This window comes from Danio rerio, chromosome 3 (assembly GCF_049306965.1).
Source record: "Danio rerio strain Tuebingen ecotype United States chromosome 3, GRCz12tu, whole genome shotgun sequence".
Classification (NCBI taxonomy): domain Eukaryota; kingdom Metazoa; phylum Chordata; class Actinopteri; order Cypriniformes; family Danionidae; genus Danio; species Danio rerio.
Genome location: NC_133178.1, coordinates 28,302,343 through 28,374,431, shown reverse-complemented (window position 1 = coordinate 28,374,431; position 72,089 = coordinate 28,302,343). Strand labels below are relative to the sequence as shown.

The following is a 72,089-nucleotide window of genomic DNA, read 5'->3' as shown; positions in this document are numbered from 1 at the left end:
GCCAACAATTATTTCAATGTCAGGGTAAATGTCTGCTTTAGACGGTTTCATGAGTATTGGGCACCTGTCATCGCCTGGAGGTCACTAATCTCAGAATTAAATATATATATAAATTATTATTATTTTTTATCTATATAAATAAACCACAGATTAGAGTTTTAAACAACTACATTCTAGCATGAAAAACAGTTAAAACTTCATTTTCGGACGCATATAGAGCCATCGAAGACGGGGCAATTGTCCCAATGTCTAGCCTGAAGACAGGCGCCTCTCGGCGGATACATGAGTAATGAGCGCCGTTACCGCCTGGAGGTCATAGATCTCCGCTACCGGCAAAACACACTTAAAATTACACACAATCTTTACTAACAATCCACAGATTTGAGTTTTGAAGAACTACATTCTCGCATGAAAAAGTGTTAAAACTTTATTTCATTACATATTACAAGCAATATTTATAATATTATGTGCCTTCTCATCCACCATTACAGCTTGATGCAGCTTGGTGCGAAATGAATCCTGGGAGGAAAAAATAATAATTCTCAATACACTCAAAACGAACTTTATTCTTATTGTTGAAGTCAGAGATATGTAATATTTTGAATGGCGAAGAAAATAATTAACTTTATATTTCAATCAATATATTACTTTTGCACTGCTTCGGTTCAGGACTTGTGTGACATTGAATCAGATTCAGATATTTTATCAGACGTGTTCATGAGCTCATAGTCATCAACAAGCAATTCGTGTACAAGCAGTACACGAACCAAGCAATATGATGAAATATTAATGAATTATGTGTTTGCGTCTTACAATATTATACAAAACGGAATCGTTTTCAGGCGAATTCGACTCTTTACTGTTCACTTAAAGAAGCCAAATTCGACTCTTTACTGTTCACTTAAAAGAGCCGATTCATTGAACAGAACTGACTCGACTCGAACGCAAACAAGCGCCATCACGACAACGCCTGCGTCGTCTCTTCACCCAACGGATTCATCCTCGGTAAGTGTTAAAATATGACTTTTGTCCGTTAAATGATTGTTGTATGTGTATTTCTGTATAGGGCATTTCATTTAACAGGAATTTACCGAGTACTTTAGTTGTACTCGCACGTACAGGGTTTAAGCGCGCCTTTTTTTAAAACAAGAAATTAACGACGCCAGATGGTGATTGTAGTGTTTTCTGAGGTAACTTGTTATTAGCATAACGTTAACGTTAGTTCCTGAAAAAAAAGGAAATTTTCTTTAATTAACTTCTTGTTAACTGCATTTTCTGTTTCAGTACAAGACTGAAGTAAAGGTGAAATGACTAAGGTAAGCTCTGACCTTCACTTAAGTTCACGTTACGGTTACGTTAGTCACCATCATGTACGTTAATTTTGTTCACTGTAACGTTAACGTTAAGTTAGTCAAATAAACTAAACTCATTATGAAACAAGTCTTAACTGTTTTATTAAATGAGGCTTATAATACAATTCAGTTGTATTCTTTTAAACTAACACTAACACAGTACATATTGTATATTTCTCACTGGTGTTAATGCAGTGCTAACATTTACTAATGAGAACTAATTGTTTATGTCACTAACTGTAGATTTTATTTTTTGGTGTTCAGGTGTACCTGATAATAGCTGAAGTGTGAGGTGAGTAAATTCTGAGCACACAAATATAACCTAAATTCATTAACACAATCTAAACCTATATATATATATATATATATATATATGGGTATGTGTGTGTGTGTGTTAGGTTGAGTCTTATTCTACTCTTATTATATTCATATTTTTTTGCAGCCACAGCCATTGATGTTGAAACACTGATGCTACCAATCACCCCTCGCTTGATTATTAAAGGTAATGTTGATGCCTTCCTCATTTTTATTAGATTTTTAAATGTCAAGTTTTTCACAGATTTGTTGTGAGCAGTTTCTTGTACACACTCTTTTTCTTCCAGAAGTTCCACCAGTACCTCCAGTAGTAGTAAATATTAGACAAAGATTTTTTTTAACTATAGTTTTTATTTTTATTAGCAATTTTACTGGGCATGTGTGTTTGTTTGCTTGGTTTTTAATAGGCAGAGCATGGAATGTCAACTTTGTTTCTACAAACAAATTTAATTATTCACAAACACCTCTAATTTAGTCCTTCTTTCCCCCTTTTAGTCTTATTCCTTGGAGGGTCGAGTGGTCATGGGACCTCACCTGGGTTTCACAACTGACTTTGGATCTGGTCTGAAACTGAAGTATGCTGAAGATGCCTTTTGCACTCTGGAATTTAAGGTAATGTCAACAATAAATATTGTAACTGAGGGCTTGTTTTGGGGGGTTAAACAAGGAATGTATAGGAACACAAGTCATGACTCCCCTTGTCCCCTTGTTATAAAGGGCCGTGTTGCAGACACAATTTGTTTGTCTGTGCTGGAGACCAGAGGGGAAGCTGTCTTTAAAAGGATGGGGCTCTTATGCCATATGTGAAGTTACCTATTCAGGTGAGTGGATTACATGCAAGTCATTGCAAATGCATAAATAGTGGGAAATTTTTACTGGGCAGCACAAATTAAGTGAAACTCAAAAACGTTTAAAAATATTTGGAATATTTGCAAAAAACTTGATTGAAATGAATACAACACAAGTGCTGTATCACTTCAATCAAGTTTTTTTTGCAAAATTTTCCTAATATTTTAATCATGAAAAATTAGCTTGATGCAAGAAAAATCCTGCTAGTATTCAAGAGCAAGTACTGTGATGCATGTGTTAACTTTGCAATAAGTGTGAACTCAGCATTAGATTATAGTCTGTAAACAGAAGGTGTAAATCAAATCAACTGTTTTAAAATGCTCTGCCTAGGTCATTAAAACCACTATTTGTTGTTGGACTGTTCTTGATTGTGTGTTTGTGATGGAAATGTTTTTCAGATGTTTTGTTTAAATGATTGCAGTTTGACTGAGCTACAGTATTGTCAGCATGTTTAAACTGAGCAAACAGTAATTTTGCTCTGTAGTGCAGCAGTAGTGTCCCAGTAGTGTTGTATGAAGCTAACTGTTTGTCTGCCCTTTTGCTTATAGGTGCTTTTTGGGCACCAGTTTGGAGATGGAAGACAGACGAAGTCAAAGAAGCAGAGAAGACACATCAACCAGCAAGTGTGTAAAATTATCAGGAAAATAATTGACCTTGAATAGACGACTGCCTAATTTAGCAAGAAGTTTTTTCTCTCTCTCTCATGTGTGTATATATATATATATATATATATATATATATATATATATATATATATATATATATATATATATATATAATGAGAGAGAGAGAGAGCGCACTCTGAAGCACTGCTTTTTATATGTATGCTAAATATGATGTCAGATTTTTTTGTTAATATGTTCTTATAGTATTTTTTGAGGCTTCACCTTCACCTTTTGAAAGTTTTCTAAAATGTTTACACAGATGTCATAAAGCTGTAAAATAAATCTGTAAAATGTATGTGTGTTTGTTTTTATTTTGATTTTAGAGTCTTCTCAGATCACCCAAAAATGAAGATTCTGTCGTCATTTACGCATCCTCAGGTTGTTTGGACACAAAGAGGAATATTTGATATTTTTATTTCTGTGTTTAACAAAAAAAAATCCTTTTTAACAGAGCTGGAATAACCTGAGGGTGAGTAAATTAAGACAGAATTTAAATATGCTTTGAAATTTTACAGCACCAAACTGTTAAATTACAGTAATCCAGGATATAACTGTAACTTTACAGTTAAATCAGGTATTTAAACTGCAACCTACTGCTAAATCACAGTAATCGTTTTGCAAATTCACAGTAAAATATAGTTAATTCCACAAGATAATACTGTGAAATCACAGTAAAGGACTTTATTATCTACTGTAAAGTTACAATATATGGTTGTAATTTCACAATAATTTAATGTGACAAAACCACAGTAAATTACTGTGAACTACCTCACAATAATTTACTGTGAATTTACATACAGTAATTTACTGTGAAAGTAATGCAATTATTAGCCAGTAATTTACTGTGAATTTAAGGTCAAATTTTTTACAGTGTAACGTTACTGCTCACCAGTGCAGCCTGTCTCTCTCCTGCTCTCAGTAATGCAAACGAGTGAATAAATGTGTTAAAATACATGCATGTTAACTGTCATTTTAACGTGATAAAGTGATTTTTCGTCAGTTTTTTACCCATCTGAAGACATTTAATGCCATCATAACTGCAATATTTACACTTCATAAAATGTAAAGCAGATGTGACTGTATGGGCTGCTTTTTGCTGTACTTCGTGGCAAAAAAAAGGAAAATTAAATGTTGTTCTGTGTCCATAATGGAACTTGCAGGCATTTAAGAGGTCTATTCCTCACCCCTCATTTTTGTCGTTTGTTAAGGTAAGCAGGCTGTGTGCACGCGAGCGATACACTTATTTAAATATGTCTAATGTTAATACTATGTAGGCACATTTATACGTACAGTTTTAAAACTTTTAGAACAACCTTAAAGCAAAACAGATGTTTTTTCCACATAAAAACGATCCAAAATGCTTGTACTGTAGGTGCATTTGCGTATTTATTTGATTATAACATATAGCGTGGATTATGATATAATAAACAGAGAGAATAATACTTTTTTTTGGACATTATTTCTAAAAATAAGCGTGAAAAGTTATCTGTAGCAGGGTGGTGCTGATGTCACAGACGAGAGCCCCAGGAGCATTGTAGTCTGTTTATAGCCTAATGTTAGCTTTTTAGTTCTTGCGTTTGCATTTAAGATCCAAAAGTGCTCAAAATTGTATTTTCATGTGAGGATTATCCGGCTGGACAAAACGTGTAAGTGTAATGAACAATGTTTGAACACAGAGCTTATTATTTGCAATCTTCAAAAAGCCTATGGGAAAATCCTATAGGGATTTTATCGAAGGAACCAGTTTTATGCTAGCAGCCGATTCGCCTACAAGGTGACGTCATAGTTCTTCCATTCTATAGAACAACAGCATATTATAAGTCTGTAAAATAAACTGTTAAAAGTGCTGCTGATTGTGATAGTAAGTGCTGTTGTCGTCTTTCAGGTTGGACCTCAGGTTTAAGGCGCTTTTTAAATAAATAAATAAAAAACAAAGCAGCTGCTTCCCATCGCAACAGCAATAAGATCCAATGGACAGCCGATTGCTTTCACTCCAAAATGACGAAATTCGAGGCTGTTGCTGGGCGCTTCTGTTGCAATGGAACATTCTATTAAGTGTTGCGTCTCGGTCATTTTAAGCTCTTTGGTTGAACTCTAGAAAATCAACTGTCAAAATCAATGACAGTTACAGATTCGAAAACCAAAAAGGCGGGAAATAAAGAACCTACTTATACAAAGATTTATGTCAGGATTCTTCTGGATAATATTGTTCTAAATAGAGCTGTTACCAAGTGTAAAGAACCATTTTTAGTTTAGAGCCCTCTGAGAATCAGAAACGGCTTTAAAGACCCTCAGTCCTCTACCTCTCAGGCTCTGTGATACAATAGCAGTCTCTGCACTAGTAAAGGAGGACGAATCAATCAATAATGCGCTCAAAGGTTGCTGTGCTCTGCAGATACTCAAACTGCTGGAAGACAAGCATACCTCAAGTGTTCTCTCCTTATGTATACCGAGAGGCAGCAAATTAGGGGTGGTGACATTTAATTTGGCTCTTTTGGAGAAGTGTCTTGCAGCACTCATGAAGGATTGCAATTAGGGCAGATGAGCTGTTTTACATCTTAGCCTGTCATTCATTTCCAGATCGTCCACAGGTCACACAGCGGTGTGCTGTATACCTCGCTAAAAGCCAAGACAGCTGCAGAACCTGTTATTACCATCCGTGACAAGGTGAGGATTAAAAAAAATCTAATTTAAACCTAGCTATGTAATGAATATGTTATTTATAGTCGGAGGTAAACATTTCAGCATTTAAATGCATGTCTGCTTTAGCACCTGTTTCAAACAAAGTGATTCCCTTTAACAAAACAAAAATATGTTGTGCAGAAAGGCAACATAATGGCATAATTGGTATAATTTGGCATACAAAGAAAGCTATCTAGTCTACACCTGCAAAGGTAGATGATAAATGAATATTAATGCAGCCTCAATTTTCAAAATGTTTCCGAGGAGCTGCCTCAGAGCAAAAAATCTAAATAACCTTTGAGATAATTGTGAAGCAAAAAAATAGGAGAGCCAAGATTGACACGTGGAGGTAATATCCTCTGAGGTCTAAGCAAGCATATTGCGAGGATTACATCTGCTTCAGCGTGGATGTAAGAATCTACATTCCATTTGAGAAGAGTAATTGAATTGTTGGCGGCTTTCCAGCATTCAAGGATTGAAATGATCACCAGCTGCTGTGTATTAAAGGTCTCCATCAAGATGTTCTACCTGTGGCGCAGCTGCTATACGTCCTTTATTAAGAGTTTTGCTTTAGCGGCACACCTATCTGGAAAAGGCCTGTCTGTGATCATAGAATGCAATTTATTGTATTTAGCATTAGTTTTGAAAAAGGTGAGAAGGAGTGATGATCTTGGACATACAGACCATTGAATGATGCACTGTTCAGATATGCAGCATTTTTTTTTTCTAAATTTTTAAAGATAAAGGTTATTCATTGGCTTCAGGGGTGGATTTTGTGATTTTGGAGCCCTAAGCAATTCCTGCCCTAATATTACCCAATCATCTTTTCTACATTTTTTTAAATTTATGCAATCTCTACATTTTAAATGATTATTATTATTGTAGCTATTTTTATTGTAAAATGAATTTACAAATTAAAATAATACAAATATTATTTTTATAAATTTGACTGAAATTTAAAATTATTAAATTATTATTATTATTATTATACAATTACATTATATAATATAATAATAATAATATATTTCATTGTATACTAAATAATATTTAATTATATTAAAATTGTATTTGAATAACTCTCACCATACGAAATATGATAGAAAACAATGGTATATATAGTTTATGAGTATAATTTATACTTCTAGATATTTATTGGGTGCCCTCAGATTTCCTGGGGCCCTAAGTAGCCGCTTCCCTCGCTTTACAACCACCCCTGGTTGGCTTTGGTGATTCCATGAGAAACTTTTAAAATCTCTAAAATTATGGTTTTCTTGGTGTTAAATCGATTTTTATTATTTAAAAAACACTAAGAAAATCTTATAGGTTCTTTTGTGAACTGAAAATTTGCTGTGTATTTTTAGGATTGTATCTCACTCAAGGTCCAGTATTGGGAAACACCCATATTCTCTTACATTTACACCCATACATACACTATAGCCAATTTAGTTTATTCAATTCACCTATACCACATGTCTTTGGACTGTGGGGAAAACTGGAGCACCTGGAGGAAACCCATGTGAACATGGTGAGAACTTGCAAACTCCACACAGAAATGCCAGGTGACCCAGCTGGGACTCTAACCAGCGACCTGAGAAGCCACATTACTAAGCCACTGTGCAGCTCCCAACGTTCTTACACAACATCTAAAATCTGTCATGACTTTAAAGCTCCTTTACAACCTGAGATCCATCATTCCTTCAACCAGCTTGAACCTGTTGTTTCATCTGCTTGGGGAAATGTAAATATTACCTATGGCATAGATTCCTATAAAATTAGTGAAAATGAATAACAATGGTAAATATGAGAGCAGTTTTGCTACTGACTTTGTTGTATTTTCATTTGCAGCTCACTAAAGTGCCACCAAACACTATAACAGTGAGGGTCAGTGGTGTTGGGATAAAGAGTGCATATTGATAGAATCAAGGTCAACCAGTCAAGATCAAATCAAGAGTAACCACAATAGCGGTGGAAGGGCAAAGTCATGGTCAAAACAGGCAGATAGTCTGAAAGGCAGCTTATAATCAGAAAGTAGACCAAAAAAGGAAGTCAAAAGGCAGGCAGCAAAGATTTAAGAAAGGGCAGAATATTCCAAGAGTCAACGCAAACTGGCCAATAGAAAGGAATACCGTTATATTCGTAATCAGTAACTCAAAAAGGCTTCACACTGGGTGATTGTTTTGAAAACAGTTAATAGTCCAGTGTATTCTAATTCAACTAAACTACACCCCAAATGCAGAAAGTCTTTTTGTGAAGAAAAAGCAGGCTACATAGCGATAGTTAGGAAAAATTAAGACTTCACATTAAATCATACATGATTGATTGTAATATATCAGTTAATACATATTCCACAACCTTCCCTGCCCCCTTAAAATGACATTTCAAATTAGCATTTCGGGAGGGGCTGTCAGGCCATAACTCATTTTTGCCCTGCTTCCATTTATTTGTCAACCTCCATTCATTTAGTTAGAAACACCAACGCCAATCTACCAACAATACGATCAATTCACAATGGATGAAATCATGCACTGGCCTCCATTTCTTTTTTCAAATTTCAGAACCGTTTTAATCGCATGTACGTTACATTATGGAAAAATCTTTTAATTTTTTTATTTATAATTTTTTTAAAATAAAAGCCATTTGAATCTTTTTGGCTCGAGACTTCCGGTCTCATTCACTTCCATTCATTCTTAGGTTAAAACCAGCCCGTTTTGCTGCTTGATGTTGCAAACTGATTTTTTTCTTATTATATTATTATACTGGGTCTGTATTGTCATGTAAACACTTGTTTGTAGAGTGAGTAGTGTAGTGGTTTTCTTGGTTTTTCTCTTACTAAATCAAACTCAATCTGGAGGTTATGAATATCAGAAGAATATACTTTATTTTCCACAACAAAGGAGAACTTTCAGGAGACCCCCAGTAGCGTCTCTGTCTGAAAAATTCTGTCTCACTGATGTTCTGGCCTGCTTATATACTTCTTTTGCAACTATTTTTCCCTTTGGTCTACATATGTCACACAAATTCCACCTAGGTTAACCCCTGACCCCAAATTCCACCTACTTTAACCCCTGACCCCAATTTCCCCCAAGGTTAACCCCTGACCCAAACCTGGTAACTATATAACTTATCCATTTCTTGTGATATGGTAATTATTCTAATGGTATGCAAGTCTACAAGCAGATTATACACATACAATTTGAATATATAGATTAACTTCACACTTTAAAGAGTATAAAATCCACTTCAGTAGTTTGATCATTTTCTGCCGTTTATCATTCCTAGTCATTTCTCCCATAGGCAACTGAATTGGAAGTTGTAAAACAATCCCAAAAACGAGTGCACTTCCACATTGTAGAATAAGGTCAGTGAGTAGAATTAACAATCCCTGCTATTTTTTTATTTTAATTTATTAAAACAAGCTATAACAACATTTTGTGCGACAAAAGTGACTTGAACACACACAATGACGTAAATATGGACGCATACACACAAATGCAGCAAAAACTTCATTGCACCCCTCTCCACATCTGTCTCTTGTGTTCATCATGTTTGCAGATTTTCAACACCTTTTACCCATGTCTGTGGTTCTAAAGAAATCACATTCAACACTCAGTGTGCTTTAGGCAATAGCTGTTAGAAAGCATGGATCAAATTTCTGCAATACAATAGCAAATAATTCTGACAATAATTAGTCTTGTGTTGTCAGACCTCAGACTGACAGCTAAACTGAGGGAACTTTGGCCACTTTGGATGGTTAAGGACCAGGTAAACCAACCTTGGAAATAGTAAACAGCAGGCAACTTTAAAATACTTCTTTAAACACCATGGTATACACACATTTTTTTCTTAAATACTATTTAAGCAAATAGTGTGTGAACTGAGATGTTGGCAGCAGCAGGTAATACTGAAAATATAGTTCTGCGTATGCCAAGCGAATATTTTATGAGGTAAGTCAAAAAATGAACATACTGTTTTAAGGCTATTTTAAATGTAAGTCATTTTGATGGCATTTCTAAACCGTGGTTGTATCTAAACCCATTCAACTCCACTCAAAAAACCTTCAGCATTTACAGTACTAGTGCATGACCTCCAGCTCTGCTGTTTTCAGTTTCTTCACTCCTCCGCTTTCTTTTTTCCTTCTTTGCTATTCTTTTTCTGCTATGATACAGCTTCAAACAAGGCGTATAAACTTGGTTTCCAGGAAATCCAGACTGTTAAGTGTTTTTTCACCTATGATGGCTGCATCCCAAACACAAGCGTAATGAACACTGTTGCGCGGAAGTGAAAATTAAAGACAAGGGATCCAGAGAGTTTGTGAACATTTAATTGAAAGAGAAAGTACTAGACGTTTCCTGCAGCCCACATTCTCCATTTCAACCATCTCCTCATTATAATTGGCCAATGAGTCACTACTCTGAAAAAAAAAAAGCCAGGATAAATTAATTAGGAATTGTGACATCCAGAACAATGTCATCAGAATGTCCGATATAAATAAGTACTGACAACAGAAATGAGTTCAAATGTCACACCTGCTTTAAAGTGCTAATGTCTTTAAATATCTGTATTGGATGAGAAATGTGTGTAAAATGTGTTGGAATATTGCTAATATAATACAGATCATCCATAAAGTATTCATAGCGCTTTGCTTTTACTACATTTTTTTTGTTACACTTAATTTCTTCAAAATTCTACACACAATGCCCCATAATGACAATGTGAAAGAAATTTTGAAATTGTTGCAAATTTATATATATATAAAAAAAAGCCTTTGCTCAATACTTTGTTGATGCACCTTTGCTAGAAATTACAGCCTCAATTCTTTTTAAATATGGTGCCACAAGCAAGTCACACCTGTCTTTGGGAATTTTTGCCCATTCCTCTTTGCAGTACCTCTCAAGCTCTGTCAGGTTGGATAGGAAGCAACAATGTGCAGCCATTTTCAGATCTCTCCAGAGATGTTCAATAGGATTTAGGTCTGGGCTCTGACTGGGCCACTCAAGGACATTCACCAAGTTGCAGCCACCACATTGATATTTTGTTCAATTTTAGTCTCATCAGAATTTAGTTTTTTATAGTCTGAGAGTCCTTCAAATGCCTTTTGTCAAATTCCAGGCAGGGAGTCGCTTCCCTCTGGCCACTCTACCATACAGGCCTGATTGGTGGATCTGCTTCACAGATGGTTGTCCTTCTGTAAGTTTCACCTCTCTCCACAGAAGAATGCACAGACAGAGTGACCATCAGGTTATTGATCATCTCCCTGACTAAGGCCACTCTCCCTCCATCACTCAACTTAGATGGCCGGCCAGCTCTAGGAAGAGTTCTGGTGGTTCCAAACATCTTCAACTTACGGATGATGGAGGCCACTGTGCTCATTGAAACTTTCAGAGCAGCAGAAATTTTTCTGTAATCTTCCCCAGCCTTGTGCCTCGAGACAATCCTGTCTCGGAGGTCTACAGACAATTCCTTTGTCTTCATTCTTGGTTTGTGGGACCTTATATAGACAGGTGTATACCTTTTCAAATCATGTCCAATCAACTGAATTTACCACAGGTGAACTCCAATTAAGCTGCTGAAACATTTCAAGAGTGATCAGTGGAAACAGAATGTACCTGAGTTTAATTTAGAGCTTCACGGCAAAGGCTGTCAATACTTATGTACATGTGATGTTTTCAGGTTTTTGATTTTTAGTTAATGCAGTGTGAGTTAATTTGTACTAACAACGAATGGCATTATTTTGATTAACTTACATTAATACAGGTGAGGCGAGGCAGTGGTGCAGTAGGTAGTGCTGTCGCCTCATAGCAAGAAGGTTGCTGGGTCGCTGGTTCGAACCTCCGCTCAGTTGGCGTTTCTGTGTGGAGTTTGCATGTTCTCCCTGCCTTCGCGTGGGTTTCCTCCGGGTGCTCCGGTTTCCCCCACAGTCCAAAGACATGCGGTACAGATGAATTGGGTAGGCTAAAATGACCATAGTTTATGAGTGTGTGTGTGAATGTGTGTGTGGATGTTTCTCCGAGATGGGTTGCGGCTGGAAGGGCATCCGCTGCGTAAAAACTTGCTGGATAAGTTGGCGGTTCATTCCGCTGTGGTGACCACGGATTAATAAAGGGATTAAGCCGACAAGAAAATGAATGAATGAATAATACAGGTGAATAAATACTATGATAAAATGTATTGTTCATACATTACCTAACAATACCAACAATTACCAACAATACCAACAATTACCAACACACTCATACAAAAAAAAAAAAAAAAAAAACGCTTGTCAAAATGTTTGTTTTGTTTGACAGTTCTGCAGTCAGCTTCGTTTGCGGAACTGCAACATTTATAATATATATTTATTATTGAGTTTTCTAAAAACAGCAAGACATTTACATTGATTGACTGCTTTTGAAGTCTTAAGTCTGGTAGGACTGGTATTGATTTTCCTCCTCACATCATCTCTTCAGTTCTAAAGGACTGAATTTCCTTCAAAACAATTCTTGGTTTAATGTGCAATCATGGTGCGCTCATGCTCAGACATCACAAGCAAGGCAACAGCAAAGGCGTATTTCTCTTACCGATTCAAATACATTTGTTCTTTATTGTCAAGCTAATTGTAGCATCAGGTTTTTCAATAATAGACAAGTTCCATGTATATGTGGCTATTTCTCAAACCTACATTTTTAGTTTTTTTGTTAAGCAGTAAGAGTTGAGAGTAAGCAATGACATACATTTATACTCTTTTCTAATTACAATTATGATTTATTTGAACAACAATCTTGATTTTAAAACATTAAAAATAACATGAACATACTATTTCTTTATATTTAAATAAATATAGACAAAAGATTTACTTATATAATTCTAGTATTTGGCCGATCTCAGACTGAACAGACAGTGGTTACAGAGAAATGAAAATACTAGTTTATTTTAACACAAAGCACAACCTTCAAGACTAGAGGACATTTTGAATGTATGTGAACAAAACAAGGCACTTTGCCACAAATGCTTCTCCACTGCTTGGACAGACAAGAAAGTACAATAACCTTGTGTATTTGTCAATGAAATACAATCATTTTATTATACATGAAAACTTAAGATTTTTTGTAAATGTAAAAAATAATGGATTACTTTTAGTTGCTTTAAAAAGTAATCTGATTACACAGCTCCTTTTACTTGTAACGTATCACGTGACATGTCAGTTATTAAGCCTACTAAACTACTTCATTTTAGTCCAAGTAAAATGTTCAGTCTTTATATAAAGTGCCCCTATTATTGCCCCTATATGCCCCTCATTAAGAGTCTAAAATGATTTCCTTGATCCATTTGTAGATTTGAGCAGAATGTTTCCTCCACTGGTAAGTTTTTACATAGCTTTGTGATACATTCTGAAATCTTATAGCTGTGCAATAAGTGTATGTAGCCTATACAGAATGTATTTTTTATGCTCATACAGGTTATAGACGTAAGGGAAGAGTTTGTATTCTTTAAATGTGTGTAATCTTTCATAGATGTGCGATTATTTCACAGAATTGATTCTTTTTAAAAGACAATCTCCTAGCATTACAGACAAGGCTTAAGGCTACTCCTAGACTACATTGCATGTTTGAGCTGTCTAAACTGAAAATAATTGTCAGTTAGATAGCTTAATACATCATTGACATAGATTAGTCTCAAGATGCACACTTGTAGTGTTTTTTTTAATAAATAATTTATATAAAAGTCCTGTTCGTGCTGAAAAAAAAAACTGCTTAAAGCTGGTTTTAGCTGGTCAACCAGCTTGGTTTCAGAAGGGTTTTGGCCTTTCCATGCTAGTTTCAGCCATTTCCAGCCTGGTCTTAGCTGGTCAGCAGCTTGACCAGCTTAAAGAGACATTTCACCCCCAAAAATATAAATTTACTCACAGTTTACTCAGAGTTATGCTCAAACCTTTGTGTGCTTCTTTTTTTCTTCTGTTGAACACAAAAAAAAAATATTTTGAAGAATGTTAGAAACTAGTGACTATTGACTTTTACTATTCAAACTATCAGAAAAAATTCAAATCAGAAAAAAAGTCGTCATCTTGCAGTTATTAGGTTTTATCTGCGTTCTGAATGATTTTGAGATATTGAGCTTCAAAGTTTTTGCATTCCATAGCAAACAGTGTGTGTGTAACATTTTTTTTTTAAAAAGTCTTAAAATATAAACAACTTTACATAATGTAAATAAGTTGTCATTAAATAAGAATATGTCAATGACTCAATTTTGACAAAAATGTCTGATAGAACACTATTTTAGGGCGATGAAGTAACTCAAACATGTTGTGACAAGTGAAAGTTAATGATGAAAGAATTTAAAGTTTTAGGTGAACCATCCCTTTAAGCTTACCAATGTTTAAGAAACAGGGACAGGAAAACTTAATTTGAGATGCCCTTTGATATTTAAATCTTCATATTTACAAACAGCTACATTAGCTACACAGTGCATGAAAAGGTCATAATAAGGGCACTTTAAAAGTACTGAATTGGTCTAGTTTGCAAGCCTTGAATATAAACACAACAAAGGTGTAAAGCAGACTTGTAGGTAAGTTACCTGTTCAAAATCATTTTTGATGTCCACAAACTAACATTTTATGTCCTATATGATCCCATTTAGCCATTTGTAAGCAAGTCAAAGCTTATAAAACACAAAAGTGTATTACTGATCTGTTGTTAATTTAAATACAATAAACATGTACAATATGTACATATAACACCTGACGTTTCATATCTGAGTTTGTTAATTTCAACCTTTTCAGGCATAAAAAACAGCTGATATTAGAATGCCGCAACCAGATATGCTAATACGCTAACGCGCTATACCCTGCCAGTAGAGCTCTATAGCACCTCAGGTGGCAGTGCTGAGAATGCAACTTTCCATAGATAAACTAAAACTGCTTTTACAGTACTTAAAGGTGCTGTGTGTAAGTTTTTGTCCACTAAAGCATAAAATACAATAATATATTTGCAGATATTTAAGAAACATGCAAAGTGAACGTTCTTGTTTATCAGAAAAACAATGCTGAAGTCAGATATTTTGCTTTGAAAATGTGAGTTATGTGCCAGAACATCTGTCTTTGTTTAGGTTCTTTTAACCTGCACAATGCCAGTTTAGCAAATTCTATTTCAGCACCCCGGGTTACCTTGGTGGAAAATCACATATTTTATTCATTCAGTCAGAAAGACTCTCAACGCATGCGTCCTTGACTGAAATGCGACCTCCAGTGGACAGTAGCGGACTCCGAAATGAGATGCAGATTCAGAGTTCCACATGAGGTTATTAATTAGCAAATAATATAAATATTATGAATGTAAACATTACATGAGCAAGTTACATTGTAACCGCATGTCATAACAACACGCTACATGATGAGATTTGCAGTGATACGCAATTTGGCTGCTTACACCAGACAGACAGAAATTTAAACACAGCCATTCTGAAATAGAATATGCACTTATTCACGAAATGGTAAGGCTTATAATCTATTTCATACGGTGGCTGGGAAGTGCAAAACAACATTACAAAGTGTGAAAAATTTTGGATTTTTTTTTTTTTACATATCATAAGACAATTACATCTATTCATTCATTTTCTTTTCGGTTTAGTGCCTTTATTAATCTGGGGATGCCACAGCGGAATAAACTGCCAAGTTATCCAGCACATGTTTTACGCAGCGGATGCACTTCCAGCTGCAACCCATCTCTGGGAAACATCCATACACACTCATACTCTACGGACAATTTAGCCTACCCATTTCAGCTGTACCATGTTTTTGGACTGTGGGGAAAACCGAAGCACCCGGAGGAAACCCACGCCAACACGGGGAGAACATGCAAACTCCACACAGGAATGCAAACTGACCCAGCCGAGGCTCGAACCAGCGACTTTTTTGGTCTACTGCGCCACCGCATCGCTCCACACAATTACTTACGATAAACAATTTTAACAAGGACGAAACAAATCTACAATGACAGATTCTTTACGGAAATGGAATGTACCATACACTGGAAAATATCAGCTCGGGCGTGACTTTGACAGGTTAACACGAGTCCTAAGGCACAGGTTAACATGAGTCTGCAACTAAAAAAATCATGGTTTGACCAACTGTAATAAAACAATGTTTTGCCATTTAGAGCTATTCTGAGAAAATATCAGCGTGAGAGTATGACACATAAGGTGTACCTGAGGTGATCATTGTCAGTTTTCTTTTGTGCAGCTGCAAGAAATAGCACTTTCATACCAATTTGAGGTGTTGGTTAAGACAAAAACTCCTTTTAATATAGAAAATATTCCTTCTATTGCGTGCTCTTGCTTTTAGATAGAACACGATTTTAATCAGCCTTTAGGCTCTATAGTCAGGCTCGCTCCTGTACGACCTCAATCTGGTAACCTGCGCTTGCGTTTGTTTTCATGCAGGAATGCAATGCCTAGTTCAACCACAGGGTGTCAAACTTACATAATGCACCTTTAAATGGTTCAAATATTTTATAATATCTGATCATGCACAGAACGATTCATAATGTTTTGCACACTGTGAAACTTGCTGAAGATTTTACATTTAATGTGACATGAAAAAAAAAACTTGTTCACGCCAAAATACTGACTAAGGACATATGAGCTGCTATGTATTTTTATCCTTGAGCAAATGGCTTTGTTTGCACAAGAGGCCTATTTAAGTCTGTGCCAAGGAATGAATAATATCACAGCGTTCACAAGCAGCCTTCAGCACTATTTGCCTCTTTGTGCATCCATATCGAGTGTGGGTGGACCCCAGTGGGTGTCAAGCGTCCAGTGAATCACAGAGATTCATTTAGATACGGAGAGCTGTCCAATCAGAAGGTCACAGGATGGGTGCCTTTCTGCCCACAGACACAAACGGCAGCTTCTCTGAGCGGGTCGATAGTAAACACAGTGTGCAATAAATGTCACAGCTATAGCACAACAATTAAAAATAAAAAAACAGCCACAGTAAACATTTTCACACAGCTTTTCATTTTCATGTTCATTTTCTAAAAACAATCAGTTCTAAGCCAAAGCTGTGAAATCCACAGAGTCGTTATGAAAAATATTATAGTTTATCTCTCTCGGTTTCTCAGTAATGTGTCGGCAGTGGCTTTCTATACGCCTCCGAAGCCATCCGAGTGTGAGGCCGTGCGTAGGAGGAGGTGGCGTAGGGTGCCGGGGAGTGTAGTTGATATGTTGCTGCTTGCTATGATCTCAATAGCTAACGTTTATTTATAACATTTAGAAAAGGCTGTCTGAATGTCACATAAGCATATTACGCAGCTGGGACGAGACGCTGTGGAATTTGAATGTTGCCTAGAATTCCAGTATAAATGACATCGTAATCGGAGGCATTTAAACCTCTTCAGCTGGTGTTGGATAAACCCGGTGGTCATAAGGTCAGACTCAAAGGCCTGATGAATAGAACTAAATTAGCTGGGAAAATGGCTTATTCAGCCTCAAGATACTCGCCTGCTGTTTTATTTGTATCATAGGGCAAAACGAAATGTTATTTATTTATTTATTTATTTACAAAGGAGCTTTTGTAAAGCCCCTGTGAAATAAAAATTTTACATTTATTTTGCTAGCGCACATTGTTATGCTTTAAGTATACATTACAATTAATCAATGAAAGTTAATCCACAAAAACAAAGTTAGTTTTAGTTGACTTCAATCAAAGTCTAACTATTTGCTTCAGCATTTGTAGTGTAGTTGTAAAGTCAGTTTGAGGGCTTCAACAAAGAAATTATCCGCAAAAAAATCCCCACCTCCTACTAAATATTCTATTTCAGATGGAAGTACATAAACACACCAAAATAAAACTCTCAGCGACTAATTAGCATATTTAATTTTTATGTCCATTTTGGCAGTTAAGCCAGGGTTGTGATAAATCATGTTGTGCTACCAACAATCTACTTGTAGTTTTAAGCAAAGGGTTAGGGTTTGGGGTAGTTTAAATGATATTTCAGCCTCACGTCACACCACTTCATGTCAAAATTTAGCTTGTAGCACAATCTGATGGGTAACACAAATCATTAAAACACTAGCTTTATAATCAGGACAGACGGAGTAGTGTTTACTAGAGCCATAGTTCTCTGACAAGCAACACAGTTTAATAATGTACAATTTAATAGATGTGATCCTGAAATCGAAGATAATCATTCTAAGAGTTGGCAGCTGTTTACATCACATCAGTGACCTGTGATAAACACACAAACAAACTAACTGATGAAATGTTGACAACATTTCTTTAGAAAAACGAAATTCATTACATTAAAAAAATCAGTAATGCTAAATTAATATGATAAAGGCACTCTAAATTTTATTGTTTTAATTACTTAAATTGTCATTTTAAAATTAATTGGATGAGACATTTTCTTATAAATACTGTATCTATCTGGAATATTATCCCCCATTTTATTTTATCTCGTATGGGTGGTTTAGAATTTCTTTTAATGTGTAATTACAAAATTGAAAATCTCCCGATCAAACTCTCTAAATTTCCCCAAGAAGTGAAACTTATTTGGAATAATGCCATTATCTTGTTAAGAAATAAGTCACTATTCTTTCATGATTGTTTTAATAATAAACTAGTATTAGTTAATCAGTTATTCTATAATGAAGGAACATTATTTACATTTACAGAACTTTGCAAGATTAGTTCCTATTACATTACAGGTATTTATGATACTAACAGGGGCAATACCGGCTGGTATAGTGTATGTACATCAGCGCTTTTTGTTTGTACTCCTGGACCTCAGACCTCAGTCGTTTTTTTTTTGTTTCTCTGGATTTAACCTAATAATATAGTAAAGTAAAGAGAAAGTAAAGAGGCCAAATGGAGGGAATCATTATTTATCCTTGCACAGATTGTCTGTTTAACTGTTTTCTCGCTTGGAAAGCGTTTAGTTTTTCCACTTACAAAGTCTGTAATGTAATAAGAAAATTTGCCATGGCGTGATGCAACTGACTCTTAAAGGGAATGGGAAATAAGACTCTGATTGGTTTAATGCATGTTATGCTCAAAACCCACCCATAACTCATTCATCAAGGCGCAGAGCTTAATTTTCTGTTCTTAAAATAGAAAAGTTCTTAAAGTGGATTTGGACACACCCTTAACGATTTTCCACCATGCCTTTAGACTTTGTGCCTGGATCATTAAAAAAGAGCCCCTAATATCACGACATCTATGGATTTTGATAAATTAAAGTGGCTATATTATAGTTAAAAGTTCCTGATTTTGTTTTAGGAGTCTAAAAAAACATTTTGTATAATAACTTAAGATTTGTTCTTATTGCACACTACATTTTATACTTTACTCCATGCTGAATTTATTATCTGGATGCTTCCACAATCCACTGTGCATTAGATGTGCAGTGGGACTCTAAAAATGATGTCACTTTCACAATATCAATTTGAGTTCTTTGTGGTGGATGTTGAGGATATTTCCTAGACATGTTTAGAGAATAACATTTAATCACACGTTTCTGTTAAACCTATGAACACAATAGCCAATCAGAGGCGTTTAGGTTAGTCACAGTTGAAACATTCGCATTGTTGGGTTTCCATACACTCCTCACAAACCACAAAGTGCGGAAACAATGTAATGCAAGTAAGAGACTCATTTAGCAGCTTCAGATTAAAAAAAAAAAAAAAAAAAAAAACACTCATTTGGATTGCTTGATACAATGATGTTTTCGGGCCTTGTGGACAGGCAAACATTTTATTTACTTTTGTGCTTTACAGAAAAAAGTCATACAGGTTTGGATATAGGCTTAGGGTAATATATATATATATATATATAGTTAAATATACTTTTATTTTTGGTGATCTATCATTAGTGTTAATACCTGAGTGTTTGTGTGTCTTTTTGGGTGGAATCATTAAGAAGTGTTTGGGAGATAATTTGTCATTGGTTAAATATATGTGTTAATAACAGTAACTGTATTAAGGCCCATTCACACAAAGTATGATAACCAAGTGCAGCAGCGTTTCTCAACTACATTCTTGGTGGACCACCAACTTTGCACATTTCCCATGTATCCTTAACCAAACACACCTGATTAAGATCATCAGCTCATTAGCAGAGACTGAAAGACCTGTAATAGGTGTGAAAGACAAAAACATGCAGTGCTGGTGGTGCTCCACGCTGATGTACATGGTTGAGTAACACTAAAGGGCAGTATAACGATAACTAATTTCTTATCCACACCAGCACACTGTCTATTTGTTGAGTCGTCTGCCCCACCGAATTCTTTCTAGTTGGTTTTCAGTATTTTTAATCCATCATCAGCTTGATAAACAAAGTTTTAAATAGGGCTGGGCGATATGGCTACAATGCTATCTCGATAACTGTTTTCCATACTGAATGATAACGAAATACATTTCAATAATTTGTTAATGCTTCCAGGTTTAAGAGTATCTCAACAATGACTGAAGCCACAAAAATTAGAGGGTACAGTAAATGGCATAACATATGCCTCTTAGAAGGTGACACAGTGGTGCAGTAGGTAGTGCTGTCGCTGGTTCGAGCCTCAGCTGGGTCATCTGACGTTTCTGTGTGGAGTTTGCATGTTCCCCCTGCGTTCGCGTGGGATTCCTCCGGGTGCTCCGGTTTCCCCCACAGTCCAAAGACATGTGGTACAGGTGAATTGGGCAGGCTAAAATTGTCCGCAGAGTATGAGTGTGAATGAGTGTGTATGGATGTTTTCCAGAGATGGGTTGTGGCAGGAAGGGCATACGCTGCGTAAAAATGTAAAAAAAAGTCCAGAGCTTTGTTAATGTTATGTCATTGTTATTGACATAAATTTGATTGCGATTCAATATAATATTGTTTATCCGCCCAGCCCTAGTTTTAAACCAATTGTTACTGCTATAGTTGTGAGTGGACTCTGTAATTCTTATCATTATCATAATCTATGAGAACAGGCCTTTAGTCTCCCAGCACAAACTTATTCATGAAAAGTAGATTCTTTTGAACATTCATTAAAACAGTGGTGCATTAACAGTATCATAATATATTGTAAACAGATGAGAATCAAAACGCTAAGCCGAATAACATTCCATTTTAGGCCTGATAATCTTGTCTAGTTGAATATTTGTGTAATATTTCAAGCAACGCCAATAAACAAGAACACAACTGAAAGCCAGCACAAAACCGTATAATATTACAACGCCATTCAATTAAATTTGCAGACCTGTTTGCAACAGAAGTGTACAACACTTTTACAAATAAGGCAAAAGCACATACAAAATACATGTACAGAAATCTACAAGCTGATGTAGGAAATGATGTGGTGTATAATCACAGATTTGTTTACATATACAAAATCCTCTCCGTAATGTTATGCTACAAGTCACACTAAGTAGATCTACACGTACAGCTATAATCAAGCAGAAGTGCATGTCAATGTACTTGGTGATCTAGTGCCATGTCCTCGCTGCATTAATTAAATGTCTGAAACTATTTTAGAAAAAGGCACACAGATGCTTCACATATTGTAGTGCTGGTCTCATATAGGTAATTGTTCCATGGACCATGGAATGCTGCAGGAAACCCTTGTTTGGATTTGCTGTCCAATAAATAAGGCAACAGAGATTTAGATTCTGTACACTTCCGTTCAACCAGGGCTAATCACCAGAAATAGATTTTATAGTAAATTCAGACATGAATGCCACATTTACACTGCATAGATCAAGTGACCCAATTCCAATTTTTTCCTCCTATGTTACACAGATCGGATATGGCCCAAACACATGTAAGCAGGAAAAATTCCCATGGTGTCCAATACACTCAGATTGTTTTCAGGCCTTGTGAGGAAATAAAATCAATATGAATGTAAAGTGTAAGCAGGTAGACTGGATTTTCAACAGTCAATAAAAACCTCATCTTTAAAAAATGGCAGAAAATTACATTAACTCTGCTGATGGCAGGAGTCCTAAACCTTAAGGCTGCTTTCACATCTGTGGTTTGGTTCATTTGGTCTGGACCAAGGGCAACAAATGATACATTGTAGCTTCTTTTCACACCACACTGATTGCTTTTGGTTCGAACCAGTTGAAAAGAACTAAAATGCAGTCATGTGACAAAATCCAGACCACTCATTGGCCAGATGTTATTGAACATATTTCCTAAACTGCTCTTTGATTGGTCAGAATTAACATGCGGAAAAATGCCAATGGAACTTCTGCAAATAAACAAGCCGGTGGACACAAAATGTCACTTTTTACTATGGAGGGACAACTGCGCTGGCTGATTGTATCCCTGCTCATAGTATACTATATAGTTTGTATACATCATTTTAGACCAGGGGTGGGCAAACTCATTCCTGGAGGGCCGGTGTCCTGCATAGTTTTGCTGCAACACTAATCAAACTCACCTAAACATGCTAATCAGGACACCGGCCCTCCAGGACAGATTTTGCCCACACCTGCTTTAGACAAACTATACATTTCGAGAATGATGCGCGGCTGCGGCTGGAAAACAATGTTTTAATGCATTGCAAATAGCGAAGGCGCATTGTAAGTCACTTCAGGAGGAAGCATGAATTAATTTAGCTAAATTGCAACATGGTCATCTTCTGGAAATATTACTAGTGATCCATCAGGTACGGTTTTTCCAGCTTTCTCTTTCTGTTTAAAATTGTTGATAAAACGCTGTCAACAGATATTTTTCCTCAATACCCTGTAAGATGGGACAGCGCATCGGGCTACGGCAGCTAGATTAGTCCAAAAAGGCGCAGTACTTTTGTGACAGGATCTGTTTTAGCTCGGATCATGCTCTCACCACAAACAAACCGCTAAAGGGTTCATTTGGAAGCGTACCGAGACCACCTCATCAAGGAGGTCTCGGTACGCTTTTTGTCCACATTTGGTGCACACTTCAGTGCAATTGCTACATTCCCACCTGCCCAAATGAGCCGCACCAAGAGGGAAAATAAACTCTAGTGTGATTCAATCAAACTAAATAAGGCAGGTGAGAAAACACCCTAAATGTCACATATAAAGACAATTTTATTATGTAGCACACATAAATACATTTAAGCAGCGCAAAAGTGAGAAAGAAGCATTTGTCATGTAAACGATATAAAAGTATTGCATACATGATGTAACAACTATTTTGGTCAAATTGTGCATAAATTATACCACATGGACTTGACATTCAAATGCTTACTAGTCGAAAATTTAAATAGATGGCTATAGTGAACTTTTATTTAATATATAACAAATTAACTTTTCCTAAAAAGTATACAAAGAGAGAAATACAGTGCTCAAAGGTGCTGTGTGAGTGAAAAAGCTCTTAGTAAACTCTGCAAACGGATTAAAAAAAAAGAGAAGCATAGAATCTGCACCTGCGCTTTTTTATGCAACATAGACACATTCTAAAAACGTAGCCCTATATACATTTCAGGAGATCGCAAACTATGTAGCCAGAGGTACCTACAGCTGCATTTAGTCTGTAAAACGAGCTCTATGGGGCTGTATGACACCGTTCCTGACCTGCATGTGGACAGCTTTTCGAGTCCCATCGCTCGCAGTGCATGTGGGCGGACCTTAGACGCAAAGAGGAGTTGACTGCAACAATGCAGTTTGAGTCTGGCCAAGAACGATTCCAAAAAGCAGGAGTGACAAAAACAAAAGCCAAAAAATTAGATAAAAAAGTAAATAACAGGGTAAAAATATGGTAAAATCTGAAATTGTGGTAAAAATCATGGGGCTTTTTTTTTCTCGATTGCTTTTCTAAACGTGGTTGGGTGGTTCAATTGGTGCTTTTTAAAACACTATCGGTTGGGTTAAGCAAAGGGGGTGAGTGGGAGTATCAGTCGGTTGGTCAGTTATTCAGTCAACAGCGGCCTCTGATGGATTTACATGAGAAGAGCAAAAAGAGCACGAAAGGCACTCATAAGAGAAATTTGAGATCTCAAAAAGCGTACTTAGCAGCCTCTGGTGGATTCGTGAAAACAAAAACTGCAAAAAAAAAACCATAGCTCCTGGGATGTATTTGGCACTCTCCAGAAATGTATATCAGAAAAGTTTCAGAATGACCCTGGGTTGTTTTTATTTTAGAGTCAATGCATCTTTGTTGTTAATAGTGTGAATGTGGAAATCAGCAACAAGCTATTTTAAAAGAAGATGTAAGCAGTCCATCAAAAAACAATTGGGCACACTCAGAAAAAAAAATCAGAATTGATCATCAAGATCTGCAGTGTAAATGCAACCAAATAGACCCCAGAAAAGAAAATAACTATAAAGGCATGTACAATAACACTGTTTATCCAGCTGTCACAACTCACAAGGTTTACAAGTAGCTGATCTCCAGGGAGCTGTTCTTTTCCACCGGTTCCTCTGGCAGAGTTTTCACATTGCCATTTTTAGCCCCATTCAACAGGGTTGCAGCAGGTCCAAAGCCTGGTCCTTTACCAACCACATCCCCGCACGCACCTCTCCTGTCAGGGGAACAGACCTCTGAAACCCCTGTGCCCGAGGGTCTCTCTAAGAAAAGCGCTCGGGTACTTTCAGGCTGTCCGCTTCCATTTCCATTCTGAGTAATCCTGCAGATTTCCGTCATTTCTGTCACTTCTTCCCTGTATTCTTCTTCCTCCTCGTCTTCTTCATCTCTAACTGCTCTTCTAAGGCTTTCCCTTGGCATCAGCACTCGTCTTCGCTCTTCTTGATGCTGCTGCTGCTCGGTGGGCTCGTGGTTTTCGACCCTTCGAGAAGAGCGACACAAGGCCTTCCGGAAACCTCTCTTGAAGTTGTCCGAAAGGAAGCCGTAAACGATAGGGTTAGCGCAGCTGTTAGCATAAGACAACACCACAACGAAAAGATGCAGGCCTTGTGGTTCATCACGCAGCGACTCCACAAGGTTTATTATATTGAGGGCGTAAAACGGCATCCAGCAGAACACGAACACAGCCACGACAATCACTACCATTCGAGTGACCTTCCGCTCCGACTTACGGCGTTTGGTGGATGTTGCGTGAACCTTCTTTCCCGAGCTGCGGATCTTAATTACAATGAGCAGATAGCACATGCAGATGACCAGCAAGGGAAAGAAAAAGCCAACTGTGGAGGTGTAGATGATGAATGCTGCTGCCCAAACATTGGCTGGCTTCGGCCATATTATGTTGCAGATTCCACCTTCCCGTTGAACACTTGCGAAAATCACCACAGGTAAGACCACTAGAAAAGATACTGCCCAGATCGTTCCATTCACAGCCTTGGCTACTTGAGGTCGCCTCCATTTAGAGGAACGAATAGGGTGAACCACAGCCAGGTATCGATCGATGCTCATCACGGTGAGGCAGAAAATGCTGGTGAACTGATTAATGCCATCAACAGTCATGACGAGCCGGCACGTAAATGAGCCGAAGGGCCAGGAATGCATGGCATTCTGTACGGCGAGGAACGGAAGGCCCAGCATGAAGAGCTCATCAGCTATAGCTAGATTCAGAATGTAGATATTGGTCACCGACTCAGTCTTAGAGTAGTGCAGGACAATGTGAATGACTAAAGAGTTTCCTCCCAGGCCAACGATGCAGACGATGATATAAATGAGAGGGATGAGGATTCCTGCCATGCTTGTTTCTGTTCGGTTGCCCGCATCTGTCCCATTGGTGCAGTTCGAAACATTGAGGAAGCAGGTGTCATTGAGAATGCTCTCGTTGAGAAGAAAACCAGGAATGGAGCCATTGCTCCATATGTCCAGTGCTGCGGAGGCGTCTACTGAGGTCAGCTCCATCTCACTCTTATGCCGTCACTGCCTTCAGCTAGGGGCCATTGTCCTGCACAGAGAACAACCACAAACTATGACTTCTGTCTCAATGGACTCTCACATTCAATAAATGCTTAATTTACAGACAAAAGCACCATTGTTAGGGAGTTTGTTTCACATCTGAATTTAGCTTACCGCATGAATACATATAATAGACTAAACCAGGGGTTCTTAACCTTACTGAGAACTTTCTGAGTCAAAGAACCACACAAAGACCCACATTTATTTTATGCCAAACATGACAATGACATCTTTTGTCATTTCATTTAATAGTGAAACCCTATAATTGAGATTTAAATGGGCTATATGCATTCAGAAACCCTTATTCTTAGATACATTGGTGGCTGTTATGTAAACATATAAAAAAATGATACGAAATAAATAAAAACAAAACCTTTAAAAAATATGTTCATCAAGTCATTTCATTTATTGGAAACATTCATTCATTCATTTTCATTTAGGCTAAGTCCCTTTATGAATCAGGGGTTACCACAGCGGTAAACTGTCATCTTATCCATTTACTTTAAATTATTGGAAACATGAAATGTAAAAAAAAAAAAAAAAAAGTTATACTGATTGATTAAGCAAGGCCTAAAATAAGCAGGACCATACAGAGTTTAGATTAATTTGCAAGTATCAAATATCTGCATGTACTGTAAAAAAATAATATAATCAATCAAGTTATAAATGTATTGAGTTAATTGTAACTTGTTAAACTATGTTAGTCATGTTCTAACTTAATTTTATAAGTTAGCCAAGCTGTTTTAAGTCAGTTCAACATAAAATATGTTAATTGGAATACATAAAGTTAATTTGATTCAGCTTAAAAGTTTAAGGCAAACAGGATTGTTTTTTACAGTGTACGTGTGATCTGGCCTTTAATAATTCTTGGAGGGGGGAAAATTGGTCTACAGAAACCTGTGTGCTGCAGTGAAAAAAGAGAAAAAAGTATCTTATCAAAATGAAATATATGATTAAAAAAGAATAAAGAAAGAATGTCCCGCCCCTTTCAGGATTCTTCTTATTTGCTTTTAATTTGAGCTTGATCTCAAGAACTCTCACTGGCAGAGCTGTGATCTATGTCCCGCCCAGTCTTCAATTTTCAGTTCAGATTGCGTGAAACATAGAATAAAAAAGCCCCTTTTAAAGCACTTCACAGGGCATTGAATTAGATATTTATTACATTTTAAATTCTGAATATTAAATTTCATTATGTAACTGAGAAGGATTCCCAAACAAACCGGCACACAATATCCTAATTACAGGGTTGAATTTATTTAAGATCTTTGTCTAGATTGCTTGAAATATCAAATAAAACTCTAATCGAATAAAAAAATGTGCATTTAAAAGCACTTCACGGGACCTTTAATTACACATTTAATAATTTTTTAAATTCTGAATATTAAATATCATGATGTAATAATAAGCACCCAATATCCTTATTACAGGGTTGAATTAGCTTGTTCAGATCTTTGTTTAGATCTCTGACTTCTCAAATAAATTTTGACATGCCAATAGTGACTTTTTTCCAATTTAGTTTACATTTTTCTTCATTTTTTATAATGTTCCACTTCTTTGTGAATGACACCCCCATTTGACTTCAAAGCCTTCCATGCCAAATTCCTCTTTTTTTCACTTGTTTATCTGAAATTACTATGCAAAAGTTAGTGAGAAGACTGAAATCCTATTAGTAAAATTGTAACATTCTATTAGTATTACATAATAAATTAATTCAAAAGGACCTAGACAATTCTGTTATCTCTCATTCACTTAAGTCTGCTTGTCATCCCTACGTGGATATCTTAAATACAGTGCTCAATATATATATATATATATATATATATATATATATATATATATATATATATATATATATATATATATATATATCAAGACACTTCTATACAGCTTAAAGTGACATTTAAAGGCTTAACTAGGTTAATAAGGTGAACTAGGCAGGTTAGGATAATTAGGCAAGTTATTGTAATGATGGTTTTGAAATTTTGAAATATTTAAAAAAGAAAAAAAAAATCAAAAGGGGGCTAATAATTCTGACTTCAACTGTATATATTAAGTACATAAGTACACACCTTACAAATCTATTTTTTAAATTCATATTTTTAATAGAAAGCTCTAAAATATTATATTTGTGCATATACATTAGATTGGTCAGTACTAAAGCCAAATCTGGAGCTAATCTAACAAAATAACTTATGATAATGGTGCAAAAACTAGTACACACAAATGTTTATGTTATTGAAAAATATAAAATACAAATTTTAAAAAAGAGGAAAAGTCAAGAAGTTGAAATTTTGTAGGTTGCAATTGTTTTTGCAATATTTTGCTTGAATTTATTTGTATTATCTTTTAATATCTAAATATATTATGGTGACTAAAATTTCATTTTAATAAATTTATCTGTTTAATAAATCTGTTTTGTTTAAATGCACCAAAAATATTGCCAATATTCACTTCGAAATGAAAAAAAACAAAAATTCAAAATGGGGTGTGCGTATTATGCTAAGCACTGTATAGTGATATTATAAACATAAAATATGTAATATGCAGAAACATCTAAAAGAGAACTATTGGATTAAACACTGGGAAATGGATTGCAGAGGAAAAACACTGATGTGTTATAGTAAAACAGTTATGGCTCAGAGAGTTCTGGGTGGAGTTATTTTTGTCCATCAGGCAATCAGGCATGGCAATTATCCTTTGTATGTGCGATGCTCAGCAGAGAAAAACTGCCTCAGCAGTACCTTTAGAATGATTAGAATAGCAGAACTGCGAAACATTAGACAGCACTTGAAATATGGAAAAACAACATAAGGACAATGACAACACAAACAAGACCTTTTATGCTGGGAAAATTAAATTCAAAAACCTAATTAAAATAGAGCGAAAGAACAATGATGATAGTGTCACACAGGAAACAAATGCAACAATAGCAATGGCAATGAAAGCAGCTTTGCACAGTCCACACAGAGATGTTTGATTTGGCCTGTCTTGGTCTACATTTGCTAGTCAGACAGTTCAAACACCGTGCACTCCCACATGTGGCTTGTGCACCAAGGCTAATAATTGACATTTTATTAGCATCCGTGCATACTGGGACTCAGAACTGACTGAGCAGATGATTGGAAACCCATTCAGGGTACACGTGCATGCATGTTTATTTTGAGGCTATTCACTTGGCACTTGTTTATCGTACAGGAATAACTCACTCAGAAGTAACAAATCTGTCACACGGACAAAGATAATGGTGTGTGAATGGAATATAGAGTTAAAGTCAGAATTATTAGACGAAGCATAATATGGCTATTTAATCTATTAGATTAAGAAGTAATTAGGTATTAGAAGTAATTACCAATTGAATAAATAATATAAGCTAATAAGTAGCAATATCTATATCTATATATATATATATATATATATATATATATATATATATATATATATATATATATATATATATATATATATAAATAAATACATAAATAAAATACATAAATAAAAACAATAAATAAAAGAGTTAAAATAAAAGATTACTCATATGTTATATACCGTATCGTTTTTGAGACCAAAATAGTACTTTGTTGTAACAGATATGAGAAAGTAGGATCAGGTAGTTCACCATGTGTTCTATATCTCTTTGTTGAAATAGAAAAGTTTGAGATGCAATGTATTCACACCTGCCCGTCTCCATTTTCATTCTCTCTCCTTCTCAATTACAGCCAGAAGGAGAGAATAGGGGAGATAAATTGACTCTAGACTGATGTGGCACTCGAACAGAGAGACAGGGGAAAACATGCAGAGATGAACTGCTGTCACCAGCCTCTACCTGTATCAAGAGGTTTAATGTAATCTAGGATGAGATTTAACCATAAATTAAGAACACTGGATACCAGAAAGAACTCTGTGTACATTAGCCAGCTTTTTATTAAAGAACAACTGCCTGTTTTGTTTAATTATAAATCTTTTCCCAATGACTTTCCATCTCCAATGACTATTACTATGCCTCATTCTTTTAAGCTTTTTGCAAATGAACGCAAAAGACAATATTTGGACACATTTGAGAGGCAAAAAAAAAAGAAAAAAAAAGAGTCAGATAATGGTGTTATGTTATAATAAAGGCTAATATGAAAATATATTTAGATTTTTAAGAATTGTCTTCTAAAACAGATGAAAGTACTATTCAGTTTCAGTGCTGAAATGGTAGGAAAAAGTTATGTGGAAAGGAATAAAAGTGTAAGTCAAACAAAGAGAATAATAAGTGAAAAGAGATAAAAGTGAGAGAAGAAAGGCTGTGATCTTTTAAGTCTCTGACATTCACATAGCTCCACGAGCTTAACCTTCATGATTAAATTGCTATCCAAATCATCAAAACCCCTTTTTTTCCCCTTAAATCTAAATTGCTTTAAAAACGTATCACATGATCAAATGATTGATTTCATTAGGACGTAGTGTGCAAGCAGTGCTTTTTGCAGAATTCAGAAGTTAATTGGTTCTTTTAAAGTAACAAAGATGAATCAGAGAGAAAAAAAACTGCTTTAAACTGTTTCATAATGACACGCACGACGGGCTGATTTTGCAGCATTTATAGTATAAAGAAATCATTAACTAGTGCTTGTATATTTCAGTATTAATGGCTAATGTTTATTGTCTGTTTATATGAGCTCTGTACTAGAATAACAATTCTCACTTTCCTAGTCAATTTTTGTCAACAATTACAAATAAATATAAAAACACATTGGCCACTTTATTTTTATGTGTAATTCATGCCATTAACAATCCTTTAACAAACCATTCACTAAAACTTTTTGCTCAATAAACTACTGATTAGCTGCATATGTATAGTAGGATAGTATTTAGGTTTTTGCATTGGGTAGAACTAAGGATGTAATACAAGATATGAGTGTAATTTAACTTCTATTCAGCTTAAAGTGACATTTAAAGGCTTAAATAGGTTAATTAGGTTAACTAGGCAGGTTAGAGTAATTAGGTAAGTTATTGCATTATGATGGTTTATTCTGTAGACTATCAGAAAATATAAAGCTTAAATGGGCTAATAATTTTGACCTTAAAATGGTTCTTAAAAATGAAAAGCTGCTTTTGTTCTAGCCAAAATAAAACAAATAAGACTTTTTACTAGAAGAAAAAAATGTAATCAGACATACTGTAAACATTTCCTTTCTCAGTTAAACATAATTTGGGAAATATTTAAAAAAAGAAAAAAAAAATCAAAGGAAGGCTAATAATTCTGACTTCAACTGTATATATATCCATCAGCCCATCATACTGAGCAGAGCAAAGACAATTGATGTTGTCCATTAAAAAGATAGCGACAGAGACCACATAATAAGGCCTTAACGGAGAAGGATCAACATATTTTCAATCTACAGCTGATCAAAACATTATAAAAATTGGTGAGTGTTTTCTCTTTGTATAACCCTGAGTTACTTTTTGGTTGGCCGTTTGTTTGTTTCTAATTAAGTCTCCTGTTTTTGTTACTGCTGACTAGTTCAGTAAACAGAAAAAAAGAAGAAATGTCTGCATGTGTTTAGCATTTTTCCTTATCGCAAACACAACAGTAATCTCATAGTGATTGCATTGCTTTGGCTTTTTTGAGATTTATTATTGTGATCTCCAGATTGCAATAAAAAAGGAGCTATCTGTAGACTGATGGCATTTTATGCTGTTCAGCCTTATAGTCCTAAAATGTAAGCAAATTGCCCTGTTTTGTCTTCACTTTAGACATTATGCACAAGAATCATTCAAATACTACTGTAGCTCTAAAGTAATGTTGGTGAAGTAGCAATGGTTTCTGCTGTTCTGATGTCAGCTGCAGATGTGAAAAAATTATGGAAGAAAGTAGTTCCTCATACAAAAGGTTTTTTATTCTTTCTATTAAAGTCTTTAAATTTGATATTAAGCATTGAAGGGCAAACATATTTAATTCATGGGACATATAATTCAATAAATATAATTCAATAATTCATTTAAAGGATAAGATGTAATAAACATTAACATATTAATTACATAATATTATCTTCTGCACTGGACAAAATATTTAGCACAGCCTTGTATGCTTAATTTGAACAAGAAAAAAAGCATCAACGTATCATTAACCATCAACATGTTGTATCTATCCATCCATCCATCCATCCATCCATATATATTTATGCACACACACACACACACACACACACACACACACACACACACACACACACACACACACACACACACACTGTTGAAGTCTGAAACGTGTGTATGTATGTATATATATATATATATATATATATATATATATATATATATATATATATATATATATATATATATATATATATACTTTATAGTGCTTAAATAATGTGTTTTTACAGTGTATATTGTTAAAATTCAATAAACCTGAGCTAAATGCATGAAGCTGGTAATTATTCTCTAAACTGAGGAAGATACTTATTTTGAAAGGTTATGAACGACGGGGAGAGTGATGCATTATTCATCATTCAAGACTGTGCTCATCTCCCTGTCCTTTTCTCGACTCCTTCCATCTCGCTGCTTTGTAGACAGAGGAGTGCTCTGCACAGCGAGGTCAGTGCTGTTTGAATGGATGCTCACTTTAATCTGTCTTCTCTCACCCACGGCCTCATGGGAGCCATTCATCCATTCTGTGGTTCATCTGATTATATGGTATTTGCTCCTGAGACAACTGCTAGATATGAACAATAGCATTTGTATACAACATCCAACAAAAACAACAATTAGTGAAAGAGACATTAAATCTAATTTAATCCGTGTGTTCAATTTGTTTCGAGAGATGCTTGATCCAACGCTGGACAATTATCGAACTGTCACAATTAACTAACTGCGAAAATTGTCAATTACATCCACTCTCATTTTACCAAAATGTTTAATTTACAGCATGATTTTCCTAGCAGCGGCAACCAATTAAAGACATCTTCACTTGACTTATAAATGTGAGGGCCAATCGAAATGCCTTTAAAGGGGTAAAAAAAAATTATATAAAAGATAACTTTCTTCAAGCAGCACTTATCTGAATATTCTTTTGCTAATGTGGCTTCAAATTATACACTTTAATTTAGGGAATTTCAATTCAAGTCAAAAGAAAGGAAACAAATGTGTGAGATAAAAAGCACCAGCGTCTGATAAGTAATCACAGGTGAAATGCAAAGAATGCATTTTCATCTCAAAATGTTGTGTTGCAAGGATTTGCTCTGAATTCCTGTTCTAACAGTATTGTCACGTTTATATTTATACATGTAGTTAGGTGAGGAATGATGCTACATCCATATAAATCTGTGTCACATATAGAGTCACAAAAACTCAGAGAGAGAATGTAAACAAGTTTACCCTGACCAATAAGAGCACAGTGCCCTTTGAAAAATGTCCTTGCAAAAAGTGATCGAAAGCAAGAAGAAAATGCAACACTGTGAAAATCAAGCTTCATTTTTATGAAAGAGATTCAGGTCTAGAAATGTCCTTAAAAATACATTTGAATGGCTGATAAGGTATTGATTTGGAGCTAAATAAACAACTGTTTACTGCAGCAGCAGCTTTTTAGCAAAGGTAAAGAGGGCCCAAGCAATTATGTATTTAATAGACATCTTAGAAAAACTATCATTAAAAAAAAAAAACTGTCCAAACAACTCATGAAGTGACAAGATTACAGCGACAAGCAATTTTGTTATGCACCTCACCAGGACAGAAACATTCACACCACAGTAATTCAGAGGTGAAGCACTCCACTTTCAATGACATGGACAGATTTATTCATTCATTCATTTTCTTGTTAGCTTATTCCCTTTAGTAATTCGAGGTCGCCACAGCGGAATGAACCGCCAACTTATCCAGCAAGTTTTTACGCAGCAAATGCCCTTCCAGCCGCGACCCATCTCTGGGAAACAATCACACATACTGTACACATACACTACGGACAATTTAGTCTACCCAATTCACCTGTACCGCTTGTCTTTAGACTGTGGGGGAAACCGGAGCACCAGGAGGAAACCCACGCGAACGCATGCAGGAAGAATGTGCAAACTCCACACAGAAACGCAAAGTGAGCCGAGGTTCGAACCAACGACCCAGCAACCTTCTTACTGTGAGGCAACAGCACTACCTACTGCGCCACTGCTTCGCCCTGAACAAATTTATCATCTAATAAAGTGTTATACCTCCTTAACATAAAAAAAACACGTGTCACAGTTCTAACATTCATGTCTAAACTCTATGTTAACTAGTTTTTTTTTTTTTTATAGATCTGAGGTAAAACTACTAGCTTCAGTATATAGAGCAGGGGTGTCCAAACTCAATCCTTGAGGGCCAATGTCCTGCATATTTTAGTTCCAACCTCAATTAAACACACCTGAACCAGCTTATCAAGGTAAACAAAAACTTACAGGCAGGTGTGTTGAAGCAAGTTGGAGCTAAACTATACAGGACCCTCCAGGACCAAGTTTGGATACCCCTGATATAGAGTATGTAAAGTGGTTTTCAAACCCATAACATTTTTAACGAAATAAAGCACATACTCTGAGAATGATAATTGCAAAAATAGAAACCATTTAAAAATGTATATATGAAAGATCACAGCGTCTCAACAGATTAGACAGACATCATGTGTGTTGTTCATTAAAGTCTATTTGATCTTTTTGAACAATTATTTTAGCCAATATGTCTATGTTTAGATTAGACATCTATTAAACAAAAAAAGCTTGCTGGGAGATCATCTAATCACCAGTTTCAACAGTGCTGACAGCAGAGTTAATTGCAGACTTTTAGGGCACTTGGATGAAAGACAGGGGGGCTAAATCAGCCTGATGATGTAACACCGACTCAAACTTTGTGTTTTTGGTTTTGTTTTTGTGACTGCAAAACATGGTGCATGTACTGTGGTTTCAGACACTCACATAAACACCATACTGATGATTCAAAAAAATAGATTCTTAATAGTGGTTCCACATGGTATCTATATACAGATACTTAATTTGGGATTACCTTAGCTTTATTAAAATTATACAAAATTTAACCAAGTTATCTGGATATGAGTCTAGACTAGCAAGCTGAGTTTAGCATTACTTCAGGCAAACAAACTAGTGTATTGAAGGCATGCCATCTTTACCAGACTCAGGCACAGTCCACCTCTCCTTTTACTCCGCCCCTAAGCCCCAGCTGGCCCTCTTTGGCTCAAGGTATTCTGCGGGCTGAAAAAGGCCAGCTGGCCCCGAGAAAGCCCTGCTTTGGCCCGATCTGGCTCCGGAAGTGACAGTGTAAACGCGACTGGCCTTGGCTTGCCCTGGCTCACTTGCTTTACGCACTATAGTGGAAACACGGCTATTGTTATCTAATGGCCTCCCAAAAGCAATAAGGGCTACATCATTGATATTCCCATCCCAGTGTTTTGAATTTAAGCAACTTAAACTGTTTTTAAAAGATCCTCAACCCAAGCACATGCACAAACACACTGAAAAAAACAACAACTTTCAAGCAGTTCTTTATTCAATTTAAAATGTATTTTTCCTTTCAGTTTAATATTATTTGTTTTATATGTTTTTTACATAATATATTTGAAGTACAAAACATAGTTAAATATACATGTTTTAGATTAAGAGCTCAAATAAAATTTTGCTTTGACCAATGTAAAAAGTTAAGGTTCCCCTTCGGGGGGAACTTCAGCACTATAAGTGGATTTGATTTGTAAAATCCACGCATTGGGAGGTTCGGTTCAGAAGCTACTCGTCTGAAAGAGTATTGAACGGGCCAATTAAGAATGAATTGGCAGCGCAAGCCTGCGCAGGTGAGCGGCATAAGCAATCAACTGAGTATATAAGCTCACCTGGCGCCAGCAGACGCTATCCTTTTCGCTTCAGAGACTTTCTGATCGAGTCGATGAGGGTTCCTCCTGCTGTGACCAGCGATTCTGAGCGAACGAGAGCATTCTCCCGGTCCAGAGTGTGTACACGCAGTGGCAGACGGTCGAGCTGGGTTTCTCCCTTGCCTGGCGTTCTTTGGGTCCGGTCCTCCAGAGCGGTGCGTATAAAGTTGCAAACTTCACAGAAAGAGCAACACAGTCGTGCAGCACGTCCTTTTCAGGACGGCGCTCCGACTGTGCGTTTCTGGATGCGGTGGTTTCCTGTCCTCGGATGATGGGCGCGGGCATTGCGTTACATGTCTGGGGGTCCAGCATGTTAATGCGCTGCTCGCGGGCAGTTCATGTCGTCATTGCGATGCCATGACTGTTGCGCAAGATCGCGGTTAGCCTTTGCAAAAGGGTGAACCACCCCAGTTGTCCCCTGCTCTGCAGCGGGCACTCGGGCAGATCTGAGGGTTTCAGCGAGAGATAATCCGTCGCCCACGGGCCCGCGGACCTCCCGCTCCTCTAAGCGCTCCATCCAAGCTTCGGGCGGGGGAAGCGATCCGTCTAACAGATGGTAGCCCTTACGCCCGATGACACCGGAGACCAGATGTCCACCGCGGCATCGGAGGGTGGGCTTTCATTGTCCGATGATGATCCAGACCCGCTCGCCCCCTTCGGGCTGGTGAGCGCTGTCACTACGGATCCTGAAACGGACATGTTAGCCGTGCTTTCCCGGGCTGCTTCGGCCGTGGGTTGGAGATGGTTTATCCCCCAGCTCCGCGGCCGGACCGACTAGAGGGGCGTTCCCTTCTTCCCGGAGGTGCACAGTAGGCTCACGCGGTCTTGTAAAGCACTTTTTTCTGCTCGTGCTGCGTGTTCCTCCACCCTAACCACTCTTGACGGTGAAACAGCCAGGGGGTATGTTGCGATTCCTCAGGTTGAGTGCGCGATGGCGGTAAATCCGCGCGGCGCCTCTTCTTGGCGGGGTCCGCCTCGTCTCCCATCCAAAGCCTGTAAGTTATCTACCTCCCTCGGAGCTAGAGCTTACATAGCTGCGGGCCAGGCTGCTTCCGCCTTGCATGCGATAGCCACCTACCAGCGCTACCAAGCGCAGGCGCTGGCCGAGCTGCACGAGGGTGGGTCCAACCCAGGCTTACGAGCTTCGCACCGCCGCCGACTTAGCTCTTCGGACTACTGAGTCCGCTGCGTGTGCGTTGGGGAGGACGATGTCCACATTAGTGGTCCAGGAGCGCCACCCCTGGCTGATATGCGCAAAGTCGACAAAGTCCGCTTTCTTGACTTCCCCATATCCCCAGCCAGGTTCGGCGACACTGTCTGTGAATTCACCCAGGAATTCAAGGCGGTGAGAGAGCAGTTGGTGGGTGATGTCTTATCGGCGGTCCGTAGCCCGCTCCGCCCGCCGTGCCATTCATACCTGCTCCTCGCCGAAGGCGCCCGCCTACGAGAGCTGCTCCGCCCCCGCACACGCCTCAGCCGAAGCGAGCGCGTCGGGCACCTCGGAAGCAGGCAGCCCCCCTGCCCAGAACGCCGCTAAGTCCGGCAACGGACCGCGAAGCGCCCCTGGGACAGGCCATCTGGAGAAGAGGGAACTTGCTCTTTCCCCGCTGGAGGGCGGGGCCCCATTTCCAACGGCACTTTTTACTGCCATGAAAACATTATGAAAGGGCACTTTTCACTTCCCCAGATGTGACAGCCCGAAATCTGCCAGTCTGGGACGCTATGCTTTCTAGCTTGCAGATTCGGTGCGTTTCGCCAGTGGCTCACGAGCGCTGGGAGGACGGTCTCCTTTCTCCCACCCCTCGAGCCTCCCCTCCGGAGCTCGGGTTTGGAGTGAGAGCAAATATCTCACCTCCAGCTTTTCCGTGGGACCCGCGAGCTTCCCGGATCAGCACACCCACTCCGCGCTGCCCCACTGCTGGTACGTCAGCGATTGTAGCGATGAGTCCATTAGCGAGAGCTCTGCCTGCCTGGTTAGCGCGGGCCAGCTCTTCGCGGTGGCTCATACGCACAATCAGACTCGGCTATGCGATTCAGTTCGCGAAACGGCCCCCCAAGTCACGGGTGTGTATTCACCAGGGTCAGCCCCCTGTCCGCCCCTGTCTTGCGAGAGGAGATTGCTGTCCTCCTGGCGAAGGATGCAATCGAGCCGCTCCCTCCAGCCGAGATGGAGGGTGGGTTTTACAGCCCACGCTTCATCGTGCCCAAAAAGAGCGGTGGGTCACGGCCAATCCTAGATCTGCGCGTTTTGAACCGCTGCCTGCACAAGCTGCCGTTCAGAATGCTTACGCAGAAGCGCATCCTCCGGTGCGTTCGTCCTCTGGGTTGGTCTGCAGCATTAGACCTGATGGACGCGTATTTCCATGTCTCCACTCTTCCTCGCCACCGACAGTTTCTGCGGTTTGCGTTTGAAGGTCGAGCTTGGCAATACAAAGCCCTCCCCTTCGGGCTCTCTCTGTCTCCGCGGGTCCTCACCAAGCCCGCGGAGGGTGCCTCAGCGCCCCTTCGGCTCGCGGGCATCTGCATACTCAATTTCTTTACGACTGGCTGATTTTTGCCCTCTCTCGGAGCAGTTGATTATGCACAGAGACAAAGTGCTCTGGCACTTCCACCTGTGGGGGTTTCAGGTCAACCGAGAAAAGAGCAAACTCGCCCCCGTGCAGAGGATCTCTTCTCTCGGGCTGGAGCTGGACTCGGTCACCATGGCAGCGCGCCTCTCCGGAGAGCGCGCTCAGCTGATGCTGTACTGTCTGAGAGAGCTCGACAGTAAAATAGTGGTCCCACTGAAACTATTTCAGAGGCTCCTGGGGCATATGGCATCCGCAGCCGCTTCATGCCGCTCGGATTATTCTATATGAGACCACTTCAGCACTGGCTTCACGATCGAGTCCCCAGACGCGCATGGCACGCGCGCGCACACCGAGTCTCTGTTACTGCGCTGTGTCGCCGCGCCCTCAGCCCTTGGAGCGACCCCTCGTTCCTACAGGCCTGGGTGTCTCTAGAACAGGCGTCCAGTCTTGTTGTCGTTTCAGCAGACACTTCCAACACGGGCTGGGGGGCTGTGCGTTGCGGGCATGCGGCTGCGGACCTGTGGAAAGGTACCCAGTTGCATTGGCATATCGCCTGGAGCTGTTGGCAGTGTTCCTCGCTCTCCACCGTTTTTTTCCGGTGCTGGAGCGGCAACACGTGCTGGTCAGGACGGACAGTACGGCGGCGGTGGCGTATATCAGCCGTATAGGGGGTATGCGCTCTCGCCGCATGTCTCAGCTCGCCCGCCGTCTGCTCCTCTGGAGTCATCCGCGGCTGAAATCGCTGCACACCATTCATATTAAGGCAAGCTCAACCGTGCAGCCGATGCGCTCTCACGGCAGCCTTGCGTCCTGGAGAATGGAGACTCCACCCCGAGTCTGTTCAGCTGATATGGGCGCGATTCGGGGAAGCCCAGATCGATCTGTTGCTTCCCCCGAGATCGCTCATTGCTAGTTGTTCTTTCCCTGACCGAGTGCTCTCGGCACGGATGCACTGGCTTACAGCTGGCCTCGGGGCACGCGCAAATACGCGTTTCCCCCAGTGAGCCTGCTCGCGCAGTTACTGTGCAAGGTCAGGAAGAGGACGAGGAACAGGTTGCTGGTTGCGCCCCTCTGGCTCAACCGGACCTGGATGTCAGAGCTCTCCCTCGCGATAGCCCTCCCCTGGCAGTCCCTTCGAGAGAGCACCTACTCTCTCAGGGACAGGGCACCACCTGGCACCCTCGCCGATCTTTGAAGAGATTTTAGACGCGAGGAAGACTTGGGTAACCTCCGATTGCGGTGGCTAATACCGTCACTCGGGCTAGAGCCCCCTCCCCGAGCGCGCCTATGCCCTGACGTGGAGTCTATTCACTGAATGGTGTGTCTCTCGCTGAGAAGACCCCCGTAATTTGCCAGATCAGCGTTGTGCTTTCTTTACGCCGAGAGAAGCTGGAGAGCAGGCTGTCGCCCTCCACACTCAAGGTTACGTGGCTGCCATCTCCGCTCTCATAACGCGGTGGCTGGCAGCACCGTGGGAACGCATAACCTCATCATCCGGTTCCTCAGGGGCGTTAAGCGAATTAATCCATCCCGCCCCCTCTCATGCCCTCTTAGGATCTCGCCCTCGCTACACAAGCCGCGTCAGATCCCTTCGATCCTCGACTCAGTATCTTTCTGTCCCTGAAGACAGCTCTGCTGGTCGCGTTGATATCGATTAGAGGGTCGGGGACCCGGAGGCATTTTTCGGTCAGTGACTCGTGCCTGTAATTGGGCTGGCTTCTCTCACGTCCTGAGACCCCGCCCGCGATATGTGCCCAAGGTTCCTACCACTCCGTTTTAATACGAGGTAGTGAGCCTGCAAGCGCTGCCCTCGGAGGAGGCAGACCCAGCCCTTCTTTATTGTCCAGTTCGCGTTTTGCGTATTATCCGGACCGCACTCAGAGTTTAGATCATCTGAGCAGCTCTTCGTCTGTTATAACGGTCGGCAGCAGGGAAGTGCCGTACCGAAATAAGTTCCCACTAGATTGTGGATGCCTTTCTTTCACTATCAGAGCCGAGATAAGCCGCGTCCCCCGAGAGCGCGTGCGCACTCCACTCGGAGTTTCGCATCCTCTCGAGCGCGCGCACGCGGCGCCCCTCTAACAGACTTCTGTAGAGCTGCGGGCTGGGTGACACCCAACACATTTGCAAGGTTTTACAATCTGCGAGTGGAGCCGGTTTCCTCAAGGGTATTAGGTAACCCTTGGTGATTGAGGAAACAATTCGGTAGGGTGTTGAAACACGCTTGCTGCGCCATTTTCCCTAACACGGAGATACGTGCGCCTTTTTATCTGTCAGTAAAGTTCCCCGTCAGGTGAGCCCTGCAGATTCCTCCGTGGCCCCCAGCACTGACTCAGCGGAGGAGTCACTTGCTGGCCCACTATGTTGTAGGTCTGCCCGCTGGTCAGCCCGCGTTTTGGGTAAAGGTGCCTGCTATGCGTGGTCCCCACTAGGCGATCCCATATGCTTATTCAGCCACGGTTAAGTCCCCCCCTCTGGGCGGACCCGTGTCTTCCCTCCCCGCTAACCACTCTTTTGCTATGCGTACTCCCCCTTTTTAGGGCTAGTCCATATGTAAATTCTGCCATCTATCCCCCCTTGGGTAACGGATGGCCTCCGCAGCGTCCTCCCTATCGGGATTGCACGCTTCCCAACGTACTGTCGTATTTTCCTAGAATTATCTAGATGCTCACGACTTCCCAAAAAATATATCTAAATCCGTAAAACTTCTGTTGAAGTAGGATAAATTAGGGCCAGGGACACGTTGGAGGACCGCGCCCCCCATGATGTGGGTGCGTCACGCTTGCTTGACTATCTCCTCATCGGGGGTGTTGGTAAGGTGCAGTCATTATGGCGCTTTCAATGGGCTCCCAATGCGTGGATTTTACAAATCAAATCCACTTATAGTGCTGAAGTTCCCCCCGAAGGGGAACGTTCGAGGTTACTAAAGTAACCCTTCGTTCCCCGAGGAGGGGAACGGAAGCACTATACTCCGTCGCCATAATGACTGTCCCTTAGCTGTTGAAAGTCTCTTCAGCTTAAAAAGGATAGCGTCTGCTGGCGCCAGGTGAGCTTATATACTCAGTTGATTGCTTATGCCGCTCACCTGCGCAGGCTTGCGCTGCCAATTCATTCTTAATTGGCCCGTTCAATACTCTTTCAGACGAGTAGCTTCTGAACCGAACCTCCCAATGCGTGGATTTTACAAATCAAATCCACTTATAGTGCTTCCGTTCCCCTCCTCGGGGAACGAAGGGTTACTTTAGTAACCTCGAACGTTATTCACACAGGCCAGTGTATGCGTACACTGGAAAATACTTTCATTTATCCAATTAATTAAATTTAGGGTAATGGTTCACATTTTAATTTCTTAGTTAACCTCTTAATCAAAAACATTTGTGTTTTGAACTTATTTTTGAGACTCTATTTTTTAAATTAGATGATTGAACATTTTAAGGGGATATTTTTGTTGATTAAAGCTACTGTATATCTTCTTGTTTAGAACAAAAGGAGAATTTCAATTAATTGACTTTCTCAGCAAGACAACAATGCTTTGTACCACGTTATATAAAATAGTTCTCATGGACATAGAAAATATTATTTAAGGCAAATTATTTCTTGTTCATTAAGTCAAGTAATAAAATTGACATGTGAACCATTACCTTATTATTTTTTTAACTGAATGAAGGAAAGTGTTTTCCAGTACACTAACAGCAGAAACTTTCTAAAATTGTAAAGCCCGAAAAGTTAAGGAAACTCAAACCATTTGAGGAAACTGATTGCAACAAACCATTTAAGTTCAAAAACTAATCCTAATGAGTACTGTGAACTTAATCTATTTGAGTAAACAAAGCAATTTGAGCACATTAAAATCCAATAAATGAAGAGAACTCAAACCAACTGAGTACTGTAAAACCCAATAAGTTAAGGCAACTCAAACCATTTGAAGAAACCAATTGCTACAAACCATTCGAGTTAAAAACTTATCTATATGGGTACTATGAATTTACTCCATTTAAGTTGAAAGAATTTTATTAACTCATTGCCTTCAACACTGAGTTCATTTTCACATGAGTAGAATTAACTTTGTCAATTTTGAGTTAACTACACTCATTTAACTTGATAAAGTTGACAGTTGGGTTTTACAGTGTACATACCAACATAATAGAACTTTAACAAGTTCCTCCAATGCCTACCATTACACTCTCAACATTTACATGCGAGGAAATCTTGTTTATTCGGCTTCTTCATAAAAACCTGTTCATTTAAAGTGGAAATAAGGAATTTATTTAAAGCCAACGAGTTATCATTTTAACTCATTAAAACCCTAAGTATAACAAGAAACCGTAATTGTTTTGAATTAAAATAAATCGTTGAAATAAACAACATCAACATTTAATGTTCTTGAGTTTGTAGTGAGCTAGGATTATCAAAATCCCATTAGCACGTGAAATTAACACAACCACCTAAATAAATCTGTTTAAGTAATTTCTATTTATTGTCATTAATATTTTCAATTACTAGGGGGAAAATTTATTCCATAATTGTGCAGACAGCCTAATCTTTATAAGTCTGAATTTAAATGAACGTTTTGAAAGCTGAATGTTCCTCATCAGTGAAAAACTCTAATCACAGTCTATTCATTTTTATTGCTACCTGATTCTGTGCAGAGTAGTTTAAGTGTTTTTTAACCTCTATTTGATGTCATTTTACCAGCATTTTCAATGAAAGAATCTCCATCAGTGAGGTCAACATGCTACATTTCCATCTGTTTGTTCTTCTTTTTTGTAAGTAATGATGTCTGCTACCATGTCACCATGTACACTACGACTTTGTGTCTTCCATCAATCATGTTCAATCACTGTAATGTATCTTTTAAGATGGCTAAAAGAAAAAAAAGTTTCTAGAAGTGTCTTTTTTAAAGTAGTGCCGTTATGAAATACCAGGCAAAACTTTTCGGTCACAATTTTCCACTCAGACATATCCATGTCTACCATTAAATTTGCTCTAAGTAACTTAGACGCACAATTACAGCAACTTAGCACATCCAGAGCGCAGCAGACTTATCTAACCTCTGTATCGAGAATTATAACTTGCACAGTTCATTGCGCTCCATTTGTGAGGATTTGATTGCTTTGCCAAAATAAAAAAAAATGGGAGATTAATTCACATAGACAGAACAGCAGGTATGACTCATTTATGTGGGTCTGAATAGATCTCAAATGAATTACCAGGAATTCATCAGCTCAAAACAGAACTAATGCTTTACAATCATAACAACTGTGACCTAATCAACATCAAAAACAAAATATATCTACAGTACAGGCGCATGTTATTTTGCATTAAAAAGGTCATATTTTGGTTTTAGGGGTTTCCAACAACAGGCTGATATGCCTGCAAATTCAAAAAACATTTTTATTGTCTTATTATATGCATTTATTTTACCTAATTATCCCAGCGACTCCCATATGATGCGTTCAGTGATTCATTTGTTCCCAAACTCCTTCTTAGCGTGATGCTAATCTACGCTGACCGGTCAGATGACCCAGTCTGTTGTGATTGGTCGACTGCATTCAGCGTGAGCCAGAGAAATGGCCACCATGGCTCATCAGCATTGTGAAGTACTCAGAGTGCAGAGTGTATGTGTGAGCTCAATGCAGGAGTGCATTAAACCAATGCGGTTAAACACCACCATATCGCTTTATTCTGAACCATGACACACATTCAGTATTAATCCACACAGTGGCAAAAGCTGAACTATTTCGAAACTTGACCACTGCACGTGTGTAGGAAAAGCTGGTGGCCTTAGCAACGACAAATGGCAGTGGATCATGAGCTCACAAACGCATTTAAATCCGTAAACAAGGCGGCATGCAAAGTTTCAACGTGGTTTTAGACACGATATGAGAATATAAAGAGTTAACCAGATACAATACAAGTGGTTACAAGTTACAAAATACAATTAAATACATTATTTGCAAGCTATAGAAAACAAGGAGGCAACCATTTTAACTTAAGTTACTTACACTTGTGAAATGGAGGAAAGTATTGATCCAATGAAAAATACATCACATCTTTTCTGATCCTTCCTTTAACAAATGGCCGATGAATCCCAAGTTGTAAGCTTGTAGATTGCTAAAGCACTCATCAGAAAATTGACGGGAACAGCACAAGTATGGGGCAATAATGCTGAGGTATTTTCGCCAAAAATAAACTTCAACCACTGACTCTTCACAGCCTCATCTTTGGGTAAGGAAAATAACTAACTTGCCCTCACAATTGAGAGCACAGGGTCTTCGCGACATGATTCAACTGGGATCTGCTACAGTGTTTGTCTTTCTTTTTTTCTTCCCACAGTTTTCCCGGGTCTTCACTTGCAACAAGTGGGCAGGGCTTGAGTTCCATATCGACACCACGCTGACTTGGCTAAAGACTTGTTACAGCGAAGATTCCTTTCAAACCACCATGGGTCGACTCTTTTATAGATGAATCAATAATTTTAAACATGGTGCACTTTTAGATTTAAGCCTTAGCCGGATATTTCACTTAGAGCTGTGTTTCACACTGCATGGAAGGTCATTTTCAAAAACCCATAATAGGGGCTCTTTAAAATAAATACATGAGGAAGCATATGTCCTTTATCGTTTTGTGAACAACATATCTTTGTACGTCTGTAGAGGAAATAACTGTGATCAAGCAAAAGATCAAATCTAGATTATGATAATCACATAGAAATATATAGGAGAGCTAGCAGTTTATCTTGGAAATAATTCTGCATGTCTGTGAAGTGAACACCGTAGGATGTCCCGTTTGTTACATTATGATTCATAAGTGAGCACACGAGACCCTGTGTGGCTGCATTGTTGCCTGGATGTGCCCTTTTGCTGACCCTGCACTTTTGTGGACTGACTTGCATCCCACAGTCTCTGGCATTAGGTCACCGAAGAGTCTCGCAAAGAAACACTATAATGATTGCATCTGGGATGGGGCCAATGTGTTTCTTCCTCAAAAGATGCCTTTCAACAGAGAAAAATTAACCAATACCACAGTAAAATACTGTTAAAGGTACAGTTTTTAGAAGTAAAAAACATGCAATCTTTTGAAAAAATGTGAAATTCCCAGGTCATAAAAAAAACAGTTATAATTATATATATATATATATATATATATATATATATATATATATATATATATATATATATATATATATATATATATATATATATATATATCAAATGCTTTGTCATGTCACATATTCACAGGGTTTCATTTTAAATTTTATGCTGTTAAATGAACATTTAGTGTATTATTTTACCAAGATGGCATTTTATGCTTGTTTGCATGGAGTTTCTGTTTGTTATTGTTTGATTTAATTGATCTATTTTCAGTTAAGCTAACATTTATGTTTCCGAGTCATGCAACAATGTGACATAATTAAAATATTTACAAATATTTCTATTTTCTTTTCCCCCCTACAAGAGACCTGCTGGACATTGCCTCATTAATACAGAACATTTTCAATTCCCGAACAGATGCGCATGCATTATACAAAGAGTGCGAGACTAACACAACACCTCCTGTTGTAGAATATGAATGAGCATTGAAATCAGTTTAAAAAGACATTATTTTTTTATGTCACTGCGTTATGCATAAATATAGCAATATTGCACTGATCAACACTGAATTACAGGCAAAGGGCACTTTCTTTTATTTAAACAACCTTTTAAAAATATTGTTAAATACAAGGGTCAAATTTTAACTTTTCTATTTGGGCAGTTTTTATAATTGCCTTTAATTAAATGTATTTGTGCTGTCTTTTATGTCAAATGCTTACATTTAAGCATTTACTTCAATAAATAATAATATTCATTCATTCATTTTCTTTTCAGCTTAGTCCCTTATTAATCAGGGGTCGGCACAGCGGAATGAACCACCAACTTATCCAGCATATGTTTTACGCAGTTTATGCCCTTCCAGCTGCAACCCAACAACGGGAAATAAATAATAATATTACAACCTGGAATACATTACACAATAGGGATGCACATTTATGATCAACTTAATGATGAATATTGGTCTTGGTGTTAAACTGATGATCACAAATAACATTAAACATTAAAAATTAAAAAAGAAATATACAGAAATAAAATGTTAAGAAAAAACTCATTAAATTCTGAGAAGAAAGTTGTGAGGTGCTGAAAGAAAGAGGTGCTGTCTAATGCGGTGCTGCAAACCGGAGCACTCTGAGAAAACCCACGCGAACGCAGGGAGAACATGCAAACTCCACACAGAAACGCCAACTGAACCGAGGCTCGAACCAGCGACCTTCTTGCTGTGAGGCGACAGCACTACCTACTGCGCCACTGCTTTTCCCCCACACTATTTTTGTGACTCTAATTTTGAATTAGACATCATTTTTGCACATATGCTAGAAACACAGTGGCTTTATTCGGGATATTTAATTAGTTTATTCTTAACATTTAATTGAGTTAAGTTTAATGACACATTAAAATGCTATCTATCTATCTATCTATCTATCTATCTATCTATCTATCTATCTATCTATCTATCTATCTATCTATCTATCTGTCTGTCTGTCTGTCTGTCTGTCTGTCTGTCTGTCTGTCTGTCTGTCTGTCTGTCTGTCTGTCTGTCTGTCTGTCTGTCTGTCTGTCTGTCTATCTATCTATCTATCTATCTATCTATCTGTTTATCTATCTATCTATCTATCTATCTATCTATCTATCTATCTATCTATCTATCTATCTATCTATCTATCTATCTATCTATCTATCTATCTATCTGTCTGTCTGTCTGTCTGTCTGTCTGTCTGTCTGTCTGTCTGTCTGTCTGTCTGTCTGTCTGTCTGTCTATCTATCTATCTATCTGTCTGTCTATCTGTCTGTCTGTCTATCTGTCTGTTTTTCTGTCTGTCTATTGATCTATCTGTCAGTCTCTCTGTCTGTCTGTCTGTCTGTCTGTCTGTCTGTCTGTCTGACCGTCCGTATGGCCCTAATTTACAGTAATCTCAATGGCTTTAGTTTCTCACAACACTTTAATGTATACTTTATTATATTTGCACAACAGTTAATGCATTTCTCAAAACAAATAGTACAAACTGCAAAACCTAGTTGATAACCTGCAAAATAGTGTCATTTGCTCAAAATGGAGAGCTCATTTCTCAAAAGAAAGTACTCATGTCAATGAAAGTGTCAGTGTCATCAAGATGAAAAGTCCTGACACCATTGTTTCTGAAGATAGGCTTTGTCATGTTTTCATCATGACAGCTTACGTACATTTGTTCCAATGCAAAAAAGATTGTGGTGACTCTTCCTGAAAATGCTCAAGACAGCACTATATACTATTTGCACAGCCATTTGCAAAGTACAGTAAAGTTAGACATCACTGCATTTAGTGAGGTATCTGAGTAAAAGACACTAAATATGTATGTTTCACATTTTCACTTATTCACAGCATTGTGCAAAAGATTGCATACACCCTTATTTACAGCAAACATAAACTTCCTTTGGGTAGAGCTGTTCACAACTGTAAACAGTATAACATACACAGGTTTGTAAATCATTCATGAAATTGTTCAATTTAGAAGACATTTAAGGAAAATTTTTTTTTTTTTAAAATTATATAAAATTTGCTTGACAGATTTTGACAACTAGTTCAACATTTTTGTATGTAATGACTCAAGTTATGAAATGAGGACTATTAGTTTTATATGGAATGACTACTCAGCATTCACAAGTTTAGTTAATTTTGACTGACATGACATAAGCAACTGATAATGTTACAGAACAGCAGAGAGTTGTATGAAAGCAGCTGATGCATGTCCAAAGCATTTGCAATTTGTTAGAAGTAATGAGAAACTGCTATTATGATGTGCACAAATGACTAATTGTTTTGAGAAATGTATTAACTCTTGTGCAAATGTAAATAGTGTTGAGAGAAATGCACCACAGCAACTGAGAAAAACTGCAATGCCCTGACTTACTTTCACATTTCATTTTAATCATGACTGGCAAATTTAATTGTGGAAGGGTGTTTTCTTCTCCCGAATGTTGAATCAGTGGGGTATTTTAGTTTTTTCTGGTGGCATTTGGCTACAAAGTCCAATAATTTCAGACGTACGCAACACCAATCAAAGAAAGCACTTATTAATGATCCGAGGTTAATTTTAAACCCCTCTGACATCACCGCCGTCATCTTGAGATTTAAATCAATTTGATGGAAACAAAGTTAATAAGAATTCATTACACAAGAAGAATGGTAATGGAAAATGGACCCGACTGCAGACAGGTGATCTCTCAACAGCGACAAACAAAACTACAGAGAAAGGTCTGATGAATATCACTAAAGGCAGCCAATGAATGTTTTATAAACATCTGCTGCATGGTGTCACCTTTGCATCTCTATTCAATACAATCTGCTTTAAATATTCTTCTCCGTGTCCACAGTGTCTCCATCAGCTAATCAGATCATTGGCTCTTGCTTCATACATCAGCAGTAAATCTACTCTCTGGTGAGGCTTGCTGGATTCAATCACATATAGGGGTATTCTGCTGTACACAACTTTCTCATATAAATCATATGAAACATGCTGAGATGCTTGAGCGCTACAAACACAATTATATACCCATGCTGAAGACAATGATTTTATTTCAAAATGTCACGCTCCCTCTCCTACGGCTTCTGTCTCAGTGTCAGTGTGCTGGAAATTAGTATTTTCACTTGATCTTATTTGCATGTTGTTTCTTTCTCACTATAATTTTTGCATTAAAAGAGACCATAGTCACATAATTCAGACATGATCTGTTAAAGCACTCAGTGGTACTGGGTGCTGGTATTGTTGGTGCGGCTGCAGATGCAAGGAGATCCACACTGTGTGTGTGTGCGACCAACACATACATGAATACACTCATATTAAAGTAGATCACATAACACGTGTTGAAGGTTTGCAGCACGTATACAGCTTAATTCTGTGTTGTTTGCGCTGATGAGCAGCAGGGGCCTTCCATCTGGGAGCTATCCCATCATCCTTTGCAACTCTAACCAGCCAGAAGGCCTTGAATTGCTCATAAATACAAAACAAATCACCTTGAAGAAATTCCAAACGTGTTTTTCTTTCACAAATAAAAAACAAAACTTGTGAGGCTCACACTTAACAGTAAGGTTTCATTAGTTAACGCACTTACTATCATGAACTATGTATGAACAATACTTTAAATACTTTATTATTCATAATTTAACATTCACTAAAGCATTATTAACATCCAAGTTCATGCTTGTTAACATTAGTAATGCACCGTGAGTTAACATGAACTATATGAACAAATACTATTGTAAATTTATTGTTTATTGTTTGTTCATGTTAGTAAAAAATACAAACTTATTGTAAAGTGTTAGCCTTGTAATTTGATGTTGCGCTATTAAGTGCGATCACTTTTACGCCACATACACTTGTGCATTAAAAGAATGAAGTGGATATGACTTTACATGTCAGATGAAATTTTGATCTTATCCTGGCTTTTCCATTTTGTATAATGATGTTGGGTAGTGGCTTTGTTTTGAAGCTCTCAAAAGAAAATAAACATGTTGTCAAACTAGCCAATACACCGACCGAATGGTAATGCAATAGAAAAAAAGGCATATACACAGAGAATGGCTTGAAGGTGAGTAAATTATGGAGTAATTTTAATTTTTTGGTGAACAATTCCACTCCAAGTGTCCCAAAGTTTGGTTGAGCAAATAATGTTTTGTACCTTTTGAGTTTAAATTCTTGACGTTGTTTATACCTTGAGATCCAGAGCAGTAAGATATTGAGTTTTGGAAATGACATGAAGGTAAGGCTTACAGTAGGAAGCACACACGTTTTGCTAGTATGTCCAGTGTTTTCAATCTCATAACATCTATTTGAGGTTTCAGTCATTTAAGCAGGGGTGGACTTAACCAATCAGCGTGGAAAGCAGATGCTTAGGGTCCCTATGAACTAGGGGGCCCTGAACAATGCCAAGAAGCCTATATTAATCATTCAGCTCTTTTATACATGTTCTGTCATATGTTGTAAAATCTGTCTATAACTGTTAAGATTTTAACATTATTACTTCTTTTGAAATATTTCCCCCATGAATAGTGGAGAGTTCCTTCCAAACTGCACATGCAAACATTAAAGTCTAATCACAAATATGGCTTATTGACTGTAAATAGTTAATGAACTTGTTATTTATTTGTGAATTGGTTGTATTTAATTTTACATTAAGAAGATAAAGGTTCCACTTAAGACATATTTTTAATATGCTGTTTATTTATGAAAAAATATTGAATCTACAGAGATAAAATATCAATAGAGAAAGAGAATGTTTACAGTTTCAATGCTAGGGCCCCTTACCTGGAATTACTAAGGGCCCCCAAACCACCAAGTCCACCCCTGCATTTAAATACACATAAAAACTAGTAAAAAACATTTAAGGTTTGTGAAATACATGCTGATGTCTAGAGGAGACAGCAATGAAAATCCTTTTACACATTACCTGAAGATGTAAGTTATTCACAACAGATACACCGTTTAGGTAACTAGAACGTTGACTCTATTCTTCTCCCAGTTAAACAGCCTCTTACTTTCATGTATTTTAGGAGAAGTAGATGGATGGGGTTTTTGTACAGCTAGTGTTTTCCAGCCAATGATAATCGTCCGGTGAGGTCTTAATGTGACTATTTTTTAATTTTACAGCATCAATGTTGTAATGTAATTACTATACATTCATTTACATAGACTTAAGCATTAATTTAGTTGTTTAATCGTAAAACGGACTGAACGACGAGGTGAGCGCAGAAACGGGGGAAAAGAATGGCGTGCTTCTTGATTGGTCTGGGACACACTATTTACTGTAAATCTATCAGGCAGTGAAGATCACTGTTTTTTAAAGTAATCAAACCTTAAAACGAGGCAATTTGTAATGGAAAGACAGTTCACTAGAATTGATGAGGCCGGATGGCTGAAATCAAAAGTCTGTGTGCATATCGACATTGACATGTTGTAAATCCAGCAGCTCTATTCAATTCAATTTCTATAGCGCTTTTACAATGTAGATCGTGTCAAAGCAGCTGCACATAAAAGATTTAAGTAAATTGAAACAGTGTCAGTTCAGTTTTCAGTGTTGAAGTTCAGTTCAGTTCATTGTGTTTTAATATTCACTGCTGAGAGTTGCTGAAGAGCAAATCCATCGAAGGTCCACAGGTCCCAAACCAAGCAAGCCAGTGGTTACAGTATCTCTAATCTCTCCACTGCAGGGCAAACTAACATGACAGCACTCACAGCCTATCAAAGACTAAATAATATGAAGTTGTTTAAATAACAAAATATGTTCTTACACATATTTTTGAATCTGAATATCAGATAATTCACTGTTTAATTAACCGCATACTGTATAACTTTTAAACGCTACATGACAGATTTGATGCATGATCATGGAAAATAAATGTCTAGATTTAAAATAAGTCACAATAATTAAAATTCTGAGTATTCAAAACTTACATGTGAAGGGTTAACTCAGAAAAACGATAGTGTTTCTAGATGATACTTGGAGAGTCTGTGTTTGCAAGAGTTTGAAAATATCTGCTACCATATAATTTATTGCTATTCTTATGTTTTATTTATACACCAAAGCCTGATTTATTGATTATTAGACTTCCTAAGAGGGTTTCTGTCACTCCCCACAAGCTGGTTTAGGACCAGCGCTTGTAAAATGTGATAGGACTTATGGGCCACACATTCGCCGTTCACGCCTGTCAGACTGTTTCTAAATGAAGGGACCTTTGATCTCTCAAAGATTTCTCGTTTCCATTCAGCACTCAGTAGCAACACCAAACAACACACTTATCACCCCTAAAATGCTGCAGACCTAAAACACTAAAGACTGCAGAAGTCACACAGCAAGGGACCTTCTCAAAGAAAAATCTCTCTATATCACCAGATCAAATCCACACGCTTCCTAAGCTGATCCGCTTAGTTTCCCCCTTGATAACATCAGACATCTTGGATTTGTTTGAAACATTCTCAACCTACATTCAAGCTTTGCCTTGAAGACTTAGAAAGGCATTCAATCACCTGGGCACAGTTGTATTCATTCAACGTCAAAAGCGGAAGCCTTTGACGTTATTTCCCACTCTTTTAGAATAAGCAAGTCTTTAAATAGCAGCCCTGCATTTAATCAGCCTCTCAAGATTCAAAAGGAACGATGAACTTTGCCCACTGTCAGAATGAACTGACTGAGGTTGCATATGAGGCAGCTAGAGGAAAAAAAAGAGGCTGAAGGACAGATGAAAAGAAAGAAACTCATCATATATAACAGCAGCTGTTTGAACTGTACAATATACACCACTGAAGCAATTATCCAAATGGATATTGTTCAAATTTTAATGAGAAAAAGAAAAGTATCACTACAGTATTATTATAATTGGTATTTTTATAAAATTATATGTGTCAAAAAGTGAATTGATTTCCATATGAATTAACATAAGCCAGTCACTTACACACAGTAATTGTGTCAGTTTAAATCCATAATTACAGCGCCAGTAGTAGTACTAGTAGTAGTGGTACTACTACTACTACTGCTGGTACTAATACTAGGGTTGGTTGATTAATCGAAAAGTAATTAATTCGATTGATTAATCAAAAAGTAAGAAATTACAATGATTGTAAGGGCCCACACATTTTGGGGCCCCCCAGAGACATTGTCAAGGGCCCACTAAGCAACCATCCCCCAACCCCCCCCAGCCCGGAAAAAAACACCCACCCACCCGATCTTCAGTTTCGTTAGTGAAACACCCCCATCCAACGACTTGTAATATATAAACATATTTACTGTACAAAACCTGTCAGCGAACTATGAAATACAAAATAAAATAAAAAATAAAATATTCATTCATTAATTGTAATAGAGTTAAATTTTTCAGTTAATTGAGATTTTGATTTTAGGTCAAATTGCCCAGCCCTTACTACTACCACTACTACTACTGAGCAATTCCATGCAAATGTCAACCTTGCCATGAGAAAAAAAAAAGTTTTCTGATCCCACATCACTGCAGTGAGTAGTTTTGGAAAATATAAACAGATGTTTCAATATAATGTTAACATATATACTTTCTCTGTGAATTTATGTTTTCAGATTTTACCTCAAATGTCACATGCATGACACTGAAATTGCTCTACTACTACCACTACTACTAACAATAATAATATAACAACCAACAAACACAAATATTCATAGTTCAATTTATTTTTATGACAAACATTAATAATAAACTAACATTTATAGTTCTTTTCTCTTTGCTTGCAAATGTTAAACTGCTGAGCTTTTATATTTTGTAAAAATCCACAGAGAAATCTGTTGGCAACATATTTTTAATCTATACTTAATATAAACTGATCATATTTGGGGCATGTCGCATTTTCGAATGCATGTTATAATTGGCCCTCATTATGGGTCAGGGAGTCTCATAACGGTGTTAATGCTTTTGACCCATTATTTTTGAAGTATAATTGATTTACTCTAAAAGCAACGTCTTCAAAAAAACATCTCAGCCAGCATAAAAATTAGCGCTGGAGGTTTAGTGTCACACTAAGTTACTATATGATCGATGGTAAAGTGTGTGCAGCATGTGGGTGGAACAGTTGGAGCAGTGTTGGGATGGAGAGAGAGGCATGCGGCCCTACTGTTACTCGCACGCTCACACTTTCACTGAGGAAAGTCGAAAGGCTGCTGACAGAGGTGCTGACATGCTCTGCGGGTAAAAATAAAACATCATAAAAAATAACACGCCTGATGTAGTTAGACATGTTTGTGAGAGTCAACAGACACAGCGGGTGTGATGACACAGATGTTCACAATATGAATTGCATCACATGCAAACATGCAACGATGCAGGAATCTGAAAACCTGCTGGTATTATTTGGAAATATGTCCAGAACTTGAACTTGGTGTGTTCGGAACAGGTATATTCAGAAAGCATTTGGGTTTGATGTAAAGAGACAGGCTGTCAGGGCTGTCGGGGAACAGGACAAGTGAGGAGCTGTTAATTAGACAGTGGAGGGGGGCACATATTTGTGACCGCTGCCCTCCCACTCTTATTCTGTCTTTCTGTTTAATTCACGGTGAAGACATGCAACATATATTGAGGTCAGACACAGCCACAACCTCTAATCTTTATCCATAATTAACTAACAGGACAGAAGACTTATGCCACATATATTTAATCACCACCAGTAAGAATCTGTTGGAATTATTAGTCAGTGGAAGAAACTGGACTAGATGTTGCCAAATGGCGTCATATAACTGGAGCCAGTTCAGCAGTTACACCATGTAGGCTGTCAAATTGACACGTCTCGCTTGAGAATCGAACAGGCCGGGTCTCTTGGCTCACTGGCCAGTTTGGCTGCTTCCTTGGCAGGCTTCTATTTCTCATTGGACAGCATTGGCTCTTCTCATAGTCATGAGTTCAATTTTCTGCAAGAACAGGGTGTGATCTACTGACACTCAGTGGGCTTTTGAGTTAGGGATTCTGTTATGGTGTTAGAACAAGTAGTGCATTGGTGCAGGATGCACATATTGAGGATTTATGGACAAAATTGTACAAATTTATAGATATGATTCCACAAACATGTATTATGGTAGACGTACAACAAATATTGTTATAAAAATAGTATTGTTGTTTCTACTGCATGGGGTGATTAATATTCATTCAATTCATTAACAGAAAAATGCAGAAATATAAAAACATATAGAATCATAATAAATCTGAATTATTAGCCCCCCTTTCATTTTTTTAAAAATCTTTTTAAATATTTCCCAAATGATGTTTAACAGATCAAGGGAATTTTCACAGTATGTCTGATAATATTGTTTCTTCTGAAGAAATTCTTATTTGTTTATTTCTGCTAAAATAAAAGCAGTTTTTAAATTTTTAAAACCCATTTTAAGGTTAACATTATTAGCCCCTTTAAGCTATATATTTTTCAATGGTCTACAGAAAAAAAACATCGTTATACAGTATTGCCTAATTACTGTAACCTGCCTAGTTAACCTAATTAACCTAGTTATGCGTTTAAATGTCACTTTAAGCTGTATAGAAGTGTCTTGAAAAAATATCTAGTAAAATATTATTTACTGTCATCATGGCAAAGATAAAATAAAACAAGTTATTAGAAACGAGTTATTAAAGCTATTATGTTTAAATAAAGTGTTGAGAAAGTCTCTCTGTTTAACAGCATCATTTTTTTAAGAGATTTAAGAAACCAGTATTTAGTTAAATTATCCTGATTTTCAAATCACAGCAACCGAAAACATTTGTTCAAAAGACTATGTTTTAAATGACCATATTTGTATTTTCATTTTCAAATGAAGCTTATCAGACCTTTGTGAAGCAAATAAATAAATAAATAAATAAATAAACAAATAAATAAAACATCTTACTCAAATTCATATCTAATAAATGCAGTAAATCCAAAGAACTTGATTATTTACAAGAGACTTATAAAAATAATAATCAAATAGCAAAAGCTAGCTCATTTAAACCAAATATTAGTCTTAAAAGAGCAAAGTGATTCAATACACTGAGGGCTTCAGAAACCCACAAGTTCAAAGAAACAACGGGTCTAAACTATGTTTGGGACATAACTGGCATTTTAAATGCTTTATAGAAATTTAATTAAGCATAAACAGAACATAAAAAAGTATCATTTGTTGGGGAAAATATATACATGATCAATTTAATTATAGACGTGGGAGGTTTTAAACTTTATATTAAATATAATCATATATTTTTTAAATGGTTAATAATAAACAATGAATGTGAAGTGATTCTAAATGGACAGTAATTTATCATATTCGTAAAAAAGTATGCAAAACTGAGTTAAGGATTATCATCTCTCCACGTAGGATCAATGAACAGCACTTAAATTAACGCACGTTAAAAGTAGGCTAAGTAGTCTATTTGCAAAGTATATTTACATAGTCAATACTCGACAAGAAGGCTGCTACAATATGGATTGAATACTTTACTAAGGTGTTACTAAGTAACATTAACGCTCTAATAACACTAAGTAATGAGTGTAAATAGCACCTGCGCTTCACCTGCCTTCTAACAGCCCTCTTTACTGAGAAACATCCGTGTGTTTACTGCAGTCACGAATATCAGCCACGAATCTGTCGTCACACAATACTTATGTACAGTATTAAAGCTTCTTAATATTGATCATAAGGTATTACTTGAAACAATTTTAAACATAATTTATTTCCATAACTCTTCAAACACTGACCGAAAAGAAAATAACTAGGCTACAACAGTAACAATCTGCTGTGGTCACAATGTAAGAAAATACGCTCGGCAAAGTTTCTTACCTTAAACCAGTAATTTCCAGCAAACTTGGTCCTTACAGTTGGGAATATGACAAGCTGGAGATTCCGTGTAGAGGTATTTGCAACTTAATTAAGACGTTACAGCGTTTTTCCTGGACGAGCTGCGGTCGCGCGCACCGGAGATGCTGCAGGATGAGCGCGTGGTTGCTTGACTCGGCGAGCGCGAGAGAAACTCATATCTGTGGAGTCCTGAACATTACATTGCTCAGTACTCCATCACTCCCCTGTAACCAGGTAACTGCTCTTCCGCGGGCACACGCCAAGGGAAGGTAGGCGTTGATATTACTCCGGTACCCGTCAGCGAGTCTGTGTGCACGCGCGCGTGTCTCACAGGTTTGTTGTTGACTATGAGCTGTAAGTGAACTGCTGCGTGCTGATTTGCCTACAAGAATTCCAAAAGTATAAAGTCCATGTTATGACCCTGGATGCGAATAAACAGCTGCTAATTTGATTCAAATTACTTTGTTTAATTACTTTGTATCAAATTAACTTTGTGCCTGCTTTATAATAAACAGCTTTTGCAAAGTATTTCAATTTCAATATTCAACTTAATTGAACAGAATTTGTATCTGTGGATCTGCAAATGAACTTGAGTGATGTAATATTGGATACCCTGTTAAACAGTACAGATTAGTATTGGTTTACATTTTCAAATAGCATTTAATAAGTATTAAATACATTTTCTGTGCATTTCTGTATAGGTTCTGATTATTACACCGAAAACCAATGAGTAAAATAGGTAACATTTTGCTATATGTTCTCTTTGGTATATGTTAAAGAATATTATGTGTAAGAAATAGAATATAAATAAACTGGATTAGTTAGTAGTTACATAAAAAAACATCACAACTTTTAAAAGTTATTAAATATTAAATAACAAACAGATTGCTACTGTAAAGTGTAAGTCAAGTTTGTAGTGATACTGTTTACAAAAAACTGCTTATGAATGCTACAGCATCCTGGAGTATTAGGTCTACTGAAGGGATAAACTGTAATAAATACTGTAGTATACTTTAGATTTTACTTCAGTAAAATGAATTAATGAAGTCCCAACAATATTTCACTTTATGGAACATACCAAGTCAGGCACCATGTTTAGTTACAGTGTATTAAAACTGAATAACAGACCTACAAAGCCCAAGAGTATCTGACGGCAAACTTGCATATGCACATGCAATCTCAGACACACTCAATGGAGCTAGTTATATCACTAAAAGAGGTAGGTTTAAGGGCGGGGTTAGGTGTGCACTATAAGATCCAGTAACTTTTAAGTGAACATGTCTAGCATGTTTTAGGACAGTTTAATAATGTTTTCAAAAAAAGTACATGCATGAATAAATGTGAGATATGAGAAGGTTCAATGCATTTCTTACCACGTAAACACAATAAGTCTTGCTAATGGTAACTTTATGTTGTTTTTATACATAACTTTCTAATAAAATGTCTTAAATGATATATCCTATAAAACAAGAAATACAATTAATCTAATATAATTGTGGCACTTAAAAAATAATAGTATAAAATTCACCAAAACCTTGAATTTCTTCTTCGACACACCAGAAACATAATACAGTAGTGATGTCTGCTCTAGATCCTTAATGAGATATCTGGGATCAAAGAAGTTGGGAGATCAGCTGTCAGTCACACGAGTGTAAAAGAGCCAACAGACAGTAAACTGAAAGACTGATCTACTCAAGAGGTTAAAGTTAAAAGGATTTTCACTGACGAGTCATACAATATTATTCATGCACAAGAAAACACTCTCACGGAGTACATGCATGGTTAATGACCTTTAAAAGCACATGTTGCCAGGTAAAAACCAAGAGGTTGCTAGAAATAAAAGCTCTTTAACAATATAATTCAATAAAATTCACCTTCAAAATATTGGCTTTGGTGCAGGAAATTCTGCCAAGGTAACATTTTAAAATTGGAGAATGAATGTCTGAATAAATAAATAAATAAATAAATAAATAAATAAATGCTAATTTCATGATTTAGAACCATATTTTGATATCCAGTGCTCATTTTGGCATGTAAAAACCCTACTTGTCAGATTTGCTGAAGACAAAAAATGAACAATGGAAAGCTATGAACAGTTATTGCAGATAGATTTATCATCCCTCTTACTAATAAGTCAAATTATTATATAATAATTATAAACTGTTTGCTCCTCTGTTAGACTTCATTATGTTGTACCATGTAATAGTGATGACAAAAAGGTAAAAAGTGTACATTTTAGGTATGTTTGCCTTCGCTGTCTACATTGCTCATCCATCCATCCATCCATCCATCCATCCATCCATCCATCCACTCACCGGCCACTTTATTAGGCTGCTTGTTAACTTCTTGTTAACACAAATTTCTAATCAGCCAATCACGTGGCAGCAACTCAGTACATTCAGGAATGTAGACATGGTCAAGACAATCTGCTGCAACCAAGCATCAGAATGGGGAACAGATGATTTAGGTGACTTTGAACGTGGCATGGTTGTTGGTGCCAGACAGGCTGATCTGATTATTTCAGAAACTGCTGATCTACTGGGATTTTCACGTACAACCATCTCCAGGGTTTACAGGGAATGGTCCAAAACAGAGAAAATATCCAGTGAGCGGCAGTTCTGTGGGCGCAAATGCCTTGTTGATGACAGAAGTCTGAGAAGAATGGCCAGACAGGTTCAAGCTGATAGAAAGGCAACAGTAACTCAAACAACCACTGGTTACAACCGAGGTATGCATCTCTGAACTCACAATGTCGAACCTTGAGGCTGATGGGCTACAGCAGCAGACCACACCAGATGCAATTCCTGTCAGCTAATAACAGAAAACTGAGGATACAATTGGCACAGGCTCACTAAAATTGCACAATAGAAGATTGGATAAACGTTGTCTGGTCTGATGAGTCTCAATTTCTGCTGTGACATTCGGATGGTAGGGTGAGAATTTGGCGTCAACAACATGAAAGCATGGATCCATCCTGCCTTGTATCAATGGTTCAGGCTGCTGGTGGTGGTGAAATGGTGTGGGGGATATTTTCTTGGCACACTTTGGACCCATTAGTGCCAACTGAGCATTGTGTCAATGCCACAGCCTACCTGAGTATTGTCCATTCTTTATGACCACAGATTACCCATCTTCTAATGGCTACTTCCAGCAGGATAACACACCATGTCATAAAACTCCAATCATTTTGGACTGGTTTTTTGAACATGACAAAGAGTTCAATGTACTCAAATGGCCTCCACAGTCACCAGATTTCAATCCTATAGAGCACCTTTGGGATGCATATATACACTGTTACTGTATATATAGAGTATGGTTAGCAGAGCTGAAATTTCAGCATGATGCAGCTAAGATTAAAGTAGGAAAACATTTGATATAGGACAACCTTTGTATGATATGGTTCTTTTCCCAAATTTTTATTGTCTAATTTACATCATTTGTGTAACTCTTAAATGTTACAAGACAGCAAACTTTCATTTTCATTGTATCAATAACATCAAGTCCACCGAGGTAAGCCTGTTTATGTAAAGGAAATGCGATCCAATACAAAAAAAAGACTTGGCAAACATGACTTAAACAAACATAAATACAATCATGAACACAAACACGAAGACGAAATTCATCAACAGAGGCAGGGTTTTACAAACCTATAACTGACACAATGGGTTTCTTCTAATTCAGTACTATAAATAATCACTTAATACAGCAGCAAATGCAAAAGAACACATTTCAGCATACACCTATCTGTTTAAATAACATTAAAGGTGCCATAGAGTGCCTTGATTTCATATGATGAATTGTTCTCTCCCATGCAGCTAAAGTAGTTCCAGGCAGGTTCATATCACTTTGGAATGAGATGAGATGTGTAAGAAAGTAGTACTAAACAGAGCAGCAGTAAGAACTTGACAAATGTCTTTAAAAACAATGTGTGAACAGCGCATTTAGCATAAGCAGAACCACTGACTTCAGTCTGTTGAATCATTAAATATTGCAAGCATTCTACAGCCCCTCGTTAATTATTCCTATCCATATTGATTACTCAGCTCCATTATTTTTAATTACAACTGCTCTGTATAAAGGAAGGGCACAGTGGCTCAGTGGGTAGCAGCATGATTGCCTCACAGCAAGAAGTTCTCTAGTTCAAGTCCCGGCTGGACCAGGAGGCCTTTCTGTGGGTAGTTTACATGTTCTCCCCATTTCTGCATGGGTTTCCTCTGTGTGCTCTGGTTTCCCCCACAGTCCAAAGACATCCAATATAGGTGAATTGAATAAACAGATATTGGATAGAACGGGAGAGTTGTAATAGGGGTGTACTATCAGGGCTGGGTTGTGGCAGGAAAGGCATTCACTAGTAAAATATTTGCCAGCATAATTGGCGGTTTATTCTGCTATGGCGACCCCTGATGAAGTAGGGAATAAGCTAAAGAAATGTGAGAGAGGTGTGAGTGATAAGAGTTCAAATGTGCTGCAAGTAAAAACTTCCATATAGAAAAACACCAACATCCTAATCATTTTAACATCAATAACACATGCAAATACAGAAATGTGCTGCAAATGTCCTGTTTAGACTCAAAGGGGCTCTATTTTAACAATCTTAGGGCGATGTTTTCACATCTACTTTAGCTATTTTAAGGATGGAAAAAAATGCTCTGTGCCCTGGTGCATGGTCTAAAAGGGTTGTGTTTATTCTCTTAATGGGTTATGGCAGCCTGATCTCAGGAGGAAACGTAAGTATTTTACGCTTTGTCAGTTTAGTGGCTAATTCATACGAGTTCAGTCGCACGAAAATGTACGATTTCAAAAAGGAGGCATGGCACCCAACCCCACCCCTAACCCCTAACCGTCATTGGGTTATGAGTAAATCGTACAAAATTGTACAAATTAGATCGTATGAATTCATACGAATTAGCCACTAAGTCAAAAAGTTAAAAATTGCCATGCTTAATTGCGTTGGTTATGGGCATGTTTTGAGTATATCATGCATTAAACAAATCAGAGACTCATTTCCCATTCCTGTAATTCTTTTCCATATTTAAAGATATTTGTGTATTACCTTACATGCCTGTCTGAATAAAGCAATGTGTATGCAAGGACCCGCATAGGTACTAACTCGCTGTTTAAATAATGAAAACTCTGCACTATTGACTGTAGACCAGCGTTTTGTCGGTCAATGGTGCTGCCTATTCCAGTTGCCTCATATCGCACCAACAATGCGCTTTAACACATCTGCTTTTCAGTCTAGCATGCTTGAGTCCACACATTGACCCAAATACATTTGCTATTTAAACCATAAATAGCTGTAAATAACAATAAATGGTCTGAAAATAGCAAAAAAAAAAAATAAATAAATAAAACCTTTCGTCATGCTTGGTGCTAGTTTGCATCAGGTGTATAATAGGGCCTAAGCCCAAGGTGCTGGAGATCTGAAAGATGATTTTTTTGTTGTTGTTTATTTTAACACCCTGATGATATGGTTCCTTATAGATTGTAAATTTTTTTTAGCCCTAAGGATCTAACAAACACAATAATTGCTAAATGAAATGTTATTTTTTTATTAGTTAATTTAATCTTTTTTTTTCTTCAGCTTAGTCCATTTTTTCATCAGTGATTGCCACAGAAGAATGCGTTTCACTCCATAATGTGTTTTATGCAGCAGATGCCCTTCCAGCTGCAACCCAGTACTGGTAAATACCCATACACTCTCACATCCACACTTATACACTACGGCCAATTTAGTTTATTAAATTCACTTATTCACATGTCTTTGGACTGTGGGGGAGACCAGAGCACACGGAGGAGAAGACTGAGAAGAGTTTTTTAATCATTACGTGTCATTCCAGGCTCATGTGGAAACACAACTGGAATTGTACCTGCTTGTTTTAAGAATGATTCAGCACGATAATGGAAAAGTGGCTCTAAACAAGAAGCATCCAGGTTCAACACCTTTTGCAGTGTATTTGTGTATTTGAATATGTTTTGAGAATTTGCATGTGTTGTTTAATTGATGAAGATGTTTTCTCAATTTGTTAGTGTTTTTCTATTTGCTTGTGTTTTCCAAACTTGCAGCACATTTGTGTTCTCTTGTAGGGTGGCCCAGAGAGCTTAACGTGCTGCAATTTAAGAAAACACGTGCAATTACAAAAACACCAGCAAATTGAATAAAGATCTTCATCAGTTAGAACACAACAATTAATAAAACGCGCTGCATTTTCTCACTACGCAAAAAAATGAAACACATCGGAAATGTTTTATGGGGATCCAAAAATGTGAAGGACAATTTAAAAGGTGTTGCGAGAAAATGCAATGCATTTTTGTTAGGGTTGGGCATCTAAGCTATAATGCCGATCCGATACGCATCTCGATACAAAGAATACGATCCGATATATTAGCGATACATTTGTGACATATTGCAATGCAACATGATACGATTCACACCCACATCACGATACGATGCGATATTTCAGCACTAATTAGATCAAGTTTATGAGATGATGTGAAAGAGGATGCTGTGCCATTGAATGAGTTTGATCATTTATTAACCAAGCAAAACCAAGACTTTTTTTTTACAAACTGGCTCTTCTCTCAGAGCCAGAGTGTCAGATTACAGTAGAGGGCCATTTTAGAACATATAGCACATATTATTTAAGTATTTTCAAGATAAACAGAATGTATAAGTGCAATAGCTATATATTAAAAATATATATATATTTGCACTCTTTCAACATAAAGGTTTACCATTGCACAACAAGAATTGTGATTTAACTTTTCAACTATGAAAACAAGTTTTACAAAGATATTTTGCCACTGATTATTCAAAACTTAAGGTCGTGAACTTGCAGTGTTATGCTGCTTTGAAACATCACTGTCACTGTAAACAACAGGCTAATAAAAATATAACAAACCAGCAATCTTCTTGCTGTGAGGTGGTCAAACTACCCACTGTGCCACCGTGACACCCAATTATTTTTATCATTATTATTATTATTATTATTATTATTATAATTAAATAAAAATTAACAGGAGGAGCGGTTTAAAACCTTCGTTCTCCGTGACACTAGGCTGAATATCTTTGCAGATGAACAATGCAATAGCATTCGTTATTGGCGTAGAGCGCACAAAACTGTTGCGCACGGAAAAAAAAACTTGCAATGCTTTTCTGACCACTTTTGGAGCTGGTTGAAGCAGTGCGAAAGCTGGGGATGCAGGAACACTGGAAGATGCTTTCACAACAACACCGTGGCGCCGCTTCAAGTGAGATTTCAGATTAGTCATACTGCCCGCGTATTTTACAGATGCGCGGCACATTTTGCAAATTGCATCTGTCCTGTCATGTCGTCCATCCTTAAATCCATAATGTTGCCATACTTTAGATTTAAAACTCAGTGAGGAATAAAATGTTTGTTTTGCTTCTCGCGCTTTCTGAGGGCGCTCCAGTAGCTTCATCCGCACACCTGATACACTGAGTTGTAGTGTGTGCACATCCGCAAATCCGTTGCTAAGGCTTACTTTATGTAGGTCGATTAAATTATGCGCCAAAAACAGGTTGACAACACTTGTTAATAAATAAAAAATACATTCTATATTAAAAATATGAGCTGTATCTCGGAAAAATCAATGCATCTCGCAAAAACCGATGCATCTCGATTTGCTTCCAAAATTTCATTCATCCTCTGCTGCTCAACCGATGCACTCGCATCGTGCACGCGCATGACCGCGTATCGATACATATCGATGAATCTTCCCATCCCTAATTTTTGTAATATGTTTGCGTTGTGAGAAAATGCAGCACATTTTATTAATTGTTTGCTTTGTGGAAAAATGTAGCGCATTTATTTAAAAGTGTGTTTGTGTTGTAAGGGTTTGCAGCATCGTGCTGTCAAACAGATAAGGATCTTTTCTTAATTTGCTGGTGTTTTTTTTGTAATTGCATGCGTTTTTTAAATTGCAGCACATAAAGCTCTCTCGGCCACCATACTCTAGAGGGGCGCGAGACATTGAGGCATGCGTTCGAGTAAATTATGATGACGATTTTTATGCGCTCACTAGAAGGAATAATATGATTAACGTTAGCTCCACAGCTAACTATCAGACACCTGTGGAGTTTATGCATTTGTTGTAAATGAGGGCGATGCCAACCCTCTTGTGCACCACCAGAGGGAACCGTCGCCAGAATTCTGATTCGACTCACGGACTCAAAATCCCATAAGCCCTGCTACCTGGCACTGATTACGGTCCAGGTGCAACTCATCAGCTCTCGTGTATATATACCGCACTCACGCTCCGGTTCATTGCGAAGTCTTGATTTGCCTGGCTGTCATTTCTGAGCGTTCCATACTCCCTGCTTCGGACTGATCTGTGTTTCTGACCCTGTGCCTGTTCTACGATTACGAAAGACATCTGCCTGCCCCTGATCTCCAGCCTGTTATTCTGACCAGTAAGATATCTGCCTGCCTTTGAACTTTTGCCTGTCCCACGTTCTGTCTCCTGGATTGCCCCTTTGTGTTTGTTTGTATGTGTGCTCTTAATAAAGCTTGCAAATGGATTCAATGCCTTCTGACTCATCACAACAGAAGGAGGGGGGTTCATCTGATCCAACACTCACTGACAGCGACGCACAGTTACGTTTTGATGATGGCGATCGCCATCATCAAAACGTAACTGTGCGTCGCTGTCAGTGAGTGTTGGATCAGATGAACCCCCCAGCATTAGGGCAGGCATCTGCCCTGTTCCCCAATCTGGAGCCTCCTGGTGGAGTTGGGAAAGCCACAGTCCTTTTGGGTGGCTCTACGGGACTCACCAGCTCTGATATGGAGTTCCAGAAAATGCTCATTGATGAGCGTATGCGCTGTGAGAACCACAAGACCAACTATCAGACACTAAAAATGGAACGCTCAGAAATGACAGCCAGGCAAATCAAGACTTCGCAATGAACCGGAGCGTGAGTGCGGTATATATACACGAGAGCTGATGAGTTGCACCTGGACCGTAATCAGTGCCAGGTAGCAGGGCTTATGGGATTTTGAGTCCGTGAGTCGAATCAGAATTCTGGCGATGGTTCCCTCTGGTGGTGCACAAGAGGGTTGGCATCGCCCTCATTTACAACAGCATTCCAGTAAAATATATACAAATAAAACAGAGGGGGTGCTTTTTAAAACTAATGACGGTGAATGAATGAAAGTCAAACCGATGAGCGTCTGACCAAAAAGTGCACTTCTGAATCAAATCAGCAGGATGCTCATCTGGATCTTTCACTTACTTGGAAGGGTGAAGACTACTGACTATTTTTACATGGACATCTGTAATAGTTATTTGCCTTATTCTACAGTAAATAAGACAATAATATATTTATGTGAAGTGCTTTTTTGAAAGTTGTGTCACCAGGCTATCCACGTTTCCTGCAGAGTCTCGTGTACTTTAGAGTGTTTCATCTTCAATTTCTCGACTTTAACTGCAGTTCGGCAATTTAACTTTCACTCATGAACATTTCATTCATGCCCCCGTGACAAACTGGGGTATTTGATGAGAATACGAAGGACTGGTGGAAGAGTGTTTGTTTTATTGATACCACACGTCGAATAGAAAGGAAAAAAAAAACCTTCGCATTTCGCTGTCAGTAAGCCGTGTGTGTGGATCTTGTCACAAAATGTGGCAAAAGGTCCTACATGATGGTAATAGTTTGATTGCGGTGTTTACTTCAATATACCACTAATATATGCATACTCCACATCTTTATTCCATTTCTGTTTAGCTCAATTATGAAATTGGTTGGATTAAAGTAATCAAAAATCGCTGTTTACATTGTAGACTCTTAATCAGAGTATTGTCTTAATCATATTAAAATCATATTAAAGTATTGATGCCAATGTAAACATACTCAATGTTCAACTCAACCACACCGTCAGGGCTCTGCGAACTTAACTCTGTGAAGCAGCAATTTCAGTACGTATGGTCAGATGATTTAAGGTTTGTCGTGTCAGGAATCCAACCACAGATTAGCATGTTGTCCTCACAGAAACGGTTTCAGCCATCACACTAAATCAGGTAGCTGTATATTTATGTTTCAATGTAATTAATTCTAAACACTATAAACACAGCAAGTAATATGTGAATGATGTTTGCACATGCATTGTAGTTTTGGCTCGAGGGAGGGGTGCCTTTGGGGAGGGCACGAGTGAAATTGGACAAACTAGTGGGGGCGTGTGTCCTAAAAGTTTGAAACCCCTGCTTTAGGCCACTATAGCTTGGTCTACATTGAGTTAATCTTCATGAAAATAAACTGCTGCTTATTGCAAGTAGATCAACTGCAGAACTTCCATTTCCATCTGCGCTTTTAATATTGTGATCTCACTCTAATCTAGCATAAAACTGTCCATCTGAGGTGTGCTTTAGTAACTATAGTCAATGCGTACGAAGATTGCTCTCCTTTTTCTCGTGAGCCATCTAAAACCGGATCCAAATCTGATGTTGTGGCGTCAAGATTATGTCACAGGATGCAAGAAATCAATAGCTCATTACTTGCACTTGACTCAATGATCCCTGCCTTGTTTATTCACAAACATCTATATCATTGAAAACTGTTGAGGCCAATACAAGCAGCAATTCCCAAAGGTGTGCTCCAAGAATCTATCAAACCTAGGCCGCAAAAACAACCACATCAGGCTTCAAACCGACTGTCCCGATTTCACCATGCCCTCTTCGGCGTTAAAAATGGGCTCCATTAGTGGCTTGTCCGAGTGTTAGTTCATAGGCAGCCTGAAAGTCTGCTGCATCTGACCGGTCGGGTCTGTGGGTCCACTCTCACAGTGTGCTAAAGGTCATCGCTAAGGTGCTCTGCCTGCTTCTGTTCCTGCATCATTAAGCCAGCATGAGGCTTGTAAATGTCAACAAGTATAACCCCCCAAGCGCTCTGCTATGCTTCAGAGCATCATCATTTGTGTCAAACCTCTCCTACCTGCAGTACTGAGTGGGCCCGCAAACACAGAAGATTGGCCGATTTCCTGTGTAACCAGAACCGATTATTCATTTGTCTTGCGTATCGCATTGATTGGCAGGATCAAAAAATAGGAAGCCCCTATAGGTAAATGCTTGTTAGCCCGAACATACTGTCTGTGTTATATCAGATCTGTCAGGCTCCCTTCAGGCTATGTGATGATTCCTGATATATAAATCTAGCAGATGCGAGCGCTGAACGTATTCCTGTCTTTGCCAGTTCACTCACTTAATGACCGGTCTAGCAAATGCTCGTCGCTGGGGTCACAGTCGAAGCCTCAAACAACACCGCCTACAGCAACTGTCTGATGGAATTCTGGTGCACAAAACTAGAAAAGTCTTTTAGTGTTTTTGTCATTTAGAGCTATTTTTATTGGTGCTATGTAGCGCCTGCTGAACTTGTTCCACTGGGGTTGTGAGATTTTTGGACTTGCTTTTGTATTTTAAGCATGGCTGATTTGCCAACCATGGCATGGAGTTGTTTATTTGAGATGTGGATATGTTTAAAATATGTTAGTTTAAGAACTAATGCCGAGTACTAAATTAGTTGACAAGAAATGTATTTTTTCATACACACTACACACACACACAAAGAGGGTGGGCATGAAATTGGTAGGATAAAGAATAAAGAGAGGTTGTTAAAAGATAATCTGATTTGAAAGAGAGTTCGTCCTCTTGTTTAGTAGGATTGGTTGCCTCATAAAACATAATTCACTGAGGAAGAGAGTTCAGTCTAGTTCATAGAATCTCCAAACACCATGTACTGTACAAACACACTTGCACGTACCTACCCTTGTTTGAACTGGGGCTGCAAAATATGAGCATCATTAACATTTTATGTGCAATGAAGCTGCAATCTTTGCAAACACATGCAAATTTGACAACACTACACTAATTTTATAACTGATAAAAGGAAATTGCACAGTTGGGGGGAATTCTTTGTTTGTAAAAACACATTAAACGTTTAAAATGTTAACTGAAAATGCTTAGATGTTTATGCTCTACATCAGGGGTCTTCGATCTCATTTCTGGAGGTCTGGTGCCCTGCAGGGTTTACCTCTAGCTTGCCCCAACGCACCTGTCTGGGTGTTTCAAGTATACGAAGTAAGACCTTGATTAGCTTGTTCAGGTGTGTTTGATTAGGGTTGGAGCTAAAATCTGCAGGACACCGGCCCTCCAGGAACAAGTTTGGTGATCACTGCTCTACATGTTGGTTATTAGTATTGACTAAATGGAAATTCAAAATCATTTGACACAGTTCTTTCCTGTGTTGTTGATATCATTGTGACCATGGATCCTAAAACCAGTTATAAGTGTCAAAATTTTTATATTTACCAATAAAAAACCTGAATAAATAAGTTTTCCATTGATGTATACTTCACTGGAACAGGACAATATTTGGCTGAGGAACAAATATTTGAAATCTGGAATCTGATAGTTCAAAACAAATCGATATACTGAGAATCTACACGATTAACATGATAATGCCTTATAGTCAGGTACATTGTTTACTCAAATTGGCTTAGAGTCAGTATGCTGGCCAGTTACATCTGCTAACAGACACAGCCTTGCCAATTCTGGTTCTTAGATAGAGGAGATAACCATAAACTAATTTCCTTTAAGTAATATTAGGCCGCTCCAGGCTTGCTCATAAATTTTGATTTAGCCACTAGATTATATCATACAAAGTCAGTGATTGTCAGAAATCAACAGGTATCTAATGCTGTGCCTATGCTCCATCCATTAAGTCTGACTGTATGAGCAATCTTGATTGTAGGCTGTGGAAACATCAGCCTAAACAGTCTACTAGTTACAATGAGTTCAGGAGATATTAGAATTATACAATAATTTTACATTTATTTGCCAGGCAAAGATTGTGACTATGGACTTCCAAACCATTTATAAGTGTCAATAATAAGTTTTCTATGGATGTACAGTATACTAGAAGAGGTAAATATTTGGCTGAGGTACAATTATTTGAAATTTAGAATCTGAGTGTTCAAAAAAAAGTCTACATACTGAGAAAATTACATTTAAAACCATCTAAAATCATCAAAGATTGAGTTTTTTTATGTTTACAGTATGACTTTTATAAAATAACTTAATGGAACATTATTTTTACTTAATAATCTTAATTTATGGCATTAAAATAATCTAGTTTTGACAATTTGACCCTTACAGTATACTTGTGCAAAAAGAAAGGTTGCATGGACACATTTTTTTATTGAATTAGGACCTATTGAAGGGATTGCTTTTATGAAACAGCAAATAAGCATTTGCATAAACATTACAAAATGTGTATGCATGAATGTTAAAATATATTTTGTATACTTGTAATATTGATAATTCTAATAAATCTTGCTAGTTCAAATGCAATACATACAAACCCAACATTTCAGTAAATGACACTCAAATCTTTGTGGTCATTTTATGGGTTTGTATTTTCAGACAGTAGTAGTCAAATGTGATGTTTGGGCTAGTAAAATTGACATATTTAACATTCTTGTCATTTATTAAAAACATAAGCATATTGCATATTTGTATTTGAAGATTGTAAAATAATGTGTGTGCGTTGTGTTTCATTTGTGAATGCCTGACAACATTTAGGGTAAAGTTGGTTTAATATTCACACATTCATAATATTTAAAAATATAACTTCAGAAAAGTATTCTCTGTAAATTTTAAATGGTGAATTCATATTAGCAGCCAATGACTATCAAAGTACAACATTGTTCAAGTCAAACAAATAGAGCTAATGTAATTTTGAAGTCATACTTCAGACCGAGTATTCAAAGAAGCGCGATAAACAATATATTGAGGTAAAGTTGGTTTTAAATTAACATATTCAGACTTTCTCCCTAATAATATAATTTCAGACTATTAAAAGTATTCTTTACAACTCCTAAATAGTGAACAGTCAATTAAAAAGAGCAATTGTTGTTTTGAAGTCATACTTAAATGAGATTTCAGATCCAATTCAAATTAGCATGGTAAACAACGTGGAGATTGTTAAAATGAATGAATATAAAACCAACTTTTCCTCAATAAAAAGTATAGGGAGCATGTCACAAGTTGTCACTGTTCTAAAAGTAAATATAAAACTAACTTTACCTTAATCCTGGCAACTATGCTTGCTTTTTTGTGAGCTTTTTGTTTTTCTAAATTTAGTTTTCATCCCAATATAACACAGTCTGATGCTTTAACTAAACTAAATGCAAATTTTGTTCAAATGTCTACTGCTGACAACACTTTTGGCTATTATTGGATGTAGACACAAAAGCAATGGATTGAGCTCACCGGTATGATTATGTCCTAAGTGATTACACATTGTGCACAAAGGTAATCCAAATGGACAAGTGACAAACATTTCCACGTAGACCCTGTTGATAATCCAAACTCCACACATGAGGATATTGTTGGATGCTTTAGATGGAGTGTGTTGTGCAATGCTAGAAATGTCACATGACTGGAAGTCCCCTTGTCATGTGACAGGAAGTATCAAAAATCTTTATAAATATTAAACATACAATATTTGTGTCATTGTTAATATGCTGGTTTGGTGCTGGTTTATTTTAAAGACTGTGTGGTGCAGCATTAGTCATCAATTTTACTCCCCCAGATGATATTTATAAAGACTGGACTTTTTAAATAGTACCTGCTAAAAGTTCATTTGGTTTCAACACAGACACATAAAGTACACAACAACAAGTCAAGCATTTCTGTCATAGAGTCTTCATGTGTGGATATAATCTACTAACATAGTAGAGCAAATAAAAATTTCATTAAAATGAATAAATACATTCGAAAGTTTATAAATCATGCTGTAAAATGCTGGTTTCCACACAATTCCTTCATGTTGAAATCAATTAAGTTAACTTGTTTTTACATAAGTTAAAGTTAATTAATTCATTAATAAATAAAAATTGTCTTGATTCAACTCATTTCAATAAAGTAATTTACACAAGCTTCTTTTTTGAGTGCATACATACATATAACAAAATTTAACAATATAACATGTGAAACTTGACCACAAAGATTATTAAAATTGAGATTATATATAACCTGAAAGCTAAAAAATAATAGTAAAAAAAAGTGCGTTGATAGGCATGGGCCGGTATTCTGACAGTATGATAACCTTGAATCAAAACATTACGGTTCACGGTATCACAGTATTGTGATTACTGCTCTAAAATCAGTTTTTATCGGTTCTTTTTAAATGTCTGGGTAAAAAAAACAACAACTTTTCCCCCATTGAACACAAAATATTTTATTATAGGAAACATTTATAATATTTTTCGGAAACGGTAAACATCCAAATATTTCAAACAAACCTTATGCTTCTGCTGTTTTCATTCATTTATTAACACAGATTTCTTAACAACACATAAAAACTCATTTAAAAAACCCTTACATGTATGCACAGTACCTTAGGTGCAGGATAGCAGAAAATTTTAGCGGTGTTAAAACCTTGACTTTTCCAAACCACGGCAAACCTTGTAACTGGTTATCGTCCCGTGCCTTTTCATTGATGTATACTTTGTTATGATACAGCTGTCTAATATCTGAGAGTTAAAACAGTAGAAAA

General features: G+C 37.7%; 1 protein-coding gene and 1 long non-coding RNA gene across 5 annotated transcripts; one reads left to right on the top strand and one right to left on the bottom strand.

Annotated features, from left to right (window-relative positions):
* Nucleotides 1–930: 930 nt before the first annotated feature.
* LOC137490611 (uncharacterized) lies at nt 931–3,201 on the top strand. The gene is made up of 7 exons (XR_011010399.2): nt 931–1,005; nt 1,285–1,316; nt 1,617–1,644; nt 1,795–1,854; nt 2,163–2,279; nt 2,385–2,488; nt 3,065–3,201. It is a non-coding gene; the product is annotated as an uncharacterized lncRNA (long non-coding RNA).
* A 17,807-nt stretch (nt 3,202–21,008) lies between these two features.
* sstr3 (somatostatin receptor 3) lies at nt 21,009–70,949 on the bottom strand. Of its 4 annotated transcripts, none has more exons than XR_012401021.1 (3): nt 56,498–56,696; nt 22,292–25,647; nt 21,009–22,207 (listed from the first exon to the last, which is right to left on the bottom strand). XR_012401021.1 is itself a non-coding variant. In XM_073944545.1 (2 exons), exon 2 carries the CDS (start codon nt 25,602–25,604, stop codon nt 24,162–24,164), a length of 1,443 nt encoding a protein of 480 aa, XP_073800646.1. In that variant the 5' UTR covers nt 25,605–25,647; nt 70,802–70,949; the 3' UTR covers nt 21,009–24,161. The 4 variants fall into 4 exon arrangements, 2 of the variants coding, with proteins under 2 accessions (XP_073800646.1, XP_695365.1); XR_012401022.1 differs by having other exon boundaries at nt 21,009–22,547; nt 22,694–25,647; XM_073944545.1 differs by lacking the exon at nt 56,498–56,696 and adding an exon at nt 70,802–70,949 and having other exon boundaries at nt 21,009–25,647.
* Between the last annotated feature and the right edge of the window lie 1,140 nt (nt 70,950–72,089).

Bases quoted from the DNA above. Each gene is read 5' to 3' on its own strand.
- sstr3 (XM_073944545.1), bottom strand. From the start codon at position 25,604: ATGGAGCTGACCTCAGTAGACGCCTCCGCAGCACTGGACATATGGAGC.